Genomic DNA, 70179 nt, shown 5'->3' with positions numbered 1-70179 from the left:
GAAAGACTGAGAGTGCCTGGATCCGGAGGGAGATAATAGGAACAGGAATCACACCCGGGATCGCTCATGCTAATCGCGACAGAGACATGGAGAGGGAACCTATGTCGACGCTGGGAGCCGGGGCATTTTTCACCCCTATCTTCTTCCTATGACTGTGTCTATTTAACATGAACGTACACCAGACTATTTCACTTTCACATTTACCATTCATAGAAACCTCTAACAGCCCCCAATACATTATGTGTGACGTGGACAGATAGTCTGGGCTGCTTTCATGTGATGCATGTTAACAGTGTCAAATAAAACATTTTCCCAATTTTGAATAATATACTGTTTCTGTACTGTGTAAATACTGTATGCCCGTATATTTAAGAGCAGATTTAAAGGAGCGGGTTGTAAGTCTGTTGGAAATCTTGCCAATCTTCGAAATTCAATTTGGAGTTCCAAACAATTATCCTCCCTAACAATAATATGACCCCCCTGAAATGGACTTGCAGTGTCGGACATTAGCTGTTGTGTTTCTGCATGCCGCACAAATCCAAGAGGCAGACATCAGAGGCAGAAAGGCGAAATCGGTGAGTCTACTCCCCTACAACACCCCTGGACCAGCAACAACATATTTGTATACAAACCTGTGTCACCCCTTGACACTCCATTTTAGAAAGATCACTACAACCATTACAAAGCTTTTAGAAAGCTTGAATGTTACATATTGCACCTTTAATACATTACCTATGTAAAATCTTTTTAGAAATACAACGGCGTATTTGTATAATGCACCGAATTCCCTCTGCTATGGCATGACTCACATGAAAAAATTTATCTGCTGAAAAAAACATGCACGTTATTACACAAACCTATAGAATTTCGCAAAAATGCTTCCTTGATATCAATGAAAGATCAATGTATCTGCATTTTTTTTGTATATATTGCTATCTATACAGTATATCGCATAATCGTTACCATTTGAATAGTTTATAAAGCTGTGCACAGAATACCGCAGTTAACCCTCTGGTAGGGGGTTGCTAACACCATCCTCTGCACTGTAGGCAATGTTCAGATCTCCTAATGTATGTCGGGCAGTGTCTAGTATACCATGCAACATGTACACACACACACACACACACACACACACACACACACACACACACACACACGTCCTCATTATCAGCCAGGCTTACACAGTATTACCCCTACTCCTCTCCTCTCCATTAGCCCAGTAGCAGTGGGGACTTATTACAGCAGAGTCTTTGTCCTTGTTGTAAATGCCCTCCTGGCATGCCCTCTCCTCCTCTCTCCTCCTCTATGATGGCTGCACCCACCCAGCACATACCAGTGGAGGTCTCTAGGGAGACCCAGGGAATGACCATCCACCCATAGAGACTGCAGCCCCGGAGTGGCCCAGTTAAAACAGCCCTGGGAGGACCGCAAATGTACCTTGTTTTTTCTCTCTCTCTCTCTCTCTCTCTCTCTCTCTCTCTCTCTCTGGTGCTCACTGGTTCAGAACATCAAGGGGCTCTGCAGTGGTGTTTAGCACACTGGTGCTCAGCTTCATTTTAATTGAGGAGATGAATGAAATTCATTTAATGAACTAGGGGAAAATGTCTATTGTTTTCTATGCAGACAATTCTATTTGGATCCCACACAAGACGCCAACCGTGGTGTGATTGCAGGGCGACTGTTAGTTTTAGTGATTACATATCTCTTTATCTTTGTTGGCTTACACCTTCTTCAGAATGAGATGTTTAACCTTTAAAGGGGCAATCTGGTATTTTGGTATGTTGGTCAAAAGCTGAGAGATGGGGCTGGAGAAATGTAACCACTCTCAAATTCACAGACGGAGTGATGGATGTCATGACTGATCATCCATGAGATCAAAATTATAGTTTTAATCATGTTTTGAAGCTATACTGTGTTTGTTTACGGTGACATTGTTAAACAATGAAGTAAAACATGCTTACTCTATAATTCTCTGATGGAGTTATAATTCTCTGATGGGGTAAGACAGTTGGACTAAGCTCATGAGGCGTTTATAAGTAATATTCTTCAAGAATCAATGACTATATCATTCATTTACAAGTCCAAAAATGTGATGTAGAAATCCCAGATTGCCGCTTTAAGCATTATTGTAAAATATAACGTTTTCTGACCATCAGCATGTTTTTTTCATTGTTGCATTTTCCTTTTCTGTTTTGCAACTCATAAAATGTGTTTTTAAATGCATGATATACTGTATGATAACCGTCTAAGACTATGGTGAAAATAAACGTTCAAAGGAGATTTTAGATATTTAAAGCACAGATTACAATCAAATCCGATTCAAAACAAATTCAATCAACATCTAACAATGTGACATCATTAACATATGTTTATTCAAAAGTGACCATTTCTAAGCATGCTCTATGAAAATGTGTATTATCAATCATATTCACCTATAACCGTCACACGCAGGGTAAAAATGTATAAATGTCCTGCTTATAAGGTCAAATGGCGCCATCTACTGACCACATGTATCCAAATAAAATCCAATAAAATACCATACAGCACAACTTTCCTTAATTGGGAAATAATTGCATATCTTACAAAGGAGATCTCATTCCCATCCCCCTATCATTTATATCACTTGCCTCTCCTCAAGAAAAGAGGGGGAAGAAACTTCAATTAGCCATGCTCTTGAAAGATGTTCTTTTTCCTTACGGTTTGAGGCAAAGACCTTACGTTTGTGTGAATAGTGAGCCTCAATTAAAGGAGAAAAGACAAGCCTTGACCAATTATCTCATGGAGAGAGTCTCTTGGGTTTGGGGGGAGCGGGTGTTTCGCTGTTGAAGTGTAATGACGTGTTAGCACCTCAGCTACTGAACACATCATCACAGAGCAGTGAGGCCCAATGGAGATACAGTATGAGAGCAGAGGGTCCAGCGATGTGTGCCAGTACTGTAGATAGCAATTAAGCATCTCTATATGTGTTTCAACAAATTCGTCGGGGCATTTGAGGACATGAAAGTAACAGTAAAACAGGTGCGTTAGTATGTTAGCGTGTTACCGTACGTTCATAATTACGGCTGGTTGCAGGGGCTGGTTATGGCTGTTTTTTTCTCGGAATGGGACCAGTTCATCTAGGGAATAGTTGAACAGTGTGTGTAGGATAGGCTCATCATGGATGGATGGTGAAGAGCTCAACTCTTCCACTCAGGGCAGGACAGCATTTTACTGTGAAGATAAACACCATAAATGTGATAGTGTTTGTGTATGTCATTGACTCTACATACAGTAATGAGAGAATTTGACAGGGCTACTCCCAGGGTTTGGAGAGGAAACATGAATGCCCCAGGGGATGAGAGGGCAAAACAGCCATGGCTTCAGTTTATGTCAGGAGAGAGTTGATACTGGTAGTGGAGGGAGTGGTCATCACCTCAAGATATTCAACAAAGCTAGCAAGATAGATAGTTACAATAGTAACAACTAGCTAGCCTATGATTTTGATTGGATGGTCAGGACCTCAGTTTGCCATATTTGGTGTGAGCCCTGTTGTCAGGAGCTCCTCATTTTTACACTGAAACGAAGTGAGAAAATAAAAACACAAATGAATGGGGCTTACGGAGCAGTTAGGTGGACCTCCAAATTCTGTTTCCTATATTTCCATTCGAACTGCAGTATCATTTTCGACCATTTGGAACCACTGAGACTATAGAAAGTAGAAAAACATTTTTAGCTGTTTGAGTGCATTTTGTGCAGCAGATGTGTAGTTTTTGTGCTGAAGATTTTATTTTTATTTAATTTGATAAAAATTTAAGGAAGAACCATCTTGCCTCTTCCTCAATGGATCAGCCTCCACGAGTGTACGACTTATGACATGATTGCACATTATGTGGAGAAACTAGGTCTCCATGTTAGTGGTCCCAAGTGTCTTCCTCTCTCCTCTCCTTCATCCTCACAGACCTGACAAAGGAAGGGAGAAAACAAAATGGCCGATCTTTATGAGGAAACTGCCCTCACTCGCCCAGCCCTGTCAAAGTGCAGATTGAGGAAAGATGACAAGGAGAAATATTCACTATAAGACACGCCGCCCTCGACGCCCTGGCTGAATCTCCCTCTCAAAGCACATTTGACACATTGGATCTTCTTCTCCAATGCTGTTTGAGAAGGATGCAAGGAATCAAGGAGAGAGTTTTCAAATCCAGTCTGCCCCACAGGAAGTCTATTGAAGTCTGGGGGGGGGGGGGGGGGGGGGCACTGACAGCTTATTGACGTTTCCTCAATTCTCAGGAACATGACTCCTCTCCTCCTGTCCTCCGCTCGCTTCGTCCTCAAAAAGCATTGGAGGAGAATATGTAAGGGGAGGATCTTCTCCTCCAATGCGTTTTCACGAGGAGGACGGAGGAGAGCACGCAAGGAGAAAAGACTGCTGCGTGTTAGCTGCATGCTCTCCCCGGTGCGGTGAGCCTTCTTAAAAAGCCCCTGTGAATTCTTCAGAGGGCCGTCAGCACCACAGCCATGTTCTGATATAACATCGCAAAACACTGTAATGTTTCCCCATCAGCCGGCGGCTGCGTTCGCTCAGACTTCAATTAAAATCTGGAGCTGTCCAACGCACGGCTGCCTTTGTTAAGAGACATGCATGCTATGATCAGCTTGGTTTTATGTCACCCCAAAGACACCTCATAACCCCTCCATCTTGGTACCGCTTGATCTCTCTTTCTACAGATTTCCTTCTTTGAGCTTTGAGCTTTCTAAGCTCTATGTCTGTCTGTTTTCTTCCCCTCTTCCTGTCCAGTGAATTGTATGCACACATTATGTCTCTCCACCTTTCTCCTGCTACTAAATCTTTCCCCTTTTCCACTTTGCTGAGCTTGAATATTTCATTCCCTCCATCAAAAATGCATCCCATTAATTAAGTTATATTAGTCTCCCGGCTGCCAAATATTCTGTGCCATTAACTGTCAACACAAAATGTACGGCTGTGAACTCCTAATGACACGGGCTTCACTTAAAACGTGAGTTACAGCCTTCAAACCTTCTCTGCTTCCCTGGGCAAGCGTTCACGCCCCCCACCGCCTCTCAGCCAAGCCCCTGGAATTAAGTGGCGGGTTTCTTTTTCCTTTGCTTTTTAACAAGCAACACAATGGGCTAACACGCTCACTTGACAGGCAAGCCGCTGCAATTTTAATTACATACCTTTTCCTCATCTTTTAATTGCTGTTGTTAATCAGTCATTAACTTCTTCCACCCCCCTCTGGGTTAGCTTCCTAAATCTCCCCACAACACATTTCAGCTCAATAAATTCCAGCGTTCTTCCCCAGGCCGCACCATGTAATTTCATATATTTTTACAACTGTCATTATTCTTCTGCTTTTCTTTTTTTCTTTTTTTTACAAACAGGGGTTTGTTATTTGTTCTCTAAGGGGTTGACAGTAACAGGGTTTTAATCATAACTTGCATTTAAATTATCCATCTCCAATCTATCAAGACGGAAAGTAATTCAAGGCGTTGTGTTAAAGATGGGCGATGGAGTCATTGTGCCGGGTGCTAGGCTAACATTAGTCTTGACTGATCCCACACAATGCTGATTGAGCTATACGGACCGGTTTGTCCTCCCTCCTTCCCCTCTTCTCTTCACTCCATAATTCCAACCTGTCCCGGGGAGCCAGGAATCTCAATATTAGTGCTTCTTCTACAGACAGACGGTTTACTTGTCTCCTCTTCTCTATTGAAAAAGAAAACAGATGTTCTTTAGCAAGGGCAAGTCAAACCGGTACTTAGAGGATGCGTATAGTTCAGAGGGTGGAGACCCGTATACTACATGACTGATATGGCGGTAGCGTTGTTGTGACATAAAGAGAAGACTGTCAGACACATGAACCCTCTCCATTATAGATAACTCAAGTAGTTACAATGCTAGTTATAACATAAGCGACAATGAGGAAACATTAACAAGCTTGAGTTACTGTAATGCATTGGTTGACATGTATACATTAACTAAATCATCCTGAAATGATATACAGTACATCCTGCTATATTCCACAATATCCTGAACTACTGGTCATAAGCATGCCAGAGAGAAAGCAAAACAGGGAGAGTTGTGCTGTGGATTAAGAGTAGAAATATCAAAGTCTTCAAGATCAATTTGGCAAACATTGAAAATGGTTGAAAACAAGACTTAAACCACATGTTATTTTTGCTATGTTGAAAGTTAGGGTAATGTGGACAGTGTACAGTACAGTATGTTATTGGTCTCGCTTCAGCAGTCCAGAAGTTCCCCAATGAAAATATCCACGTCCAAATTATACAACTTCCTTCCTTTGCTTTGATTTCACATCCTTTGAAATGTACATCTCAAGGGTGGCCTCAATTACATACTGTAGCATACAGTTGAAAGCATGCTTCTCCAACTCAGGTCCTGGAGAGCTATACTGTAGATTGTGCAGATCAGGGGAGGCTGGTGGAGGTAGAAATTGGAGGATGGACTCATTGTAATGCAACCATTCCTGATTCCAATCCATGCATTATAATGAGCCCGGTCCTCTGATTTCTACCTTCACCAGCCTCCACTGGTGCAGACATGCGTACCAGTCCAGCACTAACATATCACGTTTGAACAATCAATTTACCATGGTCTTCAATCTGGTTTACGACTTATTGAACCAGGTGTGTTAAAGTATATATGCAATGCTTCCATTTCCCTAAAAAACCATACAACATGTCCATATGTTGAAATGTTAATATGAGTGATACATTTCTTTCATTATTTAGTATTTTAAATAGCAGCTATTGTGTGTACCTATTTTTCCTCTGGCCACTAATCCCAGGAATGGGGAGGCCTTGTGTCTCACTGTATCTACTGTAAGTTAGCTAGCTAGCTAATTGAGGGTACCTAGAGAAAACCCTACACCTAACTGTAAATAGCTAGCAAGCAAGCTACCGTACCTCGTAAAAATGTCTTGAATAAATCAGAGACGATTTATTGAAACGAAGTATGATGTGGCGTCAACTTTCCTCAGGAAACCGCAATGCATTTTTAGAACCATTAGTTTCAGATTTAAGTTTGATGTTATATTTTTCTATCTCTCTCATTTATGCAATACACATACAAGAGAGGGACAAGTCAACAGCACGTTTTAAGTATGATTCGTCGGAATGTGAGCTTTTAAAAGTCTGGTTTTCAGTGCACAGATACTTCAACTCTATGTTGAAACAAATGCCTGTACACCCACCCGTTAGCTCCTGAAGCCCCTGAGAATCACTTGGGAGACTAAACCAGGAAACTCAAAGATGACAACCTCTACTGTAAGTACAGTACTGTATCAGGCTGCAAATCCATTAGTTATGAATAAGGGACCGTACAATGATGCTCAGCAAAGTCATCTGTGTGTTCAGTGCAAATGCATCCCAACATCTTAAAAAGCAGCACACTCGTTACTTAATCCATTATGCATGCTGTAATGTCATGCGTGAAACACGGCATTGTCTCGGTGTCTTTGTTCTTTAGAGCACATCACGTTGAAACTAGACAAGTTTAAAGGTGCAATCCTTCATTAGTTTTTCAGCCAAATGGCTAGCCTGCCACTTGTTTTGGTATCTTGTTGAGAAGGGCGGACTGAGATGGGGAAATGTGACTGCTCTTAAAATCATAGAGCTCTGGTTGGAAGGACCCTGGACAGAATAATCTGTCAGAAAATGGATAAAAACGTATACATATGAAATCACAATCCGATTTTATTACGGTGGAATTCCGGTGGGACGTTTGAAACAACCTAGCAATTAACTAAATACGCAACCTTGTTTTTAATTAGCTAAACGGACAAACAGACTGTGAAAAGTTCAACTCCTTCTACGTTTTTTTGTCCGTAAAAAAATGCTAAAATTTATGAAACGGAACACTTCTCTGTTGTCCGTCAACGGATGTCTCCCATTCGAGAAACCCGTGGCTTAATCCGTAATTAATTGACACAATTAACTTTGTAGAAACTAATAGTACAAGATAATCAACCACATAATCACGGTTCAAGGGTTAAAGTTTGAGAAGAGTATTGTTTCTATCACACATGACTTTTTAAACCATCTTTGAATAAATCATCATCCTTAACTGCCCTTTGTCTTCACACACACGTGATGATTTACCCGGTAATGTACAATTACAATCAGTGAGTTTGACTGAATTTCTGAGACAACAATAGTAATCCCACCCAAAGTCTGTGTCCTGCGTGAGAGGTACTTTTGTGGCTAATGAAGTCTCTGCTGATTGGCGGGTGAGCAAGGGGTGAGTTGCAGGGGTGTAGCAAGTAGGCGTTCAAATTCTGTATTATGTTAAATTATGTTTTCCAGGCACTTTAATGATAATAATCATCATTTATTACATTTATAAAGCGCTTTTCATTATACAAGAATCATTTCAAAGTGCATAAAATGTAATAACCCTAACCCTAAAGAAATGTATATAACCATATATAAAAGCAGCATTCAAAATCTAGGAGGAAGGGTAGGCCAGCTGATAAAGATGTGTCTTAAGGCCTGCTTTAAAAGACCCAACAGTCTGAACAGCCCTTAGATTGTCAGGAAGAGAGTTCCAAAGGCTCTGACTTGTTGGGAGGAAAATACATTAGACAGTATGTGTTTTAAATACCTTGACTGCTCAGTTCAGAGGAGTTACAGAAAAAGTTTACGTGGGTGGTCTTTAAGGATTATCAAGTGCATTCCTCTCTTATATTCTCTGTTCTGTCAGGGGAGCAAGTGGTATCTAGTTTTGATTCTAATGAGCAAAAATGAAACAGTCTTCACCAAAGCCAAAAGTTAATGCTTCATTTTAAACTGATGAGTGGGATCTCAAGCCAATTTATGTGAATGAATTAATTGTGCAAAAAAAAATGTCTCTGCTCCTTGTTGGTTTCAAGTAAATATTTCATATTCAACACCCTCACTTCTTACATTTTCAGAACACTTTGCATTTTTTGATATGTCCCAAGCCTATGAGAATTGATCATTTATGGCAATTTGGTTTTATCGGCTTGATGACTTTGGATGTAGGTGGCTTTTAAAGTATTATGTGCTTGATAAAACTCCACTTGTTGTACTTTAACCCACAAATAAATGGCCGTCACAATTAGAGGTTTTAATAATGCAGTGTGTTTCATCTTCATCGTTAAGCAGGATTCCAAGGATGCTGCTAATGCACGTAATGATTAAGTGTAATTCCAATACCGACTGTGTTGTTCGCAATCTGACAGGCAATAATTTAGTCTATTATATTCTGCCATTTAATTGCCTGCTACCGACATCCTTTGACACATCATGAGGCAATGATTTACAATTACTCCGGCAGCGAGGATCATCGGAGTGACATTATAATCATCTATGCAGAGAGATTCCCTCTCATCTACGACAAGTACTGTGAGAAGAAGAAATAGTTTATGCTGTAGTTTTAACTCAATTCTATTTAAGGATTATAAAATCCTACTGTAGAAAGGAAAGCCAAACAATGCAGGTTGAGTTAAGTGGTGACTGGTCTCGGATAAGAAGCTAGTGAGATGTGGCTTCGTTGTCAGGAATAGGCTTCTTCCCACATGGGGAGACATAGACACAGACACAGTACAGACAAAGCACAACTGATACAGAAGCTTAATCTTAATAACAGTGCAGAGCAGGGAGATACCAATAGACTGGCTGGCTTGCAGGCTTGAGATCAACAATACATCCTTAAGCCCTTTCAAGATAAATCTTCAAAAACATTAATAGGCCAGCTTGATACGATAACACAATACGCTTCGGATTAAGAGGAAAGAACACAATCTATACATTATCAGAGTTCACCAGAAAGCTTGAGAGTTGCCTGGCGCCACTAAGGCGCTTTTCCACAAGAGACCAGGTCCCACTCCAGACGTGACAAGGCAAGACATGTTTTGAGCCCAAGCACTGGTGTTTTTTTGTGGCGTGTTGTGTTTCCACTACCCAGGGTGATTCTGGGGACTTCTGAGAGCAGGGAAGAACCCTTAGAACAGCATCTGTAAGATACAAGATGGAGATGTTTACTGTTTTCCATATTAAACCAATGTTTCACCGAGTTTTAAGACCCTGATACATCATTTAGTGATGGCAGAGCAACGCAGCGTGCATGGAGGGATCTTCGGGGAGTGTGCTGGGGCCGCTGAGTACAGGTCCTGCTCTTCACATGATGAAGGAGAGGAGGACAACTCTCATTAGGTGGCTTCAGTCCAGTGTGAGCGGCCGCTTGCCATTGGAGGACCTGAGGAGAAATCGCCAGGCCTCATGTTTTCCCCATTAAATATGAACAATTGGCGCAATATTCACCAGCTAAGCTACCAGTTTGCTGTGGGTCGTCTCACCAAACGTTTCTGTTGCCTCTGCAGGTCATGTTGTTATTGTTGAATTTAAAGCCGTTGATCGGATTGAGATGTAATGAGTCGTTCGATTCAGTTCATTGTCATTCAGAAGAAGGAGCTGAAGTCAACCTTTGGTCACACTAGGTGGGATCTGCTCTCAGCGGCTTACTGGAGCAATCACAGCCAAAACCCCATCTCTGACAGTGCCAATGGAGCCAGGCCATAGCATAAGAGATAAAGACTGAGGTGTCTGTACATTGAGCTAAACAATCATTAAACACACATTTCAAATCCGCAAGCAAAAATAAGTTATGTAACTATTTGCTATCCTGGTGTCAACTGTGGGATTCTAACCACGTCCACAAGCTATAGGGTGATACATGAGATGGTGAACTAAAAAACTAAAGAGGAAAGAGGTATAGGTAAATGGGATTCAAACAGGGCTCCAGCTTTCATTCAAGCAAGGCGGCCATTAACAATTACCAGTGTGTTGGCCAACAGAATATTTGTGTTAATAATTCCCATGTAAGAGTCATTTCAGTGGTCTGTTTATCCTTGAGGGGATCAACTGAGGGAACGCTGAGCATATGGTTGGAGGACACTCCATGTCACGTGATTTCAACCATATAAACAAAGTGTCACCTTTTAATTTGCCACACCACCATATCAGTAGAGGTCACATGTTTGTCTGTTCTGTGATATTTTGTCAGAAAAAAACACAAGCAACGAGAAACTGGTATTACGAAAATCAAAGGACATTCGGTGTATCTGTGTCCTAAATTCCTTTACGAGAGTAGAATTGTGATAACCAGAGTGTGATAACCAGGGGAGGCTGTTGGAGGTAGAAATCAGAAGATGGGATCATTGAAATGCATGGAATACAATGAGGAATGGTACCAAACACACTTCCCCATCCTTCGATTTCTACAGTACCTCCACCAGCCTGCCCTGAACTCTTCATAACCTCATCATAAAGGAACAAAACAAGTAGCTGTTACTCCATTTGTTTTTGTCATAGGAGACTTTGTAAATAAATGATGTAAAGCTTTATATCATGTTTTAACACATAATGCACAACATATATGTCATAGAAATCCAGTGTTAATTGCATATTAAAAATATATTTGTTGGTGGCCCTGCATGCACACTGAAAGTGTCTTTAAATAAATCCTAAACTGTTAAAAGTGGTATAATGTTTTTGTAAATTTCAACGGTTTAGTTTGACCCGAAGCCTGTTGTGACAAGCCAAGTAGGCCGATCTATGTCTACACACTGACCCAATTCTGTACAGGCATTTACTGTTATCAACTTTTAATTTCTCAAAAGAGAGAAAAAAACCTGTCATATTCCCTTCAAAACAACACCAGCTCAATTTCTGGCCTTGTCAAATCAAACAACCATAGATAGTGTTGTGATTCCAGAACAGCTTTATCCCACAGATGGAATCCTCTGATAAAGTCACTGCAAGTCTGATCCGGCCATAGTCCTCCTCACTTTGATCTCCGTCTCCTCCTCTGATTCATTAGCTGCTTCTCTGACTCGAGCCTGACCCAAATAACGACTGTGACCTTTCCTCCCTTCGCCGTCACAGTCAGCTACTGGGTTCCTGCCATTGATGTGTTGAGGAGCCGAGTGAATGCACAAGTGATTTGGTTAGCCTGATCAAGCTTCTGTTTTACTGGAGTTAGCAGCATATTTTTGGCTTTGTTTCACTGTATTTTTGCTTGCGTAATGAAATGTGTTAAATGATTGTTTAGCTTGTACAGACAGATCAAGGTTTATAACAACGATTGAAGACCCATCTCTTCAGGCTATAGCTTAACGGTCCCTCCTAAAGACCTCTTAATCCCCACTACCCCCCTGTACAAGTTTCTCTCCTGTTAAAAAAAAATAATAAAAAAACATATTTTTTTTTTTTTTTAAGTTTCCTTCTTCAAGCATTGTAACTGCCAATGGACCCTGGTCCCAGCATTGATTACTTTTTCTTATGCTGACTGATGGATAGATGATTTGTTGTAAGTCGCTTTGGATAAAGGCGTCTGCTAAATGCCATAAATGTAAATGTATAACGTCTGAATGTATAGTTTGTCCTTCGCTTCATAATAATTACGGCCACTTAAACAAACCAGTTGAACATTACCTACAGTATTTCTGGATCAAATTTGCAGAAAAAAAAGTACCACAGTTGAAGATAGAAACCACACCTTACACTGATTGAGCTGACATCTCTCCTCATTATCTCCTCTTTCCCTCCTCTTCCTCTTCCTCTTCCTCCTCCTGGCGCTTCATAAGCTGAATTCAAAAGGTCATGGTGGCGAGCATTAATCAGTTCTCCACGCTCACCACCCCTCACCTCCATCATCAGGGCACTAATTACTCTGGTTTGGCTGTAGAGAGGTTTTGCGCCTAATTATTGTCATTAATAAATCAGGCAGGTGAGGCTGTCGGGATGAGAGTGAGCGTGTCCGACTCCGCCATCCATCACTGGGGGGCACAGAGCAGTGAAGGAAGTCATTACCAGGCCCCTGTCACACTTCTACTGGTGTTACATCGCTAGCTTTAACCACAGCCCAGGGTGACAGAGATGCTAATGCCAAGGTCTAGCCTAGCTTAAAGGTCCAGTGTGTAACATTCAAGCTTTCTAAAAGCTGGAGCTTGGTTGTAATGACTGTTTAATTGGTCGCGATCAAGGAATGAGATCCCTTGAAACAAATATTTCTTGACGAATGCTGTTTTGGTCCAGAAAAGGCGCTTTCTAAAATGGAGTGTCCTACCTGACAATCGGTTTGTATATAAACATGTTGTTACTGCCAGGGGTGTTCTAGGGAAATGGACTCACTGATTTTCATCTTTCTGTCTCTGGCAGCTACCTTTTTGAATCGTACGTGCATGAGAAACACAACGGCTAATGTCTGACACTGCAAGTCCATTTCTGGGGGGCTATATTATTACTAGGGAGGGATGTTGTTGTTTGGAACTTCTAACTGAATTTTGCTGCAGTGGCCAGAGGTGGCAGACTTCCAACAAACTTACGCCCAGCTCCTATAAATGGCTTATGCGCGATCGGCTGTGCTAGCATACATAGCATGTAGCTTGACTGGGCTAGATTTGACTGGTTGTGCTGCTAGTGTAGTAGATGATGAGGTTAGCATTGCATAGTGATGTTGAAGTAGTCCTTCTGACATCCCAACAAGAACTATAGGTTGTTCAGGCTCAGTGGTATTGTCAATAGCTTTGTTGAGGTCGATGTAATGAGGAGGAGGAAGGGTTTACATGCTGGGTGAGGCTCAGAGATGGGCAGTATTTCTGTAACATGTATTTTAAATAAGTTTTTCAATTACTTTTGAGTATTTTGTCATTTGTATATGACTGGCCTGAACAGAAATCCAATGTATTTTGTAACAAGATACTTGTATTTTTGTATTTTCAAAATACTTTTCAACACCAATCAGAGTTTGCCAGTTCTGATAAAAAATCACAGGTCCTATTGATAATTTGTTCCCCTCTGTTAAATACTACGTCCCCCAAAAGGTGGGTGTCCACCGTCTGAAACATCACCCTGTGGATATCTATGAATTTGAGAGTGGTTACATTTCCCCAGCCCTATCCCTCAGCTGTAAAGTGGCAGGGTTGCCGTTTTGAGGAAAAAACGAATCCCAGATTGTGGCTTTAACAACAGATCTCTTTCTTTTGATCCTCACACCAGCTAAAAGTAAAGAGCTCTCCTTTCATCCGGGGTGAGCTGCCTGCATCGTGTGGACTACTCACACATCCCACATACGCTTCATTCACTTGAAGTATGGAATGTGACAAATCTGATCTGGAAGCTCTAACAAAGATTGAAAGGCAACTGTTGCCAGGAAGGTCTGGTACAATGTTTCACAGCTGAGTGGTAGGGATACGATGTCTGTCTGTTGACGCAGACACACACGCACGCACGCAGACACAACCAAACACAAACAGACACATACTGTACACACACACACAGACAGACACATACTGTACAGACACAGCCAGAGGGCCTAGCCCTCAGCATGCATCCCATGCAGATGACTGCAAGCATTAAACAAGCTGAAGTGAGAGAGAGAGGGGGTGAAGGGAGACATTACAGCTCTCAGCCTTCACATCTCATCAAATTAAGGGACTCCATTCCACTTAAATGAGTTCTGTGGAACTGAAATCGACCATTAATGCAGTGTCATGTTAAATTAATACTGTCATCTAAATTGGTGGTATGAATCTTTCACGTTTGAAATGAGACCAAGAATGACTTATTCATCGCCTTGAATCTCCTCTGATGTCATCTGCATTAAATATAAGCCTGTGTGCGGCTTACCCCTAGCAGAGTGATACCAGTGAGTGTAAGGAATCCTCTTCATGATGGGGTCTGGGATGGCAGGGAGTTACAAGCTGAGAGCCCAAACTGTGGACGATATCTGGAACAAAGAAGGACATACATTGTTGGGGGAGGGGGGGGGTTTAATCACCCAAAAAAAAAGGGGGGGGGGGGGAGTCCAGTGTCTGATTTTGACACATTGCCAAGTGTTGCTGTAGCTGTTGCTGACCTGAAAGAAATAAAACAGAGTCCTTCAGGAAGGCTTGCTGGTTCTCTTTATTGGGACGGACCATTGATGGGCGGAGGGGGGGGGGGGGGGGGTATCTCCTTGCAAGTGTCACCGGCCTGACTGAATAGGGGGTCTTCAGTGAAAGGTGCCCAAGAGTGCACCTTCCACCGTTGGGAGGGGTCGAACAGAGACGACTGAAAGAGAACTTATTTTGTTCAACATGAGATATATAGAGTAAAATCCTTCATACTAGAAATGCATGTCTCTCATGAAACATAGAATAATGCCAAACATTTGCCACCAGCCTCCCGATGCATACATCCGGTACAGAGCTATTCTACATGCAGAAGAAAACACAGGCACTCATGGTACAGAATTACAATTAACAACTGAAAGAGAATGTCCTGCAACTACCACCTCCCAGAAACGCCCATTAAAGGCTGCAGTTTAATATTCAACTAAAATACCTTGAGTCAAGTTGTACAATGTTGATTCAGCTGCAGATTGAGATGCAACCATTGACGCAGCAACTCATGTTTAAACACAAGTTGCCAAAAAGTACTCGAGAAAAATATGTGGTTTTGTGTCGCCCTCTAGTGCCCATGTTATGACAGCGATAAAACTCTAGCCAACAATTTGAAGCATTTTTTTCTTTTTTTGGGTAAAACCAATATATATATAAATACCATTAAAAAAGCTGAGAATCAAACGTTTTGGAGTACAGAGCCAAAAGAAGAAAAATGCTTCACTGTCTAAATTATTACACAGGGCACTGTATATTAAAAGGCAGCAAGGTGGTGAATGGAGAAGTGGAATGTTTTTGCCTTCCATACCTTTTTTCTGGTTATTTCTGGTTATTTCATCATTACCTCTTTAACCTCCACCCTTCAGCACACCCCTACCCACTGTCAGCTGATGCCAACCTCCTTGCCATCACCAGGACTAAACACAGGACCTGGGGGGACCGGGCTTTCTCCGCTGAAGCCCGAACACTCTTCCGAACCACATCAAAGATGCGCGCTCTGCTCCTTCAAACGATCCCTCAAACCCCATCTTTTTAAACTTGCTTTTAATCTTTAACTATTTTTATTGTTGTTTTTACTGACTGTACTTTTGTTTGACTTTTTATTTATCAATCTATTCTTGTTCTCTCCATGGAATGTAGTTTCTTTGAGTACCAAGCGCTATATAAAATAAATGCATTATTATTATTATTATTATTATTGACCACGGTATCCAATAGGGATACTATGATGTAATATTGTATCGTGATACACATCATGACTTTTCTTCCATGGATTCACAAGTGGTTTAACCCTTGTGTGGTCTTCGGGTCAAATTGACCCTTTTTAAATTTTTACCTGAAGAAAAAATATACAAGGAAACATTTTTTCAACCTGAAACTCCATGGCCTTGGCTTATTTACTGTGAAGAACATGTCAAAGAAAAAAAAATCATTGAGTGCACATGCTATACCCCCCCTACACATTTATGTCCTTCACAAGGTCTTCGGGTCAATTTGACCCGCATATACACAGAGACACACAGACTCACAGAAACATGCACACACACACTCACTCACACACATACAAACACACACACACACACAGAATCTGCACAATGTTGTTACAAAACATTCTGGGAAGCCAGAGGGAGGAGACCCTGAGAGACATCAGGGGACACGGGTGGTACTGGATATGTCACAGGGCCTCAGTGGCCACAACATCACTTGGGATAATTTTTTCACATCGTACAGCCCGGGACAGGAACTTCTCAAAAGAAAGCTGACAATGGGTGGAACAGTCAGAAAAAATAAGACAGAGCTCCCACCTCAGCTTCTAACTGTAACGAACAGGCCAGTCCATTCCTCCCACTTTGTGTTTACGGCCAACATGGCCCTGGTATCCTACATACCCAAAAAGGGCAAAAATTTGATGCTTATGAGCACTGGTGACACCGCACATACAGAGGAGACAACATGTGCCCAGGAACCCAGCTTCTCTAGCCATAGTGAGGAGGGTGGAGGAGGCTCCTGCTGTCCCACCTGCACGACCCACACAACCACAACCTCCAGTGCCTGAAGTAAGTGTCCTGTTGTTGTTGTTTATGTGTGCATGTATCTGTGTGTGTGTGTGTGTGTGTGTGTGTGTATGTTTCTGAGTATCTCTGTATGTATGTGGGTCAAATTGAAATTGACTATTAGAAGATGTGGTGGGAAAAAAATCCTGAACTAATAAAGTATTTTCATTATTCTAGATTGCAGCTGGTGGCAACAAGAGGAAGCACAGCGAGGTGTGTGAACCCTCAAAGGACTCAAAGACACAAACCACATGCAGAAACTGCTAAAAGTACATCTGTAGGACACATACTCTCAAATTGTATGTATCCAATATTATTTCAGAATTGTTTGAAAGATGTATTTTTCAGTGTACTGTATTTCATTGACAGTGAATAAAGCAGTGTACATTTCGTTCATGTTTTGTGTTTCTATTTATTGTAAATCATCTCAAATTATTTTTGAGACATTTTTGAGAGATGTATTTCATATCCAGTGACTAAATCGATCTAAGTTTGGTTCTTGTGTTTCTATTGTCGTTCATCACCTGTATTTGCTTTTCACAGCTTTGATTATAATAAGATAAAGATGAAAATCAAATGAGAATATCTCCTCAAAAATAATAAACATCAATGAAAACATTGTTTCATTTAAACTTTTCAGAGATAAGCATTCCACCCAAGTCCTTATTATAGCAGATTTTTTACATAAATTATAACTTTATCACAAAAAACGAATTACACTTCCACTGTTAAATATGATCTAGCAGAGATTAATTGCAAATATTAATCATACATGTTATCTATATTGTTTGGAATTGAGATAAAGACAATATATGTTAAAGAGTTTTGAATGGAAATTTGTATTTTTGTATTGCTTTTAAAGCCCCAATAATGTCCCGGGTCAATTTGACCCGAAGACTTCCAAAGGGTCCAAAAAGTGAAGACAATACGAGGGTTAACTTATGTGTTCATTAAATTGGCAAATAATGTCCATCAATCAACCAAATCTAACATCCATCACAAATTCAACATGCGTGTACAAACTGCTGTAGCCCAGAAGCAGGCCTCCTTCCGATAGGTAACCTGTCAATCATTCTACATTTCTAATACCTTGTTTATTTTGTAGACAAAAAAGGATCCTTTGACTGGGACACCCTTGCAATGCTACAAAATACCTTTTAATTAGACTACACCTTATTAGTATGCCTGTCTGTGTCCAGTACTCTAGGGGTACTGTATCAGGGGAGGCTGGTGGAGGTAGAAATCAGAGGACGGGCTCATTGTAATGCATGGAATTGAATGAGGAATGGTATCAAACACGTGTTTGATACCATTCCTCATTCCATGCATTACAATGAGCCCATCCTCTGATTTCTACCTCCACCAGCCTCCCCTGTACTGTACATATAACAACCCCAGAGAGCACTGAGACAATGTTGGACCAACAAGGGGCCAGCCTCAGTGATACATGATGTGATAGCAGGTGCTGTCCCCTTATTCCCCCAAAATACTATTCATGAGTAGAATTGTGGTGTCAGGTTACATTAGGTTAGACTAGTTGGCACAGGAACGTGTGACAGGATGTCCATTCTGTACTATTTCTCCCGTGAGGTTTCTCTCTCTCTCAGGGCTGGAGGGGAATACATGTGATCTTTGTGACCACCTGTCTGCAATCGCACAATCCTGCTGGTTATTTGATTCCACGAGAGAGAGAGAGAGAGAGAGAGAGAGAGAGAGAGACACACACACACACACTCACACACACACACACACACACTGAGCCGAGGTGTTCAGACGAAAATCTGTATATGCTATGGCCGTCGTAAAGACCTCTACTGGAATGTCCAATTTTAAGAGCCATGGTTCTATAAAACATTCAAATAGTCCAATTACAGTAACATAGATAGTTCCTGAGAACAGCTGAGAGTTCATCAACGTATGACGTTACAGCGAGATGTCCGCTAGGCGTGTCAGATGAAATATAGACAACAGAAAATGTTTTTTTCTTTTCTTTTTTATTGACTATTGGCTTGTGACATCGTTGCCTTTAGTTTCACAGTGAGGAGGAATAAGAGAGATGCGTACGTCGGTCCAGTCAAGGCCCTCGAGTCGCTCACTCGAGATGTGAGTCGACATGTTCAGATAGAATGATATTGTGCAGAGCTGATGAGAGAGAGCATCTTACATGTCGAATAAGGAGTTATTACAGCTGTGTGTACATTACATGTTTATCTGCCACATCATAAACATGGCTGGCATCCCCGGCTTAGAGACGGGATACTGCAGTACTTGTTAAGGTCAAAAAGGTGAGCCATCTGTCATCTTTCGCTCCTTCCTTCTGTATCTGGTACTTGCAAATGCTTATGGATGTGTGTGAATTTCTCACCATTGTATACTCAGACGCTCTAAAGGTACACTCTACAATAGTTACTGCTAAACAATGGTATTTTCAATTAAAGATACTGTACCCGCTTGATCCTTGAAGAATGGTACTTATAAATGTCTCACAAGCTTTGTACTGCGGTCTTACCACGTCAAGACCCAACGTATAAGGTTGTTCAGGTCTTTGTAAACAAACAACGTACAGCTTCAAAATAGGACATATGACATTGTGCCGAATCACTGGTCCACAAACAGCCTTGCATTCCAAACAACTTGTCATCGCGGGTTCTAACTACAGAAGTTAGCAAATTGGTGCAGTGACTTGCTCAGGCTGATTCTCTCTAACTAAGTAAGCCGTCGGTGGTTTCACCTCAACATGATTATAAGATAGAAGATCAATGTCAAAGCCCTGGACTCTAGTTATTTGTTTGCATACATCCTCCCAATCGGAGGAAATTAGTATTAGCTTGTGTACATCAGCTAGCACTCAAATACATCACAATGAAGTCGCTACATTACGGAATGGGGGGGGGGGGGGAGTCCGATCATTCTAATTCATGGTATGAAACTTGAATTTGATAGAAAAAGAAACAGTCAAGTCCACAGATCCTGAAGCATGGAGGTATAAGGCTGCTCCACACCAAACACTGTCACTACAGCTATTTACTCCAGCTGGGAAACCTCGTGGAAGTAGGCACCCAGCATCTTGGTGCCCTGGATGTAGTTGGACCTGAAAGTGAACAGAAGTTGTAGAATAGCTTTTAGTTATGAATTGTTGATAGAACAACTATTAATAACATTTCTTCCAGTCACATATTGAGGACAATCAAGCGAGCTAGGTAAACTGACATGCTGCCACTCCACAAATGGCTGTGCTGTACTGCATCATAACCTCGTCCCCAGACTATTGCGCACAGCGCATATAAGCCTGGAATGACAATGACTCAAACCTGGCCTTAGTGAATTTAAAGTAAAGTATTTGTTATTATTTGATTTCAGCGATTCACATGGCTGCGAGGCAGAGCTCTGAATCAGAAACGTGTGGTGGGCAAGCACTGGGAGGGGGGGGGGGGGGGGGTGCTGTGGAGATGATTGATGCAAAGTAAAGCCAATGGCTACGCGCCGTCCGTTTTCTACACTCTTTCTATTGGACTAACTCACTAACTGCCAAAGAAGTCCGGAACACTCGCCACCTATAGTTCCAAGTGTTTTACTGTTTTATGTTTTACCTAGCAACAATACTTTGATTGGCTACAAAATGAAACATTATCAGTTATGCATTTTTGGTGAGTAAAGTCGCCAAAAATGACAACTTGGGCGACTTTATTCAACCTCGGCACTAAATGAGTTAATGAAGGCCAAGTTTTACGCATTGGTCCACCAGACCTTTTGCGCATTCGGGCGGAAGTGTCTGGGAACGACACTAGGTATACCATGGCCCCTCCTGTCTTATTGCACCCGACTTTTCTGTCGTTTGAATCTTGTTCACCTACTCTTTGGGTAGACAGATAGACAGGACAACGTACCTGTTGAGTTTCTCGTTCTGGGAGTGTGCTCCGTCATCAGAGGAGCCCATGGGCAGCAGCATGACGTTACGGCCGGTGGCCTCCTGGAAGGTCAGGGTCACAGGGATGCTGCCTCCCTCACGGGTCAGGTCAGGCTCCACACCAAACACTGTCACCGGAGAGAGGGGAGGAGGGGGGAGAGAGAGAGCGAGAGGGAGAGATTGAGAGGTGATAAGACAGATGGAGAAAGGAAAAGAATGAGAGTGAGCAAAATTAAAAAGGTAATTTTGTGTTGAGTGGACTGAACTGTTCTAATGGCAGCATTTGATATTACTTATTAAAACCTCTCTCACCACCTTCTTTTCTATGGTTGTGTGTGTGTGTGTGTGTGTGTAGTTCTGTGTGTGTGTGTGTGTGTGTGCACGCGTGTCTTTCTGTGTGTGTGCGTGCGCATCTGTGTGTGTGTGTGTGCGTCTCTGTGTGTGTATGTGTGTGTATGTGTGTGTGTGTGTCTCTGTGTGTGTGTGTCCATACCAGTCTTCACGGCCTTCCTCCCAGCCATGTAGTGTGGGTGGTTGAAGTCAGACACCCAGGCCTTGGCCCCGTGGCCCATGTACACCTTCAGCTTGTTGGGGCTCTCCAACTCAGCAAACTTCTTCTCCAGGTGGCTGATAACCTTCAGGGGATAGACCGAACAGTCAACAATATTTTATTTCATGTAACATTTACTTTACCGGGTAATGGGGCTGAAAATGTAGGACACAAGTGTGTAAAACCCGAAGCGTTGGAGCTATAGACGTTACCTGCTTTTCCACCGTTTTGGGGTCCATGTCCGGGACCAGGCGAATGGAGAACTTGCCGATGACGTTGCGGGGGATGACGGTCTTGGCGCCCCCGTCAGAGAAGGCCCCTTCGATGCCGTGGAGGGAGAGGGAGGGGAACCTCCAGCGGTGCATCAGGATTTGCTCCTACAGAGGGGAGCCGGAGGAGAGGGCGGAGCCGTTACGATAGAAGCGGAAAACATTGTCGCTCACGCGACAGACATCGTTTAAAACATTGGATGCATCAAGAGGACTTCATCGTCAAGATCATTCCACATCCTCTGTCGGAAAGAGTGCTAAAAATGTGCAAACATACGTATCCATCCGTGTTCTGTGGATGTGAATGTACTGTAGGGGAGGCTGGTGGAGGTAGAAATCGGAGGACGGGCTCATTGTAATGCACGGAACGGAATGAGGAATGGTATCAAACACACCTGTATTTGATACCATTCCTCATTCCGTTCCCTGCATTACAATATTCCCGTCCTCCGATTTGTACCTCCACCAGCCTCCCCCGATGTGTGACTGTGTGGCATTCGCGCTCGCGTTGAAGATACATCAGTCGGCTCGGCTGGTGTCCGCCATTTTGTTTCTCCCCTACCTTGGTGTCGTGTAGGAGCTTCTTGGCCCCCACGTCCTTGCAGTACTCGTCCAAGTCGAATTCGATCTTCTCGTAGAGTTTCATCTCCTCGTCCGTGACCGGAGCCACGCCCTCGTACATCCCCGGCACCTGGATCTTCCCTTTCTTGTCCACCAGGGAGCCTGAGGAAGAGGTACAAGTAGAGACGGATCACCAGATAACCCTAATACGTCACAAAATGGTGGGTATTAATCGCTAACAAGCTCGGTGTCTTCATATTTTTGGGGGGGTTCGATTTTCTAGGAAGCACCTGTTTTCTAACGCATACAGGAGTGTACGTTTGTGCATTTATAGAGCATTCAGTCGCTCAGATCCTTTTAGCAGCATCATTAGATTAGATTCAACTTTATTGTCATTGTGCAGAGTACAAGTACAGAGACAACGAAATGCAGTTAGCCTCTAACCAGAAGTGCATCATGTAACAATGGCTAACAAACGGCAGACGGTGAGAGGGATAGATCGATCGAGAGCGAGAGCAATGGCAGATAAAAGGGGAAATTGAGGTCTGAGAGAGAAAGCACCAAAGCAAAATCATCATCTTCACTCTGTGACAAATGTTCAACAGCCGTGAGGCGATGCGTTGAGCAACATTTTTGACAGGATAGGAATATAAATACATTTTCATGTTGGGCCTATCTTGTGAAAGTGTAGCTTAGCTTCGTAGCTCAACTCACCCATAAGCGCAATGAGGTCAGTCATGGCTTCGTGGACCGAGCCACCAAACACTCCGGAGTGCAGGTCCTTTTCACAGCATTCCATCTGTGACGAAATTAGAATCAGAATCAGAATTATTTTATTTGGCCAAGTATATTTGCACATACAGGAAACGGACTTGGTGAGGTTGGTGCATAGGACAGAAAAAACAATAGCAAATATTGACAAGAAACACAGATATATTCACATTTCCACATCTTAGTCATTTAACGTATATTATTCTCCAGCGTGACTTAAAGGAGCAGGGTGTAAGTTTGTCAGAAATCTGCTACCTCTGACCATCGTGGCGAAATTCAGTTTGAAGTTACAAACAACATCTTCCCTAATAATAATAACATAACCGCCAGAAATAGAACTTGCGGTGTCAAACATTAGCTGTTGTTTCTGTTAGAAAGCCTTTTTCCAGACCAAAACAGCGTTCGTAAATGAAATATTTCTTTCAAGGGATCTCATTCTCTGATCGCTACCTATTAAACATGGTCATTACAGCCATTATGAAGCTTTTAGAAAGCTTGAATGTTACTTACTGGACCTTTAAGTAGGAAGATTCTTGGCAATATAGAAGAGGGACTGTCAGCTCTATATGCTGTATTTCTATCTGATGCATTGTTTAGATGGTTCTCTGTGCTGGCAGTTGAGAATCATAGCATATCAGCTCTGTACCTGACATTTCTATCTGTAAACTTCAGGATAGGGCCGAAACGATTCATGGAACAACTTGAATCATTTTAATTACAAAAAAAATCATTGATTAGAATTGTCTGGCTGAAGTATTTTGCTTTCTTTTTTAAAAAAGCAGTGTTTTTTCAATCCAGGACATTTTCCCCCACTGAATAAGCCCGTCACCAAATGGAAATGTACATTTTGAGTTCTGAAGTCATCAAAAAAAACAAAAAAAAACATTTCCACTGCGTTACATCTTCATACCCATAGTTATCATACAATAGTGTTGTATCACATCATATACATATTGTTTTGCCACCACTATAATTCATTAAACATGTTGAAACACAAAAACAGTCTTACTCACACCCTTTCCATTTTCATTGCTCACTTTAACTCATTTAGTGCCGAGGGTGAATAAAGTCGCCCAAATTGTCGACATTCTAGAGTGACTTTATTCACCATTCATTATTTTGCTTAACTTTGTAGCCAATCAAAGTATTGTTGCTAGGTAAATACCACATAAAACACTTGGCACTGAACACTAGGTGGTGAGTGTTCCGGAATTCTTGGGCAGTTAGTGAGCTAACTTTGCTTCACCTCACCTCAATAAAGAAGTAGCAGATCCCTCTCAGACCGTAGGTGATGCAAGGCTTGGTCTTGCCCAGCCAGTAGTTGTCAGATATGCAGACGTAGTCCACGTCTTTGAGGAATGTGTCTTTGCGGGAGAAGACCAGCTCATCCAGACCTTCAGACCCTGACTCCTCCATGCCCTCAAAGCAGAACTTGATGTTGATGGGAAGCTCCTGTTCCATACGATGTGAATAAGGAAAAGAGGATTTGAGGTCATAACATTTGAGTTAATAAAAAAAAATACTGAAATACAGGAGCAATTATTCAATAGGATAGTTCACCCAAATGACCATCACATAGTTGGTTGTGGGTTTGATTCCTGCTGGGACCATATATACTAAAATGTATGCACTCACTGCAATGTAAGTGGCTTTGGATAAAAGTGTCAGCTAAATGGCATATATTATATATTTATATTATCCTTAAAGCCTACTTATGGTCACTCCACTGCCTGCGGTGTCCACTCAGAATTTACAGTGAGGCGGCCTCAGCAGCCGTCAGGGCTTTCATGCGTCTTGTGCTTCGTGGAGCAGAACAGAGCAGAGCAGAGAAGAGTGTGACTTCTACATCCAATAGTTTGTGAAGATGTACCTCAGCCACTTAGCTCAACTTCAGACAGAAGGTGTGTGAAAACTATGATTTTGTGGCACCACAGATCATCTGTGATCTACTACACAAGGAATTCATTCTCTATTCATCCAAAACCATAAGACAGAATGTGAATGTCCTTGCAAAGCTCCAAAAAGACCAGCCCAGATCTAAATACTAACCATCATCGAATTTCATTTGATAACAAATCAACCCTTTCCAGTCGTAAAGAGCAACTAAGACAGAAAGTCAGCTCAATCATTAAACCCTAGATGTACCAGAGAGAGATAAGAACAGGCTATGGAAGACAAAGATCACCTTAAGACCTTTGAACCGCCATGCTGCTGACAACACTGATGTGATCCCCTGTAACCTCAAGCAAATGTCTTCAAGCCAAGAGGCTTTTTGCCCTGGTGACATCATTATCTCGACACCGAGCCCTTTAAATCGTATCTGTCGGTCTGTGATTGGTTAGGGTTGCCCAGCTAAGAAGGGGGCGTCTGAGGTGACTTTGGTTTCTCACAACATAGTAACATGGACTCCTGTTTGTCACAATCACACCGCACCGCACCCCCACCCCCCACACGTGTTTGATACCATTCCTCATTCCATTCCATGCATTACAATGAGCCTGTCCTCTGATTTCTACCTCCACCAGCCTCCCCTGCTGCTCTAATACCTGTTGGATCTTCTGGTGAGCTTCAATGCAGTTGAACCAGGCCAGCACTGGTCCCTTATCATCTGTCGAGCCTCTGCCATAGAGTTTACCTGCAAAGAACAAGACAACAGGGTTATGAGGATGGAGGGATGGATGGATGGATGGATGGATGGATGGATGGATGCTGACGGTGATGTATTTACGTAGTGACTATCGGTACATTTCAACAGGCTTTACATTGTGAGGGGAGATGGGATCGTCAAACCTTTTATCAACATTTTTCTCAAGTAGCAGGACACCTTTTAATCGAATCCAGCTACTCAGCTCAAGTTGCAGCCCTCCAAAGTTGCAATCTTAGAGTTGCCTTATTTAGTTTCCATTGTTGCTTTTTAGACTACCAAGGACAGAAGGTGCTCAGCGGCTCTCTGAATCCAATGGCAGACTAACTCAAGGACCAAATGCTAATAAAAACTATTGCTGACAGCAGCGGCGTGTCACTAAAACCACCGCTGACAGCAGGTCTGTGTCATTGGTGAGCGTGGTCAGATCCTCTCCCTTACCACTCACTTCTCTGTCACACACAAGACAAACTCAGGAAATGACCTCATCAGAAAAAAAAAAAAGGTTTTAGAGGATTTGGCAACAATCTGCAACAATCTGCTGACAGTCACAAGACAATACACACGACAGTCTACACATCACGAGACAATGGACACGACGGTCTTCACATCAGCATAAAACACAGTATCGCTTTTACATCTCTGCGTTTGACACTGACGTCTCAATAAGAAGCTTCTGCAGTGGAATGCTAACACAACTCTAGCCCACATTTGTTGTGAATGTTTTAGTATGTTCCAGACATTAAAAACTACTTTCACCCAATCCACAATAACACAGTTGAACTCCAGAGACCTGGAACACAGCCCAGCCCACCCCGTAGATCAGAGTCTTTAGGTTAATTGGAGTGGACTTGGGACACGTCATAAACAGAGATAGGCACTGGACTGTTGGATGCGTCTAAAGGCCTTTAGAACAAGGCCTTTAGCGCGTACTGCAGGTTAACACAGGGTAAAGGAAGCAAATACAGGGTTTTGGTGTTACAACTGGTGACAAGAATCAATACAAATGGGAAATGTATTATCCCAAACAAAACCACTGCTGTAACATGGCATCTGCTACTGTATTCGGCAGCGTTACCCTTTAGCTAATGAGTAAGCGCTTAGATATGAGAGACATTCACACTGGACACGGTCCTAGTAAAACATCCTCAGTTTGATTGTCTAGAACGTTGTCTTCTATTTCCTGCCAACTGAACACAACCCTATAGCCTACAGCCCTGTCTTTGAATAGGTTCACGAGGTTTTCCATGACCACGTCAAATTTAGGAAACACTAGGGCCAAGTGTTTTTCCAGGTCAGGTCATTGGTTGACCAAATAAATGTGGAACTGGGAACTGTTAAGATGTTACAGTTTGGCTGTGTGTGTATATTTGTGTGTGTACATGTCTAAAAGTGTCTGTATATATGATTACAGTATACAGGCAGGCCTACGTATAATTAATTTAGCATATATTTCTCATCTCAATACCTGTACATTTGGGATTTGTCTTGTGTTCCATTTTCCCATAAAAAATAAAAATAATAATATGTATTCACCGTCTTTCTCCACCAGAGTGAAAGGCTCCGTGTCCCAGCCATCGCTGAGGTTGGCTGGCTGGACGTCCAGGTGACCGTAGATACACACAGTCTTCTTGGTTGGGTCTGAGCCCAGGCTGCCCAGGACGATAGGGGGCAGGGGGATCTCCTCCCCAGAGGGAAGCTAAGGGTGGGGAGGGAGGAGAGGAGCTGTTAGAGTGAGGGCCAAATGCGGTAAAGGTTAACAATAAGTCTATTCAGGAATAGCATCGCACTGAGTCCTTGAGTAGACCCAAGAGTTGATCCAAACTATAGCATTGTGACTGCCTCTGGCCCCAGGTCCGAGCATTGATTACTTTATCTTATGATGACTGATGGATAGATGATTCACGTACTTAAACAAATGTATTTGTTGTAAGTCGCTTTGGATAAAGGCATCTGCTAAATGCCATAAATGTAATGTAAATGTAGTGTCAATACAAGCAAGGACTAGGTAATGTAACTCGTCTGAATTGTGATTGATTATGGCATGTATTTGGTTGATTATTGATTGATTATGGCATATCTAACACATGCAGAGGCATTGAGGCCTGAAGACCACTCTGGGCACAGTGCAGGGTGGTCCCACCTTCTGTTTGCCGATGTCCACCATCTCTATTGTGCCCCCCAGCTTCTCAATGTCCTTCGCCGCCATCTCCATCATCTTCTTGATCTCCCCACGCTTCTCTGGCCACGCAGACACACTCTGGACTGCCACCCATTCTGACAGACGCTAGTGAGAGGGAGTGAAGGGGGAGTGGGAGACAAAGAAAGAGAGAGAGAAAGAGAGAGAGAATAAAGGGATGGTTAAGGTTCAAAAAGACTCAAAAAGAAACAAGTACTTTGAAAAAAGACTGACAGGGACAGCTCCCGTCAATCCAATGCTGGTACTGGAAGTCACTTCAAGCTTCAGTGGTACAGTACTGATTTGAACATACCTCGATGTACTGCTCCTGATGTTCATCCACATATTTAAAAAGTGATGGAAGATGCGACATCTTTCTTTGCCAGTATGTAGGTACCAAATCCGAAGGAAGAACTGTGGGGGACAGACAGACAGTGCAATGTACGGACTACGAACTGACTGGACAAATGGACAAACCTGTCTCACGCCTTATATACCAGTTTCATGACCACAGGCTCCTCCCAAACTGCTGACAACAGCACAATGGGTGACACATCGCTTAAAGGTACAATCTGGGATTTGTGCATCGACTGTATTTGATGGGTCTTTCAATTCATGATATATACATAACCCTATCCATTGAATCTAGAAGAATGCGGTGCTCTGTGGCTCAGCTGGTCGAGCGTGGTGCTGAGTAGCAACGCTACAAGTTGTGGGGTTTGATTCCCATTGGGACCAGATACAGTACAACATATGTATACACTCACTGTACGGTATGTCGCTTAGAATAAAAGTGTCAGCCAATTGACATGTATACAGTTTTATTTATGAATGCCTAAGTACAACTGTCCGAGCTGGTCATAAGCCAAAATATAACGTTTAAAACGTTTTGTCTCTCTCCAAAGCAGGACTAGTCCGATTCAGTGCCAATGCTTGCTAGCTAGCACACGTCACTGTACATAGCCTACTACTCCCAACAAGTAAAAGAGCAGTTAACAAACAAGTGTTAAGACAACCATTTATTAGCAATATAAGTTCCGCGATATAACGTTAGTTTCCCATATAAACATCAGTAAGCGAGAGCTTTGAAACGGTCCTATTCATAGAAATGTCAGGGTTGGGATCCACAATTTTGCACACTCACTCTGCTGATGACTTGACTTGATTTTCACCGAAAACTTAGGATCTTTGTTTTTACACGTGAGCCTCTTTTTCCGGTCCGTACGTCTTTTCCGGTCCGTATCTCCGTGTGTTCCGTGAGCCCCAATAATCAACAACTTCCAACATTAAGACTTGAGGTTTCGTTTTGGCGACTTCAAAATAAAAGCGCTTCAAGAGATGAATGAAAAGTGATGGGATCACAATGTTTTCTCGTTTTTTTTGCTGAAATCAGAAATTAACGAAAAGTATGTACCATTTCGAAAAATGTACTTATTGGTGCATATTATTTTACACATGCCTATTATATTTGTATAAACTGGACTGTACAGTTTTTTGAGGGGGATTTTCTTTTTCAAGTTGAAATAAGCAACAAATATTTCTGAACAGTCCATTATAGTTGCCCTATGCAGTCCAGATTGGGCACTGTGAGTATGCTAACAACATTAGGTAAGAAAGTGGACTAAAAATGAGTCACTGATCAGTGAAATTATAGTATAATTTGTCTGACATATAAAGAGGGAACCTTTTACTATATAAAAACTTTTACTACTCAAAAAGACAAAAGTTCAGTTGATAGATATAGGCCCATTTTATTCCATGCACAATATCTCAGTTGTACAATGTTAAAACATAGCTCCAGGTACATGTAGAATTCACCACTCCAAATAAAACGTAAATTAATATCTATAAACTCAACTTTCCATTTAGAAATGACTTATCACTGTGGCATTCTAGGCATGTCCGGGATTGCAGACTTTTATTGAGAAAGTCAAACTAAAAAAAGCTCAGCCAACGGGACATTTCTGTGGAGTGTGCACTTGCGTTCATTTGTAGGCATTGGCCTTATGTTTAGGTAGAAAGTTAAAACTCGTGGGTACAGGTCCAAGCAGCATTTCACTGTAGAGAGAAGGAGGGAAAAAATATATAATTTATAAAAATATATATAGTCAATTGATTCAAGTGTGTTGGTGCTGGGTTAGAACAAAAATGCAAGTAAATACAGGTAATATGCCTTCTGTTTAGGTCCTCCAACATAGGACATCTAATCTAGGTTCCAGCCTAGTAAACCTGTAGAAAATCTGGATTTTACATACCATATGCTACAGTGCTGAGGATTGGTACAAGCGCCTGCACACCAGGGGAGGCTGGTGGAGGAAGGAATCGGAGGACGGGCTCATTGTAATGCATGGAATGGAATGAGGAATGGTATCAAACAGGTGTTTGCTACCATTCTTCATTCCATCGTGTTTGATACCATTTCTCACTCCATTCCATGCATTACAATGAGCCTGTCCTCCGATTTCCACCTCCACTAGCCTCCCCTGGTGAACACCCAGTATCGCTCCAAGCCTGGATATGGTCATAAGTCTGTGCTGAGGTGATTCCTACCTGATCTTGACCCAGTCCCCGACATGTTGACTAGCCATGAGACACTCGAGGTAGTCCCTGCCCATGTAGTAGGGCGGTCGCTCATTGATCTTCTGAGGCACTCGCTCCAGCAGGCCAACTGGGACATATCTACAATGGAAAGGGAGATTTAGTCAAACTTCAAAAAAATGACACGTACTGAATTTGCAGCAATACAATAAGTGATTCGAGTCTGCATTTAAAAAAAAAAGAGAAATACAGAAGGGGTTCTCAAGTTTGTAATCGACTTGCACGATATATTTCAACTACGTTTTTTTGCACTTGATTTAGTTTGCCTGGTACAGTGGAATAGTCCTTAAAGTGCATACACCCAAGTTAAATTAATGTATAGGCTGTTTACACACAATTGTTCTTTCAGCCTAGTTTCATGCAAGTATGTTGATTACATAGATGAGTACATCTATGGTCCAAACGCTGTTTACAAGCTTCAAATATAATGGTCCAAACCCCACGTTTATATCATGTATGGTTCAAAAGTTATTAAGGATTACCTCTTACATATTGATGCAGTCTGAGCATTGATTACTTTATCTTATGATGACTGACGGATAGATGATTCACTTACTTAAACAAATGTATTTGTTGTAAGTCGCATTGGATAAAGGCGTCTGCTAAATGCCATAAATGTAATGCAGCTTATGTGGAATCTATATATTTTTTAAAAAGTGGTCATTGCGCACTCTGATCTAATGCTTCACCCTTTGACCTAGCTTGGCAGAATACTTCCTGAACTCCCACCTGCACATGAAGGAGAGCCACTCCAGCAGGAAGGTCCTGGTCTTCTCCAGACCCTGGGTGTCGGAGCCCCAGTGCTCCAACCCAAAGTGACTGAAGTCCCTCAGGACATCCAGCCTCTCGCTGGACGAGATGTCCCAGTCCCGCTTCTCCTTGATCTCGGTAAAGATCCAGGGCTTGATGAGAGCGCCCCTAGGGGAGAGGAGGGGGATGTTCAGATTCAGTGCAACACCGATTGTGGGGGGGTACATACGTTTTCTTGGGTGTGTGCCGGATAGCTATGGTCAATGTGCAATGTCTTTGCATTTCACTTTTAATTAAAGAAACATCTAAACAAAATGTGGATTTGTATTCAACAAAGTATTCCACAAAACAAACAACGCTGTGAGGTATGGTGCTGTAACCTTGGAGATAGAACAGTGTTGTTTTCTATCTTAGGGTATAACCCAGTGACGTTCCGTTTGTTGTGGCTCTAGATCTGCTCTCCCTGAGTGAGAGGTGTGCACGGTGACAGACACTCCTCCACCGAGTTTGAGGGGTTTAAGAACATTAACACATTTCCAAAATGTGCAGTTGTACGACGTTAAATGTATATTGTACCAACCTTGCCAGCATAATACCTGAGACCCCAGTCTGTCTGGCCTTCATGGCATCCTCATAAGACAGAATGTCTCCGTTACCTGCACAGAGAAAAGATTGGGTTACTGTGATTATGTGGATGTACCCACATGACCAAAAGATTGCTTGGTCGAGTCTGATTTGCCGGTTCAAACCCATAGTCGACTAATGGTTACAAATTTATGATCGGCTATTTAATCATCTAAATATACTTTTTGAGCATCAGAAAAAGCACTGACTGGTTTGACTTTCAGCGCTGATCAATAATAACTACAGAGGAATTACACAATTATTAGGAACATTTAAAATATCAATGTATTCATCGTAAGATAACTGCAGAGAAGACAGGTTTTGCAATATTCACAAACACACACACACACACACATATATATATTTACCAAATAGTGGGATCGGGCTGGCGAGTCCGGAGCAGATATTGATGTAGTCCCAGTCAGCTGACTTTGTATAGCGCTGTTCACGGGATCTACCATGCAACTGTAAAGAGAATGGAAATGTTATTCAAATGCAACACTTCACTGCCTCTGATACAAACAAGACACACACAGCCGTTAGCTCTCCCTGCAAAATAGGGTTAGGCTCCTTTTTAGGGTGAAATATTAGTGCTACAAATCTGTTCCAGCTATAATGACATGCTTAGAATGGAGAGCCCCATTACACACACAAATACTTCTTATGCTTTAGAGCCCCGAGATGAAAGCTGCATAGTCAGTCAATCAGTCAGTAAGCCAGCCAGGCAGCCAAACAATCAGTCAGCCAGCCAGTCAGTCAGCCAATCAGTCCATCCATTGTTTCATTTTTCATAAACCTAATTTGCGCTCCTCTATTGTGGGTCCCCAGGTCAGCCAAGCTCACCGTGATCATGGAGACACCCCACTTCTTCATCTCGGGGATGAGTTTGTGGGCGACGTTGGATTTGTCCTGAACGCCGGTGCGGATCTTCACTGTCAAAGGGACATCCAGGACCTGGGGACGAAGACAACCAATGGTTATATTATTATTATTATTATTATTATTAAATGTATAAGCAAACCTAAACCAATAGTTCACCATTATTTCTGTAGTGCTCACAGCTGCATGCACAATACTTTCTGCATTTTTACCAAACATACAAACAGCTAATGTTTGGGGATTTTAGTCAAAATGGATGACAAAATGCACCTTATATTTCAGAATATGTAAAGAAATGTTCCCTTTCTGATCTTATAATTGTAAATACACTAGAAGCATGGGCCAGAGCCTGGCAGGAGAAGCTTGGCTCGGATATGAGGGGGACAGGAGGTGATGGGGGGGGGGAAAGCTAGGGTGGGGTGGGGGCTGGTCAAGGAGGGTTAGGGGACACAGGTTGGGGGATGGCAGGTAAAAACTATGCAATTCCTGTTTTTCCTTTTTTGTTTCATCATTTATTGATGAAACCCACATTTCACCATAACAGTGAAATTCTATGACAGAAGTAAAAACGTACATAGTTCATTCCTCTGATGATCTGCTCGAACTTGTTGGTGCGCGTCATCAGCCCACAACCTCCGCCCTAAAGAGGGAAACAAACATTGACCATGTATTTAAAAAGAGGCATCTCCAACAGGTGTAACAACATTAACATCAGTCAACTGCCCATTCTGAAGAGTCGCTGCCCCTCCCCCTTGTATCTGTGCAGATCTGAATGGACTAGATGGATGTCAACATGTCTCCATGTAGCCTTCCAATTGGTTCCTACCAGAGCGTTCTATTAGGAAGAGTGGCGTCAATGAAGGGGTCCATTTTCTATTGGCCCACGCCTAATAGTTCCTTTACAGGCAACCGGTTGTAAGTTCAATCAAATAAAATTCAAAGATTGGGTAATTCAGGAAGTTTAACCAGGAAGCTTTACAGATCTATTTGAAGCTCACTGACACCACTCTTCTAATATACCACTCTGGTTTCCCGCCATCTTGCTTCTGGTAACCTCCATCTGGTCCCTTCAGAAATGCAATCAACATGAGGTAGGAGTTGTTTTCCGGACAGGGCTGAAGCCCAGAGTCAGAAGATTACCTTCTTGTACACCAGGTCAATGGGACACCCAGAGTTGATATCCACAAAGTCAACGTCTACGTTGTTGTTGAGTAGCTCCGCACATCTGGTCATTGTGTCGGGAAAGCAGCCCTCCACCTGAAAATAGAACTCACAATTTTAGCTCAATCTAAGGCCAGATAATTCAACAGCTTCAAAGAACTTAAACCTTAATGGATAATTGTCACAGTCATTGACAGGTTTTGAACTAAACACAAAAGTATTGTGATTTTTTTTTACTGCTGCAAGTACTGTGAGTCTACAATGAGGGAATTACATGGCGCTAATCTTTCCCCTTCATTTAGGATTGTGTCATATAGCAACATCTGCACAAGAGACTCCATGGGACCACTTTTGAGGACTAAAAACAACATGGCAAAATGTGGTCATCAATTATCCCTTTAAGGCTAGTCAAACAAACCTGCACTCCAACTATCCCTTTAAAGCTAGTCAAACCAACCTGCACTCCAATTATCCCTTTAAGGCTAGTCAAACAAACCTGCACTCCAAAGAGGTCCTCGCTCTCGTGTCTCTTGAGAAGCGCCCATTCTGATGACTGGCCCTGCAGCAGGTTGGTGCACATGGCCATCTCACCACACGTGATGTCGGCACCAAAGCGTTTGCATATACGTCGGAAAGGCAGGTTCCCACACTGACAGGAAGAGAGGAACAGTTAGATAGAAATACGAGAACATTATCCAGTTACTAGAACTTTCCAACTCGCCAAAGACAGCCAAGACATACCGTTGTTAAGGGAGCAAGGTAGAGCTTATCTTTGAAGTCCACCTTAAAGAAAAATAGTAAAAAAAAGTTTAATTTGATTTGAACAAAATCAGTCCTTTAACATCACCAATACAAATGTCTTTAAATACTGGGTTAGGGTGTACATCATTTACATTACAACATACTTTTAACCCTCTGAACCCCACAACCCGCCGGCGGGTTTGAAAGGCATGTTGTCTTTTTAAAAAAGAAAATAAAAAAGGCAAAATTACACCTTTTATCATCGCCAGAAACTGTAAAAATATAAATTATCGTTGGATTTTAACATTTCCGACGGACCTTGAACTAATCATGTGCGCCAAACGCTTCAGTCAGGAAAAATAAACCAATCTAAACTTAAAATAGTGATATTTAATCAAAATCACTTTATTCTACATGTCTCATTTAAAATTTCGCCAAAAATAAACCTTTTGCACGATCCAGATTCTGTTATAAAAAAAAAATAAAAAAAAATAAAAAAAATAAATAAACTGCACTCCTCAGCGCAACTGGGAAGCCTTGAAAATATATATTTAATAGGCAATATATATATATATATATATATATATATATATATATATATATATATATATATATATATATATATATATATATATATATATATTTCCATTCAAGTCAGGACACAAACATACCTGCTTCTTTTCACAGGCTCTCAACTTTATGATATCAACGTCTGTCAACGGCCCAGTGGTCTTTATCGTAGCCTGCTTCTCCTGGATGACCTAACAGTTTCCAAAGGCAGAGAAATAGAAGACAAGACAATCAGCATTACACCTTATGGCAAATGTACAGTGTTGTTGTGGATGGTGCTGCACTGGAGGGCAAGTTTCCAAACAACACAGCAGCAAGTAGACTTTCACGGCAGCTCAAGTGGAGCTGAGCAAGGGGATTTAATAGTGATAGAGAGGGGGCAGGGAGCAGGGCAGGGAGCAGGGCAGGGAGCAGGGCAGGGAGCAGGGCAGGGAGCCAAGTAATGATAGGGGTGATATGAGAAATAGGGATATCAATGGCTAACCAATTAGTCCGCTACTAGTGTTTTGTTTTGTGTCCAAGAATATCTTCAATATTTTCAGTTTGATCAAAACAGGCGTTGTGATTGGCCGAGAGGCGTTCAAGGCTATGATTTAGGCTGTGATGATGTCACAGTTAAACCACCTGTTATGCTATATGATATCCCGGGACGAAAGGGCATACATTTCTCTCAAGTTGCAGACACATGGAGACCACGGGAGGCTGGTCGAGGTAGAAATCAGAGGATGGGCTCATTGTAAGACCATTCCTCATTCCATTCATTACAATGAGCCTGTCCTATAACTGCAGTGCATTGGAAGTAGATAGCTAGCTACAAACATTGCTAGCAAGCTTATCTATCCTTTTTTCCCCCCCTGCTTTTCTTTTGCGCAGTGGCCCAGGCTGTCACCAGGTTTGCTTGTTACTGCCTTTTCTCTGCCAAAGAAATGCTGCAGCGACCGACATCACTGAGTCATGTTATCCACTGTAGGCCAATACTAAAGCCTGAATTTCCTAAAAGGGGCTTAGTTGTGAACGAAGCAACTCGCTGCTTAGACAGCGAGCTAGCATTGGCTGTTTTTAAGTTTTTTTTTAATATTTTTAGATCATTCACATCGTTGTAATGAAATCCCTTTGTAATTGTTAGCACATTTGATGGAAGTTTGGAATAATAATATTTTCTGTTGTCAAGTTGTGCGGTCAAGTTAAAGGTCCCGTCACAAGAGGCGGGTGGCGACTGTGAATAAGCACCATAAGCATGTTACCACTTTCAGAGGAACTCCGAATATGTATGTCCATTTGGTTGCAGTTTGTCTTTGTATTCTAGTTGACATTACACAGATCTTGTTTATTTAGAATGTTTATATTGATCGCAGACTATGATAAGGGTCAAGGTTACGTTGTTAATTCGAGAGCTTTCTTCAAGCTAGCATCCTAATATACTTGTACCAGCTCCTGAGTTTACTGTACCAGCTACTGTAGTAGGCTATATGCTAATGAAAAAAAGATATGTTGCTTGTAACTGTACCTTTGTTTCCTGGTTGGTGTTAGTGCGTGGTTCTTCCCCTGCAGGACACTGAGATTGGACATCTGCTAAGGTAAGACAACACTGAACTATTAGATAGTCATTAACACTTGATGACCAAACATGAATATCTCATAGAAACTTTAATGTTATTAATCCTGCTTAAAAACAACATTTTCATACATCACATTTTACATTACTTTTCCCTTGTCGTTGGTAAAAATATTAGCTTGTTTTACTTCGTAAACAAACACTCTATAGCTTTGAAACATGGTTAAAACTATCATTATAAGCTCATGAATGGTCAGTCTGCATCAATAGCTGTCTTTGAATTTAAGAGTGGTTACATTTCACAAGCCCCATTCCTCTTCTGTTTACCAAAAGAAGTGGCGGTGAGACCGCTTTGTTGTTGTTTGAATCCCAGATTGCCCCTTTAAGTTAGAATAGCAATATTTATTGAAAGAAAGGTGAATATTTCATAAAAAATTAAATGATTATTATAAATAGCCATATTTATATCAATATCATCAACCCATATCTTGTTATCGCAAGGTGTTAAAAAGGCCAATCCAGCCAGTCTAACCGTTCGCTGGCTGCTTCGCCACAGGTGCCTCTTTCCCGCCATTTCCTCCTCGATTCCCGCCCTTGCAAATGGTCTTTAGGTACTCTTCAGATGCCTTGAAGGATACGTTCCTCTTCCGGAGGCGCCACTGTAGGTCCTTGTCCAGGCAGTTCTTCACCGACGTCCTCCCCTCCATGGCTTTCACCAGCTCCTTGTTCACCAGGTTCTTCAGGTCCGTTCCCGTGTGGGCCCCGGCGAACCGGCAGGCCATGCCATAGTGGCACTTCCCGAATGTGTTGTATATGTAGCAGTTCTCGCCCACGTCCGCCGGCTTGGAGGCCAGGTACTCTGTGACGTCGTGGAAGAACTTGCATTTGTCTCCGTAAACACATTTGGTCTCGCGCTCCTGAGGGAAAACAACAAAGACATGAATGAATTTAATGAGGTTATTCCTAGAGCTTGACAGGAAAGGTCCCAGCTAGGACATATGGAACACAAGATTTTAAACAACCACCTATTCAATACACGCTTTACAATAAGACATCACCGTCCTGAATGTGGATCAATTAGCATGATGCTATTGTGAACAATCACAATACTCACAGCCGCATGGAATATGACCTTAGGAGGGGACAGAAAGCATTGAGCTCATGCTAATAATGTCAAATCTAATGCCAGGACATGCATCATTTCTTTTTACTTTTTAGGGGAGAAGCCCTACTGGGGTTCTTAACCTCCCCTGCACAATTTGCATTTTCTTTTCATTTTGACTTTCATTTGTTATTGTGTGTGTGTGTGTGTGTAAATCCTAAATAAATGGTCAGTCATGCCTTTATTGAGTAAGAGTGGGGTGTTGGTAGGCTACATGGCTCCAAGATAAAGGGCCAACTTATCTCCAACTTAACCTCAAGCTTCACTAATAAACTACCCCTGAAATCATATTTCAGAATGATATCATTGTGTAGTAGTATCCTTGGTAGATGCAGTTATAACAATAGGTCGTACCTGAATGACAGAGGGACACAGCCGTCTGTCGTAACTTGTTGGTTTAACGTGCGGCCTGGACTTGTTTTGTCCTCGCGCTCGCTTCCCCTCTTGTTTCCCTGTCTTGTCCTCCTCCTCCAGTGTGTTCATTTTCTGTTTTTTCTCCTGAGGCTCCTCAACAGTGTCCTTCCCTGTTTCTTTGGGCGCAGCATTATCATTGACCTTTTGACCTCTGGGACCCTGCCACCCAGAGTCCACGACCTCATGGAACTTTTCTTTGGTTGTGAGGAACCTGCGAAAACAGAATACTGCATCATCACTTGGTGTGTATAGTCAAAACATGATTTTCTGAAACGTGTAGACATTCATTACCTTCATCAAGTTTGGAAAGCCTATTCCTAGTCTATATGTACAGTATATTCGTGCAGAGAGAGAGAGAAGCCTCTCATCGCAGTTGCAACTATAAGTTTCCATGGAAATGTAGCCATTTTGAGAAGTTGCAACCCTATATGTAATGTTATTTTCCTCTAATGGAGATGCAAAGGCAGAATATCAACAGTCACTAATGTGGGTAACTGTAACTGTCCGCCGCCGCCACCACCCACCCCACCCCACCCCCCGTACTTACTGGATTTTAATGGCAGCGCTACCTTTGTAAATTCCATTAACCCCATCCTGGCTTTCAGTGGGTGCATCGGAGGATGTCTCCATTACCGCTCCTCCTTCTAAACCAAAGATGACAGATGGTTAGGTAGCTTCAAAATAGCAAAGTCAGGTCTAGCATCCTCATGGTTTCTACGTTACTAGTACAATGTTTCTGATGTGAGCTACTACTCCACTGTGTTGTGAATGCGTAGGTTATGACAGAATGCTAGCTGGCTATATATATCCTCAACGAGCAAAGGCTAGCGAGCTATATCGCTGATGATTTCGCTGTTTACAAGAAATCCAGTAAAGCGTTCAAACAGGCAGGACAATAATAGATGTGACAGTCAATGAAAATGCAGAATACTTCAAAGAAGTTGCTACCTCGCAATGACAATCCAACTCAAACTGCTACTACCACGGCATGAGAGTTGACATGTGCAACACTTTTTATGGTTGGGAATGATGCCTTGACAGTAGCGGAAGGTTCCGGAGTACAGTTGTTCGTTCTAGCGCTGGGTTGTGGCACAGACATTTGGAGGAGCCAGAGGGTTCACTCAGCATCCATTTCCGTCCGCAGTCTGTGGTCGCCATATTTATGGGCTATTTGCAGTAAGAACTTGAGTATTTTCAAGTCATCTCTGTCAATTCGTTTCCGGTGGGTCGGCCGCAAATTTTCCGACAAATTTTCGCCCGCTGTCTTCAGGATTTGCCTAAACTGGACATACATGAGGTCCCATCGGCTTACTAAATCTTCAACAAAAACAAAATAAATAGTTGGAGAAGGCTTTATTTTTCAAGTCATCTCTCTGATTATGAAGGTTGTTAAGTTTTCAGCTATCTTACCAAGTGTCAGTTTTCAGAACCAGAGAGTCAGGGACAGCAACACAGCATGGCTATAGTTAACTCAACCATGTATCAATGATCCAGGGGATCAATCGGCCGTCTGGCGGCTACGCCACAAAACCTCGTGGCCACTCGTGATAGTAGTTCTCACTTGTTGTGCCCAAAAAGACAATTCCTAATGCAATTTCAATGGCAGAGTCGGTATAGTTCTTGGCCAAATGAGGTTGATTCCAGCGTGACTTTGATGTTCTACAATTACTTAAATATACAGATTCATGCCTTGGCCTTCATAACATTTTTTATAGCCCAGAAGACAGAAGCATTTCTCTTACCTCTATAAAGCACTGACATCATATGGAACAGTCTGATCCAGCCATGATTGGGTGGACACACAGACACACGCAGACGCAGACAGACACACAGAAACACACAGACATACACAGACAGACACACGCAGACACACACAGACATACACAGACAGACACGCAGACACAGACACACACTGACCCACGCAGACACACACATTCACAGACACATGCAGACACAGACACACGCAGTCATACGCCGTCACACACGCAGACACAGACACACACACACGCAGATGCAGACAGACACACACAGACACATGCAGATGCAGTCACATGCCGTCACACGCAGACACATGTAGACACACAGACGCAGATGCAGACGCACACAGACAAACGCAAACACGGACACATGCAGACGCAGACACATGCAGACACAGACACATGCAGACACACACAGACAAGCGCAGACACAGACACATGCAGACACAGACAGACACACGCAGACACAGACAGACATACAGACACATGAAATACAGACACAGATACAGACATACGCAGACAGATACAGACACACCTGCTGTGCACACTGTAGGACATTGTTGATGCTTACAGATGACATATGATGGAATGCATCTGTAATCTTCTATCATTCAAGTAAAAAATTGTGATTCATTTTGTTGCTAAATTGCAATAAAATCAATTAGTGTTCTGAATTAAATAATTAATGTTAACATATCTTTAAACATGCATGAAAACACTTGCAATGGTGACATCATAAGCCATCATCAATTATGTTTTCCCTTAGATTCCTCCCTTAACCGCAATAAATAGAGGGGGAACACTATCTAGGGTACACATACTGACATGACACCGCATTGGCTGCGGTGGGGAGAAAACCCCACCAACCCTGTCTCAAGGCCTAACCCTAACCCTGTCTAACCCTAACCATGTCTCATAGCCTAACCCTAAGCCTGTCAAACCCTAACCCTAACCCACATAACATCTAACCCTAACCCTCATAGCATCTAACCCTAACCCTAACCCACAACCAGGCTGGACGGCCACACAGAACCTGGCTGTTGTGACTTTGCTGCTGTGACAGAGACAAATACATTGTTCATTGTATAGGCTGTATATTATGATGATGATGATGATGATGATGATGATGATGATGATGATGATGATGATGATGATGATGATTAAAGTGGATAGGTCCATATCTGGTACCTAGTAGGTCTATTCAATGTTGACCTATCCAGGTGAGGCGAGTACACACCAAAACATGAATCCATTTGATCAGATGAGCAATATCCGATCATCATGACCATAACAACGTGAATCAACCACGAAACGTAGTAACACCTACCCGTCGGCCTGCCTACCTACCTACCCACCAGCCTGCCTGTCCGCCCACCGGCCTACCCTTCCACGCTGATGATGCTACCTGCCTTCCAGCCGCCTGTCCACTGCCAGACTACCCCCTACCCTTATCCCCTCATTAAATACCCAAACCTGCTCTGCTTGTCCGACTCTGTATTCGCGCCTGGTTCCCCCGTTCAGTGCCTAACAAAATGTTTTGTGCCGGTGAAGGGGGTACTCAGCTGAAAAAATATTTTAAAGGGGGTACACTAGCAGAAAAAGTTTGAGAACCACTGCTCTACAGTACAGTTGACTGACTTGACTTGGGACAAAAACGTGCAACCACCAGCTGGCGGCGCTATTTTCAACAGTTCCACGTTTGGTTTCGGTCCAACACCATTTATGTCACATCCTGTTGCCTCAGAAGCGATTAGCCACGAGAAGAACGCAGAGGGGCTAGACGTCAAGGTATGCTATCAACAAGATACAGCGGTTTATGATATGGAATGGCACATATACGTTCATCTTGGGCAATAGTTGGACAACTATACATATCCTCGTTTCGTATAAGCTAGCTGCTGTTCGTTTAGTTAGAATTTTTTTTTTTTAACTAAGTTAAAAGACATGTGGAACTGGGTGAAGGCTAACCGCTAGCTAGCCATCCAGCCATTGGCCGCGCCCGTGCCCGTGCTTTGTCCAGATTTATTTATAAACGTGTCGCTTTGCGAGGAGGTTCGAGGCATCGACGATGATGGTTTGACGACAGGTTTACCATTGTGTTCGTTTTGGCGTCTGTAAGACATCGCTAGAGGATAATTGCTAATCGCTTATTTATTTTTCCTAGGTAGGCCATGGCTCGCGGGCAGCAGAAGATTCAGTCCCAGCAGAAGAACGCCAAGAAGGCGGCAGACAAGAAAAAGCAGGGAGCCCCGGATCAGAAGACCACAGCCAAGGCAGCCCTGGTCCACTCATGCCCCGTCTGCCGGGTAAATGTAGATCGATACTGGATGCGTCTGTGTGTGTTTCTTGACTGATTGGAAATGGGTTGTAAACGTCCTGTATTCCCTCCTCCTCTCCCATCTAGACGCAGATGCCTGACCCGAAGACATTTAAACAGCACTTTGAGAGCAAGCATCCCAAGTCCCCAATGCCTCCAGAGCTGGTTGATGTGCAGGCTTAAGGGACCTACTCCAGGGGTGAGATGCTCATCGCTATGCATGAGTTGTAGTGTGAATGTGTGGATTTGCTGTGATCATTATAAATTTATAAATTAGCTTTCTGTGTTATGATCCACAGACACTCAATTACCATCATGTGAATGCTGAAACTACGACTGAATGACATTGAAGGACAAACACTGGGACCCCCAGCATTATTGGACATGGATAGGAGGAGGAGGGGGGGAGGGGATTTGTGTAACAATGATCTAAAAGGGGGCAGAAGCACACCAGCACCCCATCTCTATATTTATTTTGGGTAACAAAACATCAGAACATCTTTCTCACCATCTTAACTTCCACACTGAGGTATACCCCCCACTGTCATGGCTCCAGATCACCCAAACTCCTCTATGAATCTTCTCTACTGACACCTGGTTTCCCTAGGCTGCTTCCTTCACGTGTGCTTGACAGAACGCTTCATGTTAAATGACACGTTTAAAAGTGTTGTCGTGTTGCTGTTTTTGCTACCTGGCTAACCTGTGTAATGATGTCTGCATACTTTCTTCTGCAACACGTTTTGTATACTTTGTATACTTCCCAGAGTTATGATCATTTCAACTGTGAGAATGGCATCACTGTCTGAAGGAAGGAAGTAGCCCAAGGACTGATACTGTTGTGTTTTGGTCTTTGTACGCTTGCGTTAGGAACGATAAATATTGTTTTATTGTTTTTGATCCACATTGTTATACCTTTGTTGCATTTGACCATTTCAAATAAATTGAGTGATATATTTAAAACATTCCTCTGCCCAGTTGATCCATTCTGAAGTAAAGTGAAACTGTATGAGGGAATCGGTCCTGGTTCATCCCAGCGGGAAGTTCATCACATTTCACTCAGTCTGTACTGACTGAGACAAATGTATCTAAAAAAATAAATAAACATTTTTTAATTATATGCAAGATATAGCTGTACACGGTGTGTTCAGAGATCTTTAACAGGAATTTTGTTGCTAAAATACTGTCTACACCCCCCCCCCCCCCCTAGAAATCTGGGTGGAGTTTCCCGAACACTTTGTGGCGCCAAGATCATCTCAAGTCCCATGTATCTCAAGGCCATGGATGTAAAAGATTATCTTGGTGCTATCATGGAGCTGTCGGGAACCTCACTCTTGACTGTTGAAAAGGACTGTACTTGGTGTGTATAAGACCTATGTAAATAAACAGCAAAAAAGATTACTGATGATTTTCCATTGTTACTGAAAGTGTACGGGTTAAAAGTATAATTGAAGTCATCTAAAACAACTGTTGTGGTTATTCATAGTTAAATAAAGACAACATGGTCGTTCATTATTGGGTTGAATAGTCATTCTTTACACACAGAAAAATGGACACAACAAAATGGATGGGTAGTTTCAGATGATTATACTTAACAGCTTTAGATTTCATACTTGGTATTACAGCAAAGGGTGATATAGCCCAGGTTCTGAAATAGATATGAATGGTTACATGAAGGAAGTAGGGAGTTTTATCAGTCCAATATCAGATGTACAGGAGATACAATGGCTGTTGTTTATAAATCTACTTTAATATTACACTCCACCTCCAAATATTTGGTTGAGCCATATTCTTAATCGTCATATTCTTAAACGTCTTACAAGATAGTTGCTATCAACTATAGCTTAACTCACTAACTGCCAAAGATTTTCGGAACACTCACCACCGCGAGTGCCACGTGTTTTATGTGGTATTAGCAACAATACTTTGATTGGCTACAAAATGCAGCATCATAATTTATAAATTTTTGGTCAATAAAGTCACCCTTAGCACTCTAGAATGTTGACAATTTGGGCGACTTTATTCATCCTCGGCACTAAATGAGTTAAGAGGTTACCCAGTTTATATATTTTGGAAAAATGTGATCGTAAAACATTTGGAATATGATCTCATGGTGTGAAATAGCTTAAACAGATGGGCTACAGTAACATGAGTGTCACAGGCGGGTCTTACAGGAGGCACTGGCATCACACCGCATCCTTATCTACTCTGTCACGTGCGTCAACGAGCTACATCATGTCCTGATATGATCCATCAGATGGCCCAACAAGACAACGCCACAGTGCCTCGGAAATAGAGACAGAGCATCAACGTTAACGCGCTTGACAGCCGAGACGCACGCAGAGCCTTTTGACAGACGCGGCTGATTAGGACACACAAACTGATTATAGTGGGAGAGATCTGTTTTTCACCTCGACAGTCTCGCTCGCACGCGCGCAGGACGCGGCGTTAGTGTCAGAGGCATCCGCAGGTCTTGACCACCATGTTGCGATGCTTCTTGAGTATGACGTTATTGTTGTCGTCGTAGAACAGAACAGAGATGGGACTGAGCTTGGTGGGAGCGCAGCATGCTTTAGGAACCTCATCTGGCTTCAGGAGATGAACCTGCAAGGACAGAATACACACACACACACACTCCTTCACACACATACACTTAAACCATCTCTCCTTGCCTTCTTAAAATGAATTGGAGAAGATGATCTGACCAGTTCATGATTTAAAACACTCACAGGTGCTTCTAAAACCAGTCAATTGTCCATTTTGGGAGAATGTGCTCAAAGCGCGGCCAAACTAGGTTGAAGCTAGCTGACACAGCAATAGCTCACAGATTTCTAGCAATCTCAAATACAAGTTATATGAAGAATGTCTGTTTGCAAGGGGAAATTAAAGGTACATTTTACTCTAACATCAAAGTTGTACATGTTTTTAAACATGTGTAGAGTAGTTCTTTTCCATTCATTTGGGGTTGAGGCATGTAGTTGAGTCCACACAACCGATGGCATGGGACGTTACTGGTGTGGACAGTCTCTAACATTGATGTGGGTTAGGCAACAGTCTCTAACATTGATGTGGGTTAGGCAACAGTCTCTAACATTGATGTGGGTTAGGCAACAGTCTCTAACATTGATGTGGGTTAGGGTTAGGGAACAGTCTCTCTAACATTGATGTGGGTTAGGCAACAGTCTCTAACATTGATGTGGGTTAGGCAACAGTCTCTAACATTGATGTGGGTTAGGGAACAGTCTCTCTAACATTGATGTCGGTTAGGGTTAGGGAACAGTCTCTCTAACATTGCTGTTGGTTAGGGTTAGGGAACAGTCTCTTTAACATTGATGTTGGTTAGGGAACAGTCTCTAACATTGATGTCGGTTAGGGTTAGGGAACAGTCTCTAACATTGATGTTGGTTAGGGAACAGCCTCTCTAACATTGACGTCGGTTAGAGTTAGGGAACAGTCTCTCTAACATTGGTGTTGGTTAGGGTTAGGGAACAGTCTCTCCAACATTGATGTGGGTTAGGGTTAGGGAACAGTCTCTAACATTGATGTCGGTTAGAGTTAGGGAACAATCTCTAACATTGATGTCGGTTAAGGTTAGGGAACAGTCTCTCTAAGATTGATGTCGGTTAGGGTTAGGGAGCAGTTTCTCTAACATTGATGTGGGTTAAGGTTCGGGAACAGTCTCTCTAACATTGATGCTAATCTCAGTGCATACGGACCACTAGCTGGATCATGGCGTGGTTGGTGGCGTTCATACAGGATCCCAGGGGGTAGAGACATTCTCCATCACAGTAGAAGGCAGAGTAGCCTGTCGGAGCCAGCACCCAGTCCTAGTGGGGAGATGGAATACATCCAATAAGCTTTTACGCACATCCACAACATGGTCTTGGTCAGGTGGAACTCAGGTCATGGAGGGCCAATGCGAGGTGACAGAGAAGCCCAGTGGGGTTTACCTGAGGGAGACCAAGTCGGTCCAAACTCTGTTTGGGTCAACGTCTTAATTAAATCACCGGAGCAGCATAACAGTTGGAGCTGACACTACCTCTCTCTTTTAAATGATACATTAAAACATATCAGAAAACACTGAAATGAATGGACGAAGTGAAGGAATGAAGGAATGTGACGAGGTGCAATGTTCACTTATGGCATCATTATCTATATTGCAGGGTTGAAACAAAACCAAAGGTCACCTTCCATCCCAGGTCACTGAAGCTGACGTACAGTTCATGTTTCTTACAAGCCTGGCGCCCGCTGGTGGCGTGGCTGTGATCTGAAAGGGAAAGCAGTGCAGTCTAATAGCTGAAACAGATGCCCCACTATATCCAGATAAGAACATGGATACTATAAGATGTCAAAGGGACAGTGTTTCCTTGTAGTCTATGGGCCAGGAAGAGACTACAATGCACACAGATTTCAAAATATTAATTTATAATTATCCGTACAGTGCCTTTGGAAAGTATTAAGACCCCTTCATTTTTCCACATTTTGTTGTGCTATAGACTAAATGTAAAATGGATTAAATTAAAAGAATCAATCCACACACAATACCCCAGAATGACAAAGCGAAAACAGGTTTTTAGACATTTCATGTCTAAAATGAATGTACATAAGTATTAAGACCCTTTGCTATGACACTCTTAAAATGAGCTAAAATGCAAAAATGTCATCCACAAATCACTCAATAAGTTGAATTGAGTCCATCTTAATGCAAGGATAATAGTTAATGTAATTGTTTTATTAATATCTTTGTTTTTATAGGGTCTCTGATTTGCATAGGAATCAATTACACATTGTGTGGATCAGGTTCTGGGTCTGAATACTTTCCGAAAGCACTGTATAACACATTTATGTAGACTGGGTCGCTTAAAGAAGTGCTGAAACCAAGCCAGACAAGACAAAAGACTAATGTTTTCCCGACAACTTCATCCTACATCCACCTGGCTGCAACCCCACTCTTGGTGTTGTGTGACCTCACCGTGAATGCTGGGTACGGGCAGGTCGTATTTTGTCTTCTTTTTGCGGGGGTTGGGTCTCAGAGCACGGGGTGGGCGACAGGGGGCCTGGCTGGCTCTGAAAAAGGTCACCATGAAGGGCTGTTTGGAGCGGGGTCCCCTACGACCCACCAGCCCGACCCACCCAGCCGACAGGGACCGGTCTGATAGAGACAGAACAGTTTGGGTTAGGGTCAGAGAAATACCCCACCAATCAACAAATGAAAACATCCATGATATTGTACTGGGGCAGTATTCTGATTCCAAACATCTAAAATCTGTGAATAAATCAGCTAGACACCTCTACACCTTGTAGCAACTAATAATGTAAAAACTGGTAATAATGTGATACATTTTGTATTTATAATGTAATAAAAACTCTTGTGATCCTGAAATCATCACTTATAGAAGTTGGCAGCAATTGGCCCATAAAGTTCAAGATAATAAAATAAACAATGTGCCAGAGGAACCAACAAACTAGCATGGTACTGTCAAATGGTTCCCCTAGTGGTTAGGAGTGCAAGCTCACCCTCCTCTGTCTCCACATAGAGCCGGATGCCCAGGTTACTACGGGGGTGTAGCAGCCAGCGGTTGCTGGCCGAGGTCACGTCAAAGGCCAGCCAGCCCTCCTGTCCTGCGGGCACCGACTGTATGTCCATCAGCACCAGCTCCGGTTCTCTAGGGAGTTAAAACACCACAGCAACATAAGATTATCCTCTCATCCTGTGAATAAAAACTGAAGATACAAGATACAGACAGACAGATAGACAGACAGATAGACAGACAGGCAGGCAGACAGATAGACAGAGAGAGAGAGAAAGACTTGAGTAGGAAGAGTGGCTTGAACCTGTGTCTGTTCTCTCGTTGGATCTCATAGACGGAGATGTGCAGGGTCCGGTTGGCCCTCTGGCCCATGGTCAGGGTCTTGTAGATACGGAACTCTGCAGCCGTGACCGTCTCCCCCTGAGGGAGGGGCGTGAGGTCAAAGCGGAACTCTTTCCAGTACGGCCGGGGCTGCAGCAGGTCTCGCTCCTGCTCCACTGAGAGAGTGACAGAGATACAGAGATACAGAGAGAGAGAGCGAAGGAGAGAGACAGAGAGAGAATTTAACATAAAAAAACATCAGCATTAGATAGAAGGACAAGGTTAAAATGCACGACATGTTGCAAATATCTGATATGAATGGAATGAATAGCAAGGGGAGTGAGAGAGAAAAGAAGAACAGAAGAGGGAAGGTGTGGAGGAGAAGGGAGGACTGGAAGATGAGTGACTGAGTCACTGAAAAGGAAAAAAGGGAGGAGAGGAAAGGAGCAGACATGGAGAGACATAGTGGAGAGGGGAGGGAGAGAGAGAGAGAGAGAGAGAGGGGGGGGGAGAGGGGGAGAGAGCATAGCAGTAGCGGCTGGTGCCGTTCAAGATTTGGCAGGACGATTTTTTTTTTTTATCTATGAGCATGGCCTTATTTCTACTACAGCATATTGGATGAATCATGCATATTCATTCATATATCCATTCACCCAGCTCAATGTAACAGATCGGTTTAGGCTATTTACATACCCACCCCGGGCATGATACTCGAATTTGCCCAACCTATACCCATCATGATGATGCTAATTAAAGTGAATAACACAGGTGCACAGGAGAAGAGTTACATTGGAGTCTCACTACCACATTTTGTGCACTTGCACTAGCAGTGCGAGCTGTAGCTTATGCTTCCATGAGCCTACTAGATAGATCAGATCCTTTGATTGGGATGGGGAAGATGTTAATTCATCCTGCAAGAGCTTTGATAGGTTGGAGGACATCCTCTGGACCTACATTGAACCACAAGTCAATGTAGCCAGAGGAAGACGGAAAATAGCTGTCCTCCGGCTACACCATAGTGCTACCATAGAGGGCGCTGTTGAAACAACAACTAGACCTTCATTGCAAACCAGTGTGTTTTAATCAGGTATTTGGTGACATGCGATTTAGGAGTAGTTTTATCTAAAAGTTTTTTTTGTTTTTTTCTTCTGAAATCACTGGTCTTCCCCTTCCTCCTCTAAAGAAATCTCCACTGAAGCATAGTGATAGTACAGATGGGACGGAGAGAGAGAGAGAAAGAAAGAGAGAGAAAGAGAGAAAGAGAGAGAGAGAGAGAGACAGAGAGCATAGTGATAGTGAAGGGGGAAGGGAGAGAGAAAAAGAGAGTGAGGGGCAACAAAGAAAGATGGAGATAGGCATGTACGATACACACATGCACACACACACCCACCCACCTGCGCGCACACACACACACACCCTCCCACCCACCCTCCCATACCTACCCATCCACACACACACACACACACAGGCACAGGATTAGCCTTAGCCTTAGTGTGTGTCCTTGTGGAACCCTGTGGAGCAGTGTGACACCCACGGCCGGGCCTGCAGTGTACAGTAATTAGAGGCACTAAGGGGCCTGGACCACAGCAGCTGCTCAACACACACACCACTAATGACAGCTCTGAGAGTATTTTTAGACAAGTCCACAGCGGTATTTTCATCTCTGTTCGGCCATTTTCTCTGTTTCTGTGTGTCAGTGGGGCCTGTAATTGGTCCCAGCTGTGTGTCTCATACACACTGTCCACTGGCCTGAAGTGGGTCTGACTGATAGGGTGTGTCCTATAGGCCCGTTTGATTCCAACATGCAGAGAACTATATGTGGAAACATGTCTCGATTGGACATCAATAGCAGGGTAGTTCAGTGTATCTTATCATACCAACATCATATCCATTGAAATATGAAATGGAATGGACTGAGATGACACGCCTACCTAAGTGACACAAATGTAACATAATTATGTTCGGAGGAACTTGGACATTCATTGTATCACCGCTGAGAAAATGGCTGCCCAAGAGAAATGATGTGGAATAATGTTCCCACGGTACGGAGGTCTGAAGCCAGGAGAGATGGAGGAAGGAAGCGATCGGGAAAAGGATGTTTAGTTTTGAAGCCATGACAGATAAACATCAGGACTAGGTCTACTGTCTGGGTTGGTACAGCACAGGAAACCCTAAAGAGACTGACTGTTGCCAGGTTGGTTAGGGGGGAGGTTAGGGTTGCTCGGTTGGCCATGGGGAGGTTAGGGTTGCAGGTTGGAGTGGTCTCCGCATGGGGAGGTTAGAGTTGCCAGGTTGGCCATGGGGAGGTTAGGGTTGCCAGGTTGGTTAGGGGGGAGGTTATGGTTGCCAGGTTGGAGTCCAAACACATTCTTGTCTTTATCTGATAGGCCAACGTCTCGTTTGCAGCATAGATAATGGTTGGTGCCACCAACACTGCTCATAGATACCTACTGATGGAGTGAGCAGGCTTTCATTCCAGCTCAGCACAAGTTCAAACAGATTCGACCAATGAGCTGATGACCAAGACCTTGATTCGTAGAATAGGTGTGTTAATGCTGGGCTGGAAGAAATACATGCATATCCTTTCTGTTCTCCATGACCACATTGGTGACCTCCCCTTCAACAGCAGCCAGTCACTGACCCACTAGCCAATGTGTTGCCGTTAAAACCATCTAGATGGACCACAGATCTAAAGACCATCTAGATGGACCACTGATCTAAAGACCATCTAGATCAGGGGTGCCCACACTTTTTCAGCTTGCGAGCTACTTTCAAAATGACCAGGTCAAAATGATCTACCTACATTAAAAAATGCTAAATATATATTGCGAAATATATACATGCAAATGCATGGTGACACGTGACCCGTAGAAGAGAAGCGATCTCAGACTGGCCGCATTGTACGTCAATCAAGTGGCGCACTCGCACTGGCTCAATTGCCTCGTACCATGCTGAAGCACAAATGCACTACTCTCACGATCGACCGGTCGATCGTAATCGACGTATTGGGCACCCCTGATCTAGATGGACCACTCATCTAAAGACCATCGAGATGGACCACTGATTGAAAGATCATCTAGATGGACCATGGATCTAAAGACCATCTAGATGGACCACAAACCTAAAGATCATCTAGATGGACCACATATCTAACGACCATCTAGATGGACCACAAACCTAAAGATCATCTAGATGGACCACTGATCTAAAGATCATCTAGATGGACCACTGATCTAAAGACCATCTCGATGGACCACGGCTCTAAAGATCACCTCCATCTCACACACTCACCCAAGTTGACGAAGCTCATGACCGTGTCCGCCTCGCTGACCACCGTGCCCAGGGGCGGTGTGTGTGTGCTGAGCGTGGGCAGCGCCGCATGGCTGACGTGACTCAACCCGTCCAGACCCCCGAACCCCAGCCCCCCTCCCGGGGCGATTCCGTTTGCCTCGTCCCCCTCTGCCGCCACGGCGTGGTACAGGTCCAGCATGAAGAGCGGGGCCGAGGACGGGGGCCGCAGTGGGGGGTGGGGTCTGGGTCGGCCCGGCAAGCCCAGGATGGACAGAATCTCCCGCTGCATCTCCTTCTTCTCTTTGCCACTGAGGCGGCGGAAGCTGGAGTGGACGACCCCTTCAGCCTGCTGGCTCCACAGGCAGAGCAGCAGGGGAACCAGGAGCAGGGCCATAGGGACCAGAGGGAGCTGGTGTCTGCATGTGGACTTGTTGTTGTTACGGCTGCTTCGTCTTCTTGTGTACAGGCAGGTGTGGGTATAGGGGTACGTCGTTCTAGACTTGTCCGAGCACGCGGTGCTCAGGGAGGGGTTCGAGATGTCCTCTGCCATCGCTGGGGGGGGGGGTGGTGTTCTGTTCTCTCTACTGTTGGACCACGTTCTAGGTTCTCTTTGATCTCTGTTGTCGCTGATTCGCTAACTCCTTCAGACCTCGAGAGTTCAAATCCTACTACACACAACCCACCATGAGAGGCTGTGAGTGTGTCCTGGTTTGGTGAGAGAGAGAGAGAGAGAGAGAGAGAGAGAGAGAGAGAGAGAGAAAGACTTGACTATGTGCACCTTACTGTTTGTCTTTTATGTATGACAGAACGGTCACAAACAAATGCACCTCTCTGATTTATGTGCTATGTGTTTAGATCAACGGTAGACACTGAGGGATATGTTTACGTCTCTCTCATTCCCTTCCCGCCTCTACCCCGTCTACTACTTTAATCTCCAAACCACCGCTTTCTTCCTCCTCTACCTTGATAAGACTCTATTCATGCGACGCACAGAGAAGAAAAAGAGTGAGAGCACATAATTACAACTTGGCATATTCATGTGTTTGGATGAAAAACAAACAATGCTTTGAAGAAATAAACTTGGAGAAGGTTCAAAGCAGGAAAGTAAAGGGCAGGTGCTACCAAGCTCCCTACGGGGTGAAATTTGAGATGCGACCTAAATTATTAGACAGGGTTTCAGTCTAATCAGACTTTAAAAGGATAACAAGGGAAACACCACACCTGCTGTGCGTCAAAGTCAATTTCCTGTCAAGCAACAACTTTGTCCCAGGTAAAGTCTTCAGCAGAAGAAGCTAAATTCTACAGCTCTCAATCAGTCATATTTAATAATCCAGGATTCTTGGTTACTTTTTATCCATTCAAGATTCTTGTTCTTTCTGTCTCCACCTTTCTTGACCTTTGAAAAGGAAATTCCCCCCAAAAGTTTCTTGTGTCGTTATAATCCTTTGAAAATTGATGTACGGCTTTGGTGAGTCTCTCATGCCTTGGTGAAGGTTAAGTAGTTACTCCGCAACCGAGAGGTGATTTCCATCAACATCCATCAGAACACCTGGTACAGATGGAGCCCAACATCAGTGTGTGTCGGAGGGTGTGTGTCAGAGCACTAGTGAGCCCTGGGAGTGCGTATCTCATCTGAGTGAGTTAAACTCGTTTGCTCCATCAGCTAGAGGGAGTGTCCCATGTTGCTGCTGTCTCCTCCTCCTTCTCTCTCTCTCTCTCTACCCACATCCTCTTCCAACTCTCCTCCCTCCCAATGGGCTCTTTTAACATCTCTCTCTCACTCTCCCTCCCGTTTTGTCTTTTCATAACCACTTCCTTTCATGTCTAAATACGATGGAATGGACATGGCAATATATATATATAATATATATATATATATATACAGTATATACATATATTATTATTTTTTTCCATTTAGAAATGCATAACTTCACTGGGTTGTCTGGACCACTTCAGTATACAAACACTGACACTCAAGCATCAGCAAGCCTCTGAAATCACAGCTGTGTGTTTTAGCTGTGGTCTGGGAGACGGGGGAACTACTAGCAGTCAGCGACTTGCCAAAATCAGTACAACAAGATGAGGAATCCTACAGTTCCACAGCCCCAACATAGTAAAGATGGACGGCAGGTGAACAGTCAAAACTGGTACACTCTGAATTTGTTATTTGTTTTTCCTGCTGAAACATTTGTCAGTTTTTTTCAGCACAATATGTGTGTGGTGAGTGTTCTAGGAAAGGATTTAGGGGGGAAATGACAAACATCAAATATAGTATTCAGGGTCTGTGCCATGCCAGCTTGTGTTTGTGCTCAACTTCAAAGTACCCTGGTACTTGTGGTCACTCTGAGAGGCACGTATAAGACTGGCCAAACCAAACCAACCGCCATCTTGTCTTCGGGTCAGGGAGTCTGAAATGCCAGGAATTCATATTTTCTCTATTTTGTTTTTCTTTCCCCACAGTGTTGAGGGAGAGGGGTGGACAGGAGAGACGGGGAGGGATATGAGGAGTGAAGGGAGGAGAATATGATGGAGTGAGTGAGTCAGGTCTGTCATCGGAGGGAGGTGAGGTGGTGAGGACGAACAGGGGACGGTGGGAGAGGATGTGAGTGGGTTTGACTATTTGTATGTAAACACAGACACACAGCTGCAGAGGACTGTAAAAACCAAGCCCTATCCGCCCCTGTGGAACCACCAAATAAACAGGGCAATTCTCTCTCACACACATATTCATTCACAAGAGCTAAATTAATAATTGTGTGATGTATTGTAGCTCCATTTTCCTCTAACACACAAACACACACATACACAATGTTAGCCAAGCAGCCCGAGTCTTAGCCACTCTGTAAGCAGACCATGAGATGGACATAATCTCTTTCCATAGCAGTGGAAACACACCCAGCCACAACCACAGAGACCCTCCCTCCTTGGGAGATCCTCTGGGGTGTGTCCTTATCTCTGGAGAAGGTAATTGTACCCTACCCCTAATTACCAAGCCATTTCCGGTGAGCAGTGGGACACAGTAGTTGTCTACAGACTCTCACAAAGACAAATACGTACACTAACACACGTACACATACACACGTACACAAATGCACACACACACACACACGTCTGCCTTAGACTTTAAGTTCAACATAATAAAAACACAAACAGGTGACAATAGATATTTTTTTAATGCAAGCATATTTTTTAATACAAAAGGAGAACAAAAAAGGTTTTTTCTTTTACACAATTGACTTATAACCACCCATCCCTCCATGTTCTCTTCAACACACTGAGAATAACACGGCATCAAAAGGTGTATTTTCCTCCTAGACCTCAATACCACACCCATGAGACAATAAATAAATAAAAATCACCTTAAGATGTCATTTTCTTTCATTAGCTTTTCCTATTCTTCAGCTGTTACACTGAGCAACACAGGAACACGCGTGCTACTGTCAGAGACATGACAAGCGCCTGTGAGGAGGAACGTTGAGGGGAACAAGTGGGAATCCCCTCCCATTGGCCCCTCAATTCCCCGGCATCCATATTTGTAGTATTTTTGTCTACACGATAAGGGCAATACCCTTTGGTCATGATCTGGGAGTTGTAGTCATTAGCAAAAAAGGCTGCCATTAGAATCAGTCAGCTTCCTAGTGTGATGTTATGAAGAAGTAGAAACACACAAACAATGTTCAAAAGAGGAGCGGACATTTTCCTTGGTACAAAAATTCATGATTCCATAATCTTAATACTAATCATTCTCCAAGGTGATATGATACGGAGCTGAGCATTTTCTTAAGCTAGAAAAAAAAACAAAAAAAAAACAAGTACAACAGGATTATAAATTAACCAGAACAAAGGAAAAGACATTCACAAATGAAATCTTTGCATACAGTGACGCAAGTCAATGACCTCTGGTTTCTGTAACTCATGACTACCAACACACGTACACACACACACGTGTGTGAGCTCCAGGGGAAACAAAGTGGAATTACAGCGGTACAGACTGTCAGAGTGCACTGTTCGTCGATCTCTAAATCTGGAATAAGAGTCTCTTAAAATGGAGTTAGGTCACAAAGCCACTTCATTGTCACCCATTGTCACGTAATTGCTGTTAGTCAAGTGCCACTAAAAGGTAGTCTAGCCACCAGAAATATGAGTGCTAGTCTCTCTGAAATACAGGGTATGCACTCACAGATTGCAGGACAATGTGATGAACCCACCCCTCCATTCCAACAAACACACATCTACACCCTCAAACGTTCCAGTGGTGGTGACGACTTTGCAGTCTGTGTGTGTGTGTGTGTGTGTGTGTGTCTGTGTGTGTGTGTCTGTGTGTATGAATTGCCCTCAGCTTTAGCACCACTACCCCAGTCCCCTGGGCTTGAGGTTTAGGCAGTTAGCTCAAGGCAGGAAGTGGTCAGAGCTCCTTCCTCCCACACGCTGAGTGGTGCTGTCCGTCTGCTGGGAGCTACATGTCCCTGACCCACACACTGCTGAAGTGTCATTTCTCTTCCATCCCCGTTCCGGGAGGGGGGGGGGGTCGGAAGATGGCAGTCATTGCATATTTTCTTTTTGACTCATGGTGAGGGCATGTTACCCACAATCCCAAATGACCCCAAATATAGTTCTTCTGAATGCCATTCTCCAGCATTGTCAGTCATCGCAGTTCCCCTTCCTGCCATCTCAGTGTACAGTATGTGTATTTCAGTTGGTGTGTGTGTGTGAGTGTGTGTGTAAGTGTGTATACATAAAGCAGTAACAAGGCTCTACCTAACACCATAACTTATATTAGGTAAAATTAAGGACAGAAATGTGTAACACAAATAAGGCAGCATTATGTTGGTTTGTTGGTTGGTTGTCAGTTGAAACGGCTGTGGTTCCCAGCAGAGGCCATCTCTCGAGAACCTTCTAGAACCTTCTAGAACAGTCTGGAACAATCCCATGCAGGAGAGGGCACAGGGGACTGGAAGGCAAACTGGGATCATTTTTTTAAAGGGGAAAGTTCTGGTTTCACCCGTCTAAGTGCACAAACCCGGGCCAGAAGCACCTAGGCTAGACCCCTAACACCACCCAGTAAGTGTTTTTGAAGTGAAGTTCGAGGGAGGGAAAGAGAGAAAGAGTGAATTCTCCATCTCCCTCTCCCTGCCCTCCATACAGTTAAGTCGCTGTCTCTGTACACGAGTCACATGCAAGCCCTATGGATGGACGTCTGGATCAAGTGATACACCCAATACTGCCTCCAGTCCACCCACCGTAGAACGTCGCTGTTGAGTGGGAATGTCCGTTCTACTCGTTCTACTTCTGTCTCTGGACATCTTTTTCTCTCTCTCTGAGTGGCACCGCCCGCTGGCAGAGGTGGTCCATGTCTCCGTCTTCTCAGTGGCGGCGGGGGGGAAGGGGGGGGGGTTTATTTCTTCCCTGCGGGGGTCTTGGGGCTGGCAGTCTTCTTGGAGATGGTGGGGATCTTGGAGGGCTTGGCGCCAGCCCGGCGGGGGGTGTCTGAGGTGTCGGAGCAGGCCGAGCGGGTCTCCAGAGCCTCTGAGGCATCCGAGGCATCACTGCCCCGCCTGCTGCTGGCCCGGCTGCCCGCCCGGCTGCCCGCCCGACTGGCCGGACCGCTGACCGACGACGGGGTACGCTTTGGGTCTGGAGGAAAGAGGGAGGAGAGGAGGGAGAGAGAAGTAGAGGGGGAGAGAGAAGAGAAGAGAGAAAAGGTGGTTGAGTCCCACTCATCCAACGCAGAAGGGTTTAAGAACCAAAAATAGGTATCATACTGTAAAACATAGACGTGAAAACAATTATGTCGGAAAAAAACGATGGACGTAGAGAGAGGAGTCCGTCGTTACCGGGGCGTCCAGGTTTAGGGGTGGGCGTCGCTCCGTTCTCCCCCGTCAGAGACCCTCGACTGGAGTGGAAGGTGGGCCTCTTTAGTTTGGACCCCGATGCTGCCCCCTACAGGAATAAACAGGGAATGTCATCCGGTGCGCTTCTGACAGACATGACCAAGTGAGCTGCATAACGATCGCTTCAGTGTGCTCCCCATAACACAATAATAATGCAATATATTGAAATAAATACCATATGTGTACAAACATATTCCATCCCAAAATGGCCTCTAGGTTTCTAATCTATACCCCTCTAAGCACTACCCGGTAACATATAATAATACCATATCCCTGAACTTATAGTATGGAAGTCATTCAGTATCTTTCGAACAGCTCTCCCTTGGTGGAAGACGACAATACCAGGACTACAAACATGCTAAGCTAACACGTGTGACAGGTGGAGCGGCATCAATACATAGAGTCTTCAAACTGGAAGAAACACGTCTCCAACTTCTGTCAGATCCCACAGACAGACAGACATGTGTTCAGGCTGAGAGAGAAACATCCTCATCCTTCATCATCATCTGAGGAGACGTGTGTGTGTGTGTGTGCGTGTGTGTGTGTGCGTGTGTGTGTGTGTGTGTGTGTGTGTGTGGTTCCCTACTGGTGCCTCTGCAGTCCATCACGATGGCTGGAGGACGTGTAACTATTCCACCTGGCCTTCATTTACCATAGTTAAACGTTTAGTTAAAGTGAGCCCCCCTGCAGTGTGTGGTCACCCATGGTCTGTGTGTGTGTGTGTGTGTGTGTGTGTGTGAGTGAGTGTGAGTGTGTGTGTTAGTGCGTTAGCGTGCCTGGGGTGGGGGCGGGGGGGCCGGGGGGAGTCAGTATGTTACCTCATGCCCAGGGGTGGCGGGGCCGTGGTCTGGGCAGGACTGGCACTTGGTTGGTGTTGGAGTTTTACTGTGTGCCAGCCAGGGCTTCGCATAGCCACGCGAGTGAGTGAGGGAGGACTGGGAGAGGAACCAGCAGAGGGAGGGAGGGAGAGAGGGAGCGAGGGAGGCAGGGAGGGAGGGAGCGAGGGAGGGAGGGAGGGAGGCAGTCAGAGAGAGGGAAATAAAAGGGAGGAGAGGCAAGGAAAAGAAGCAGCAAAGGAGAGCAGGAAAATGAAGGGAACAGAAGAAGGGGCCAGGGGAGTGGCAGGTAGGGTGTGGAGCGCAGGAAGACAGGTAGACAGGTAGGAAGGTAGACAGGTAGGGTGTGGAGCGCAGGAAGACAGGTAGGCAGGGAGACAGGTAGGAAGGTAGACAGGTAGACAGGTAGACAGGTAGGAAGGTAGACAGGTAGGGTGTGGAGGGTAGGTAGACAGGTAGGTAGGTAGACAGGTAGGGTGTGGAGGGTAGGTAGACAGGTAGGTAGGTAGACAGGTAGGGTGTGTGGAGGGTAGGAAGACAGGTAGGCAGGTAGGGTGTGGAGGGCAGGTAGGGTGTGTAGCGCAGTGTGTTTTGGTGCGAGAGCGGAGGGATTGTAAAACCAGATTGAAACAGCGGAGGCAAGGTCAGCAGGGAGGAGATGGAGGGGTTGGGGAGACAAAAGAAAACAAAGACAGATAACAAACAAATAAAAATGTCACAGTTAAGGATGTGGCGATTGTTTGACATGCAGAAACAGGAGGGTAGACATCATTATCACACTGACACACACACACACACACACACAACAAGACTAGCACTAACAGTCAATGGCAACACACACACGTACGTGCGCGCGCACACACACACACACACACACACACACTAGCACTAACAGTCAATGACAACAAGACACACACACACGGTTATGGGGAATTCTTCACACCTCCAACCATGAGCCTGAGCCTAGTCTTTAATCTGGAGTTCTATCTATCTATCTGGATGTGTTTAATCTGGACTTCTCCTAGTGTATAGACTCACATCATCGGTGGATAGACATACATTACAGCAACACACATGAATGCAATGAGGAACGTGTGTGTCAAATGTTGTGAGAGAGAGTGGGAGACGGACAACATGGTGGACGACAACAACAACAACAACAACAACTGACTGTACCTGTGAGTGAATATGAATATCTGCCTTGTACATGCATTGTATGTGTGTGTCCACAAGTGACATTTCAGTCTTCCTTATCGAGTACCCTGAGTACCCCCCCCCCCCCCCCCACCCTCACCCTGTGACCCTGAACTCTACCCTGGTCCTCATTCTGTCATTCTCTGGACCCAAACATCCGTCGACGTTGTGGATTTGTTGTTTTCATTATTCAGCAGTGGACACATTCACAAAAAATTGTGTTTTAAAATGTCCTTTGAGTCAAGATGCCTCGCTTTGAATGCCCTTATCAGTCCTGATGTTCCTAATTGCCCATTTGATTAAATTCCTACAACTCCCAAGATTCCCCTCTCCCTCTCACGCGAGGTCCTTCTGTTGAACAGTGCTAGAGTTAGCGTGTGCTGCTCTCTGGGAATCACTGGCATAGCAGAGCAGGGTCGGAGCGCAAAAACTCTCGTCTGACGTATTTTTAACGCGGTACAAGACTTTTTTTAGGAAGTAAACACAGCCCTCGCTTTTTCGCCATCTATGATGCAGCTGCACGCGAAATAGCCCACTATAGCTCGAGCATCTTGGATTGACTAAAAATACACATAAAAATAGACTTTGGGTAAACTTGTTTAAAACCCTTTTGACGATAAAACGCGTTTCGTCTTGACCCGTGAACTCACCCTGGAGGAGGCGGTGGGGGTGGCGGGGGCGGAGGGCAGGGAGGCGCAGCTGTGGGCGCTGTGGGAGGCAGAGGAGGAGGAGCGGGTGGGCGAGGCCGTGCGGGAGCCCGGCTTGGAGCGCCGGCCCCGGGACCGGAAGGCGGCCAGGCCCTGAGACGCCCCCTCCGGAAGGATGAACTTCTCCCTCAGCTCCAGGTTGGTCCGGCCGCGGGCTGGAGAGAGGGAAGAGGGAAAGGATGGAGGAGGGAAGAGGGAAGAGGGAGAAGAGGGAGAGGGAGGGAAGAGAGAGAGAAGAGAGAGGGGGGGATAGGAAGGGACAGAGAGAGAGAGAGAGATAGAGAGAGAGAGAGAGAGAGAGAGAGAGAGAGAAGGCACAAGTCAGTTTACTCAACCCATGGCTGCTGGTTCCACGTCTACTGTTATCACACCAGGCAACAAGCAGTGTGTGAGGGACAGAGTCAGTGGTTCCCCGGGTCACCTTCCAGAGTCAGTGGTTCCCCGGGTCACCTTCCAGAGTCAGTGCACGTGAGGCTGTGTTAGGAGAGTCAGTGCTAAGAGGAGTGGGGGGGGGGGGGGGGGTTGTGTGGGAGAGTCAGTGGCAGACTCGGTGTTATTAACAACCGCTATTACCAGTGTTATAAACACAGAGGCCTGTCTGGCCAAAAGCACGGCCTCATCTCTCGTTCCCCACTGCATCCGTTCAGTTGTTTAATCACACAGAGAACAGTGCTTGTTGCGTATATAGATAGATAGATATGGGGCATGCCTGGTGTTGCTGTAGGGGAGACCCCCCCCAGTGATAGGACTCCCCCCCCCTCCATGAGACACTCAAACGCATTCTTACACAAGATACTGCAGCAGCCCCAGCACACGACACTCAAGCTCAGAGAAGCCAGCCAGAGACACAGAGAGAGAAGGGGGGAGAGACAGAGAGAGAAAGAAGGGGGGTGAGACAGTGAGAGAGAGAAGGGGGGAGAGACAGAGAGAGAGAGAGGGGGTGGGAGCAAGGGAGAGGGAGAGAGGTAGAGAGAGAGAGAGAGAGAGAGAGAGAGAGAGAGAGAAAGAGCTGCAGCTAGCAGTAGAGAGAGAAAGTGAGAGAGAGGTAGAGGTAAAGGGAGAGAGAGAGAGATACAGAGAGAGAGAGAGAGAGGTACAGGAAGAAAGAGAGGTAGAGAGAGAGAGAACTGCAGCAGCAGCAGCAGCAGCGCATGTAGCCTTGGTCAGTAACTCGCCGATGACCCAATCCCTCACGGTCATCCCCCTCCCCCCCCCCCCCAGCAACCCCTCATGGTCATCCTCCCCCCTAGCAACAGCAAGGCCAATCAAATCAAACGGTGCACCCTGCAATTACGTCCTCCCGCGAGCCAGGTGCACCCTGTAATTCCCTCCCCGCCAGCCAGCCATCACATTTAAAGAGCCGCTTCAAGCGTTACTAGAAACCCAGGCTGGCCACACCCAGGTCTTGGTCTCTCTCTCAATCTCTCTCTCTCTACTTTTGGACTAGCCCTTCAAGTCGGCCATTTTGGATCCACAAGACAACCGTCAAGACCAGGGCAGGCCAAGCCCTGTTTGGAGTGGAAAGCATGGATGATGTGGACTGACTGGCGCACACAAGACAAGACTGGCATGTATACCCATACTATACATACGCCCCCGCCCCCCCCCCCCCCCCACACACACACACACACTACACACATATATATATACAGCAATGACATGTAGACACGCGTTAGAGAGATGGAGAATGGATGGGTTGAGAGAGTGAGAGAGATGGAGAGATGGAGTGACGGTGGGAAGGTGAAAGAGAGAGAGTGTGTAGGTACCTCTGCAGCAGAAATAGCCAGGGGTGACCGTCACTGAGAGACACAAGAGACAACGTGAGGTAACCGTGTGCTCATGGTGAGATGAAAACACACACACATTATTCCCCCCCCTCTCTGGTCTCTTTTTAGCGCACGCATGTATGCACGTACGCACACACACACACACACACACACACACACACACACACACACACACACACACACACACACGTGATACAGAAACACAGGGAATAAAAGTACAGGAAAGGTCACCCATGTCGAGAGCACATCAGGGGGTAAAGTGAATACTAACAGTGAAAACACACACACACACACACACACACACACACACAGTTGAGCAGGGTTGTTAACAGACGAGAGACCCAACCCTGCAACCTGTGTGTCCCCAAAGCCAGCATGAGCATATAGCCAAGGGGGTATAGGGGACGTTAGTTCAGTGTCACAATCAGCAAAAGCACAGCAACAAGCCCAAACCAAACCAAAACAACCGAAGAAGGAGTAGTGAGAGAGAGGGAGAGGGAGAGAGAGAGAAAGAAAAGAGAGTGAGAGGGAGAAAGAAAAGAGAGTGAGAGGGAGAAAGAAAAGAGGCGGAGGGAGAAAGAGAGAGGAGAATGAGAGAGACCCAACCTATACGAGATGATATGGAGCTACTGGAGTCGGAGCGAAGGATCTTAAGTCCAGGATGTTGTACTGAGGAGAGAGAAAAGGAGAGAGGGAAGAAGGGAGGGAGAGAACTGAGGATCATGCACTACTATTCAGAGTGAGAGAGAAAGCAAAATTGGGAGGAGAGAGAGAGAGAGAGAGAAAGAGAGACAGAGGAACCAAAAGTGGGAGAAGAGAGAAAGGAAGGAGAGGTCCATGAGGAGGCCAGAGGAAAGCAGGATACAGACTAGTGATGTGCAGTTCGTCAAAAGATTCCTTCTTTTTGAACAACTCTTTTTACTGACTCGAGAGTCATGACTCGTTTTCCGAGCGACTCGTTCATGTGTGTGGTTCGCTTGGCCTGCTGGTCACAATGAAACCTACAGCAGGATTAATAAGCTCCTCCAGCCACCAACTATCTATCATCATTTCTCTGTCATGTGACTACTTCGTTCAGGGGAACTTGAACTTGTAGAACGAAAGGTCCGTTCGTTGTTTTCGAGAAGAGCGCATGAGCTTAGGCTATTTGAGTTTTGGTTGCGTTCCGCCAATTGTCCACAACACCTTGTTTCCAAGGTTTCAAGAAATAATTGTATTTGTATGCATAGTAATCACAACAAATAGTGTTTTAAGGACACTTCTAGAAGTCTCAGTCACAATTGACGGCTCTAAAGTAATAAACTAGGGTGCCCCCTAAGGTGAACGAGATGTGAGTGAGAGGCTTGCAGAATCATGACTCTTTTGAGTTTTCATTTCATCCTTCGCCGGTAGTGGTTTCCCCTGTGTGTGAGCATGACTGAATCCAATCAACAAAATGAGTCGAAAGATCTGTTCTTTTGACTGAACGACTTGAAAAGATCCGAGTCAGTAAAAGGAGGTGAACATCCCATCACTAATACAGACAAAGAAACATAACACACAGGAAGAGAGAGATGGAAAGAGAGGAAGAAAGAGAGATGGAAAGGAACGGACACATTTGGGGCCCACCTATTCACTGGATGAAGAGAAATAGAAGAGAAGCTGACATGGAGAAGAACAAGAGCTCACCATGGACCTTCTCTGGTCTAGACTGGAACAGTTACTGGTCATGTGAATGCCTGTTTACGGTAGACTTGACTAACTCTTCAGTCTGTTTGTCTGCCTGATTACAGTAGACTTGACTGACTCTTCAGTCTGTTTGTCTGCCTGTTTACGGTAGATCTCACACAAACACATCTGGAGATATATGTACATCCTTTCCTTTTTCCTTCTCTGTGTATCCAGCAACTTACATTTGTGTAGTGTGCGTGTGTGTGTGTGTGTGTGTATACCAGTCCGTCTCACCTCTGCAGGGATCGTTCTTGACCAGGAACTCATCCAAAGCCATCCAGCCTCCTCCAACCCGTACCATGACCGTGCTGCGTAGAATACGCACCAGACGCAGCTGCTGGGAGTCCCCAAACTGTCGGAGGGAACGGAGGAAAACACACAGGAAGTCAGTGAACAGGAAGATCATTGAAACATCATTCATAGACATTACACCAAGCAGCCCACATCTGCCCAATCTGTGCCAATCACAGTCCACCAGGCTCTAAGACCCCTGCACTGTTGATAGAGGTCCACCTATCAAAGCCCAGCTTACCCCCAGAATATACAACTAATCACCAGGTACCATAGCAATCTCTGAGAGATTGTTGTCTGTTATAGTGCATGCTATATGAGTGTTACATTTCAGAGAGTTACTATGGTAAACTGTTCCATCACCCAGCAAGCAGAATCAATATGAAGCCAGAACTATTTTGTATTACTCTCCAAACAGCTTGGTTTCTTCATTCCAAAGCAGATCGGATCATTTCACACATTATTAGCCTAATCACATAACCCATTCTACTTTGCCACATTATCATTCTCAAAAGAACAACAAATAATGTCTTTAAAATCACACAACTATTGTATAGTCAATGAAATCTGCTTCCATGTTGCACACACACAATATGATGATATGATGCATATTTAACTGATATGTGACTTCCTGTCAGACAGAAAATGGACTGTCACCATAACAAAGCCTTAAAGAAAACCAACAAGGGGCCTTCATGAAGCATGCATTGGTGAAGATACAGATCACAGCAGTCACGTTACCTGGTTTCCAAGGAAGAACTACATCCAGCAGACATGGATGAAGAATAAAACAAGGAGAAAGAAAAAAGAGAAAATGACAAAATGAACAGACAATGTTTTTGAGTATATATATCTATATCTTAATCTAAATATTATACATATTCATTGCTTAACTCTATGTATACATATAATACTTCTACCCCAAAAACATCCTATTCATTTCACAGTCATTTGGTAAGGATGGGCTGGATATGGATGCACATTGGCTGATTATATTGCTTCCTTATCTGACATTGGATGATTTTAGTGCTTCCTGTTATAGTGAAGTTCAAATGACACCTCTGGAGATAGCAGATTTTATTTGGATACATAATGAATATGAGCTAGAGCATATTATACGTCAGACAAAAACAAGTACATGAAATGTGTTGAGGTGAACTCACCCTGTACTTGTTCTCCCCTATCTGCTCCACCTGGAACCTCTTGGCACATTTACACTGAGCCACCTGCCTGGTCACCTGAGGACAACAAGGAAGCATGTCAGTCATCAGCTTTTAGCACTTTGTTGCTTCTAGTTGTGTATCTGTGTTTGTATATCTGTGTTTGTGTATCTGTATTTGTGTTTGTGTATCTGTGTTTGTGTATCAGTGTTTGTATCTGTTTCTCTATTTTGTAGGTGTTTTTTTTTCACTTCTCGGTTGTGTTTGTGCATCTGTTTCTCACCTCATCTTCGATCTTATCTGCGTCGGTGGTGGGCCGGTAGGCGTCCTTATTCGGATGCAGCGCTGCCACAAACTCATAGTAGTCGATGTAACCGTCTCCGTCTCTGTCGAAGATGTCCGCCACTGCCGTCATCTCCAGCTTGCTGGTGGGAAACTCTGCAGAGCCAAACGAGCAGTCAGGACGATAGGTACAACTACGGCTGATGTTACAGTGAGAGGTTTACTTTATGACTGTATGAGGAATTGTATGACTCATTTGTAATAGGCATTATACTGGAGCAAAGCACTGTATCACGGCTAGAGTTGATTTCAAAGGGCCAGGGCAGAGAGCAGCGTTAGAAGTATGTGGCTTTGTTGCCTGACAGCTCCATAGTGTACTCTATGTATGAGGAGCCAACCATACCAGACAGAGACAACCATACCAGACAGAGACAACCATACAAGACAGGGACAACCACACCAGACAGAGACAACCATACCGGACAGAGACAACCACAGCTAATCAAGAGCCGTCTGAAGCACATCCAATACTGCATGGCACCACACAATACAGTGTGTGGCTAGCTTTATCCTATAATTGCCTCTTGGGTATAAACAAAATTGATTGAATTGTAAATCACAAGAGCAACATACTGGAGGCCAGAATTCCATCGATGAACTCCTGGCGCGTGATCTTGCCGTCCTGATCCTTGTCGATGCGTCTGAAGAAGTCCATGACGCGCGACTTCTTGTGGTTCATCCAGCGCATGTACTTCTTCCTCCACACGTCAAAGTCAAAGTTGGCAAACTCTTTCAGCTGGTGACAAGAGAAGGACAATAGTGTGAGCTAAATGATGAAGGGCTGTGTGTGTGTGTGTGTGTGTGTGTATATATATATGTGTGCATATGTGTGTTATACTCTGTGACTAAACAGTTTTTGACTTGGTAAAGTAATAGATGAAATACACACTTTCTTTACAACCACACACACATATATATATATATATCCTAACGTTGCACGCAATACACTCAAAGGAGGGAAAAATGGACTCAAAGTGTGCATATTTATTCAATAACACTAGATACCACAGTGGCATTATGAATGCATTACCTCCTCCAGCCTGTCGAGGGCATCGTTGAGTTTGCGCTGGCGGTCAAGGGCGAGCAGCCACACCTGCTGCCACCTGGAGCACAGCTGGGTGAGGCGCGGGTTGCCCCCGGCGACCTGCATGGCGGCCTGTTGCTGCTGCTGCTGCTGCTGCTGGTGTTTACCTTTAGGGGGAAGAGGAGGGAACAATGTCATGCTTGTGTGGCTCAGTTGGTAGAGCATGGCGCTAACAACACTTAGGTTGTGGGTTTGATTCCTGCTGGGACCATATATACTGAAATGTATGCACTCACTGCAATGTAAGTCGCTTTGGATAAAAGCGTCAGCTAAATAGCATAAATATGCTTACTGGTTTCACACTCTACATGGCTTTGACTATTGGTCTTTTCTGATCAGTCTTTTTGGTCACTTGTTGTGCGTTCTATGTATTCTATATTTTATCTATACACATAAGATACAATAAGATAAGAGATAAGATAAGACAAGCTTTTATGGTCTGTTTGCGCAGAAATTCGCTTTCAAAACATTCAATAACAATTGTGTGTGATTTATATGGTGCTATGGCATGGTACAGGTGATGGGAAGTCGGGTGGAGTGGGTTTGATTTACTTTTCTTTAGGTTTTCTTTTTAAGCTGTAGTCTGTTTGTGAGAAAAGCATGTGAATGAGCGATAGGTTGACACCCAGCTGCTTCTTTTTGAGGAGGAGAAGGTTTGGCTGGATTGCGTCAACTCACTAACTGCGAAATAATTCCTGTGTGTTTTATGTGGTATTTACCTAGCAACAACACTTCGATTGGCTACAAAATGAAGGATCATCATTTATGCATTTTTGGTGAATAAAGTCACCCTTGGCACTCTAGAATGTTGACAATTTGGGCGACTTTATTCAACCCCTGGCATTAAACGAGTTAAAGGCTGGGGGACAGTTAAAGAAGAGGCCCTCGCGTACGCTTGGGGCTGTTCCAGATGTTTGGCCATAAGACGAAAAGGGCCTCCTCTGTACTCCGCCCCTCCTGGTATGCTAACTGGTATGTGTTGTATGTATGTCTGTGTGTTTATGTATTTCTGTGACCATAAAACTATTCTGACATGCATATCCTCCTATATGATAAGTGCATCTCTGAGCTAAGCTAACTCACGCGCTCCTCTCCTCTCCGCTAGGCTGCTGGGGGGTTCGGCCGGCTTCCTCTTGTAGGTCTTGGTCACTTTGTCAACGTCAGGCTGCTTCCTCGTCATCTCCTCCATAAACACCTGAGGGGTGAAAACAGCCAATGAGAAAGGTCGATGAACGATAAAACAGAGAAGGTGAGCCAATGAGGATAGAGAAAAGCAGGCACCACCCTAGGTCTGAGAGAGATTCTGAGTTCGGAGATTAGGCTCCGCCCACCGGGGGTTCTGTGATTAGGCCCCACCCACCTGGTGTTCAGTCATGAGTGTTTTGAGCTGCGTGATGTCCTGGGGGAGGGGCTCCGTGTCACGCTGGACCAGGGTGGTCTCCGCCCACTGCAACCATGACAACAGCTCCTCCAACAGCGTGGCGTTGTTGAGCAGCTCTGTCAGAGCTGTCTCCAGGCGCTGCTCGTGCTGTTTGGCCCACGTCAGCACCTGTAGCCACAGAGAACTCATGATGTTAGATGTCGGGAGAATCTTTGCTTTTCTTTGGTTTTATTGGTACTTTGTGTATCATTTATCATCGTCCAATAGGGCTTTAAAATCCATGAAAACCTACCTCCTCGAAGCGGGCCCGGATGATGGTGATCCAGTGCTTGATGGTGGTGATGCAGTCTGGGTGGCACTGGGTGAGGATGCCCTCCCCCATGCCCGCCGCCTTGTTGACGTCCGTCCTCTTCTCCTCCACCGTCTGCATGAAGTCCCTGTGGGTGTGCAGCAGCGTCTGCAGAGTCTCCGCCTCCTCGGGCAGGACGCCACGGAAACGCAGTGTCTGCTCCGCCTCCGACAGCCATTCCAGCAGCATCTGCACCGCAGAGCGGAACTCCTCCGCCTGAGAGAGAGGAGAGGGAGAGAGGAGGGAGTGTGGAGAAGAGAGGGAGGAGGAGGAGCAGGGAGAGAGTGAAGGAGAAGAGTGGGGAGTGAGGAGAAAGAGAAAGGGAGTAAGATACATATGCTTGTCAATAGCAGCCTCTCCACAACAGCTTGTTACACTTCTACAGCATTCTGAAAGAGAGACCCAAACAAGTGATCCGATGTGATTGGACCAAATTATGTTAAGGCCAAAGAAACTCCTCCCCCACACTGTTGTTGCGTGCCAGCTTGTTTGAAGTTTGAAGACTTTTAAGAGGATGTCGTTAAACCACATGACAACATGATGCTCTTTGGCTGACCTGTTTCAGAGGATATGTTTAAGTCACGACAACACCATGCTCTTTGGCTGACCTGTTTGAGAGCCTTCTGGAGGCGGGTCTGCTTGGTGATGGACAGCGCGCAGACTGTGTCCCAGCGGTTGCTGAGCTCTTGCAGTTGAACTTTGACCCACGCGGTGTCGTCACGGCCCGTGTCCATCAGGTCCCTGGCAGAGCGCTTCAGAACCTGAATGCTGCTGGTCCTCTTCCCCAGCTCCTTCTGGAAGGCCTGGGGAGCAAGGAGACATTCAACATATCAGACATGATGAGTCAGAAATGAAGCCAACCCAGGGTTTTATAGAGAGAGTGATGGTGTTGGTGGGAGGCACCAGTGAACGCAATGGGTTGGTTCGGACGGTCAGACTTCAAAATTAACAAAAAAACCAACAGCTTTATGATAGAACTTGGATCAGAAACAAAAACATAAGCCAGGTTTTCAAATAAAAAAAAATAACGTAAAATAAAGAGTCTGCTCCGAGCTGGGTTACCTTGTGCGAGTCCATGAGGTTGGAGACCAGATCCAGGTCTCCGTGGACGGGCTGGTCTTCGCTGAGCTGGGGCTCCACGCGGTACAGCCAGTCCACCAGCGCCTGCAGGGCCTCGGCAAACTGGCCTGAGAACAGTAGAGCCTCCTCCAGCTTGTGCTGCCTGGATAGGACGAAGACAACAAACACGTTGAGGTAACATCGTCACTGTCGTTGATCATACATTGTTACTGTTACCATAACATACTGTTATCATACAGTACACACTGTTGAGACTGAATCTTCCCTTTTAGTTCATTGTGACAAATGTGACATAAATGTGACATAAATCCCCTCCACCACATTTCTTTCTTCCTGTTTCTTCAATGTCTACTCTCTCTCTCATCGTCTTCCTTCTCACCTCTCCACGCTCTTCCCACACACGGTGTCCCACTTGTCCCTGACCTCCCCCAGCAGGTGGTCCAGTTTCTGGGTGTCGGCGGGCAGCGTGGCCTTGTCCCTCATGGCCCTGCCAGAACGCACCGTGGTGTCGTACACAGGCTGCTTGGAGCCCAGAGCCTTCTGGAACTCCTACCAGGGAGGAAGGCAAAATCACAAAAGTCAAAACACAAAGTGTCGCATCACATAGAATCCTGTTCCTTCAAGACAAAAGACCCAGACAGTGAGATGTGAGGTGAGTCTCTGCTGTACCTTGTGTTTGGCCAGCTGCACTTTGATCTTGTCTGGTTCATTGGAGATCTCCAGCTCTGAGTCCAGCCGGCTCTCCGCCTCCTCCAGCCAGTCACTCAGCTTCCTCAACGCCTCGTGGAACTAGACAGAGAGAGACTGGTTTGAAATCTCTGATGCATAACCTATGTATGA

General features: G+C 44.2%; 5 protein-coding genes across 16 annotated transcripts in view; 1 reads left to right on the top strand and 4 right to left on the bottom strand.

Moving 5' to 3' along the window:
* Positions 1-18974: 18974 nt before the first annotated feature.
* LOC310812023 (cytosolic non-specific dipeptidase-like) lies at positions 18975-29094 on the bottom strand. 2 transcript variants are annotated; one of them, XM_083680415.1, is made up of 12 exons: positions 29004-29094; positions 28173-28273; positions 27824-27967; positions 27217-27379; positions 25583-25671; positions 24288-24488; positions 22980-23064; positions 22267-22427; positions 21648-21812; positions 21379-21520; positions 20866-21013; positions 18975-20069 (listed from the first exon to the last, which is right to left on the bottom strand). In XM_083680415.1, the coding sequence occupies exons 2-12, from the start codon at positions 28230-28232 to the stop codon at positions 20003-20005; spliced, it is 1425 nt and encodes a 474-aa protein (XP_083536541.1). In that variant the 5' UTR covers positions 28233-28273; positions 29004-29094; the 3' UTR covers positions 18975-20002. The 2 variants fall into 2 exon arrangements, with proteins under 2 accessions (XP_083536541.1, XP_083536542.1); XM_083680416.1 differs by having other exon boundaries at positions 28988-29024.
* A 496-nt stretch (positions 29095-29590) lies between these two features.
* dus3l (dihydrouridine synthase 3-like) lies at positions 29591-39330 on the bottom strand. Of its 5 annotated transcripts, none has more exons than XM_083681137.1 (16): positions 39262-39330; positions 38861-38957; positions 38254-38524; positions 37270-37654; positions 36690-36754; positions 35284-35373; positions 34613-34654; positions 34368-34520; positions 33851-33967; positions 33285-33350; positions 32675-32785; positions 32200-32296; positions 31788-31863; positions 31187-31375; positions 30410-30538; positions 29591-29917 (listed from the first exon to the last, which is right to left on the bottom strand). In XM_083681137.1, exons 2-16 carry the CDS (start codon positions 38941-38943, stop codon positions 29845-29847), a joined length of 1947 nt encoding a protein of 648 aa, XP_083537263.1. In that variant the 5' UTR covers positions 38944-38957; positions 39262-39330; the 3' UTR covers positions 29591-29844. The 5 variants fall into 5 exon arrangements, with proteins under 5 accessions (XP_083537263.1, XP_083537266.1, XP_083537265.1 ...); XM_083681140.1 differs by having other exon boundaries at positions 35284-35364; XM_083681139.1 differs by having other exon boundaries at positions 36690-36751.
* Positions 39331-41812: 2482 nt separating this feature from the next.
* Positions 41813-43896, top strand: LOC310812503 (zinc finger protein 706). Of its 4 annotated transcripts, none has more exons than XM_083681094.1 (4): positions 41813-41858; positions 42235-42376; positions 42475-42586; positions 43595-43896. In XM_083681094.1, the coding sequence occupies exons 2-3, from the start codon at positions 42242-42244 to the stop codon at positions 42568-42570; spliced, it is 231 nt and encodes a 76-aa protein (XP_083537220.1). In that variant the 5' UTR covers positions 41813-41858; positions 42235-42241; the 3' UTR covers positions 42571-42586; positions 43595-43896. The 4 variants fall into 4 exon arrangements, with proteins under 4 accessions (XP_083537220.1, XP_083537217.1, XP_083537219.1 ...); XM_083681091.1 differs by having other exon boundaries at positions 42687-43896; XM_083681093.1 differs by having other exon boundaries at positions 42665-43896.
* A 27-nt stretch (positions 43897-43923) lies between these two features.
* Positions 43924-53101, bottom strand: bmp8a (bone morphogenetic protein 8a). The gene is made up of 7 exons (XM_083681090.1): positions 51528-53101; positions 48220-48412; positions 47902-48050; positions 47357-47536; positions 46572-46651; positions 46101-46211; positions 43924-44988 (listed from the first exon to the last, which is right to left on the bottom strand). Exons 1-7 carry the CDS (start codon positions 52075-52077, stop codon positions 44839-44841), a joined length of 1413 nt encoding a protein of 470 aa, XP_083537216.1. The 5' UTR covers positions 52078-53101; the 3' UTR covers positions 43924-44838.
* A 1580-nt stretch (positions 53102-54681) lies between these two features.
* macf1a (microtubule actin crosslinking factor 1a) overlaps positions 54682-70179 on the bottom strand; it is a 164013-nt gene continuing 148515 nt past the window's right edge. For 2 of the 4 annotated variants that reach the window (XM_083680792.1, XM_083680793.1), the window contains exons 78-95: positions 70009-70128; positions 69719-69888; positions 69322-69481; positions 68868-69062; positions 68203-68475; positions 67890-68078; positions 67613-67724; positions 66476-66636; positions 66019-66181; positions 65387-65541; positions 65107-65181; positions 64685-64702; positions 63887-64004; positions 62549-62611; positions 60099-60310; positions 58237-58353; positions 57362-57467; positions 54682-57161 (exon numbers count right to left, since the gene is read on the bottom strand). In XM_083680792.1, coding sequence (XP_083536918.1) covers positions 56923-57161; positions 57362-57467; positions 58237-58353; positions 60099-60310; positions 62549-62611; positions 63887-64004; positions 64685-64702; positions 65107-65181; positions 65387-65541; positions 66019-66181; positions 66476-66636; positions 67613-67724; positions 67890-68078; positions 68203-68475; positions 68868-69062; positions 69322-69481; positions 69719-69888; positions 70009-70128 — 2646 coding nt within the window. In that variant the 3' untranslated portion in view covers positions 54682-56922. The remainder of the gene's footprint in view (positions 57162-57361; positions 57468-58236; positions 58354-60098; positions 60311-62548; positions 62612-63886; positions 64005-64684; positions 64703-65106; positions 65182-65386; positions 65542-66018; positions 66182-66475; positions 66637-67612; positions 67725-67889; positions 68079-68202; positions 68476-68867; positions 69063-69321; positions 69482-69718; positions 69889-70008; positions 70129-70179) is intronic. The other 2 variants (XM_083680791.1, XM_083680790.1) reach the window with 2 other exon arrangements.

This window comes from Argentina silus, assembly GCF_951799395.1.
Source record: "Argentina silus genome assembly, chromosome: 11".
NCBI classification, from domain to species: domain Eukaryota; kingdom Metazoa; phylum Chordata; class Actinopteri; order Argentiniformes; family Argentinidae; genus Argentina; species Argentina silus.
This window is presented reverse-complemented; position numbering and strand designations above follow the sequence as displayed.

Coding starts and splice junctions, on each gene's coding strand:
- LOC310812023 (XM_083680415.1), bottom strand. CDS start 28,232: ATGTCGCATCTTCCATCACTTTTTAAATATGTGGATGAACATCAGGAG. Junction 24,489..25,582: donor CTCACCAGAAGATCCAACAG/GTATTAGAGCAG, acceptor CGTATGGAACAG/GAGCTTCCCATCAACATCAA. Junction 22,428..22,979: donor TGACCTCATTGCGCTTATGG/GTGAGTTGAGCT, acceptor CCTCTTCCTCAG/GCTCCCTGGTGGACAAGAAA.
- dus3l (XM_083681137.1), bottom strand. CDS start 38,943: ATGGAGACATCCTCCGATGCACCCACTGAAAGCCAGGATGGGGTTAAT. Junction 37,655..38,253: donor TGTGTCCCTCTGTCATTCAG/GTACGACCTATT, acceptor GTTTTCCCTCAG/GAGCGCGAGACCAAATGTGT. Junction 29,918..30,409: donor GGGGACTGGGTCAAGATCAG/GTAGGAATCACC, acceptor TTCTCTCTACAG/TGAAATGCTGCTTGGACCTG.
- LOC310812503 (XM_083681094.1), top strand. CDS start 42,242: ATGGCTCGCGGGCAGCAGAAGATTCAGTCCCAGCAGAAGAACGCCAAG. Junction 42,377..42,474: donor ACTCATGCCCCGTCTGCCGG/GTAAATGTAGAT, acceptor TCTCCCATCTAG/ACGCAGATGCCTGACCCGAA.
- bmp8a (XM_083681090.1), bottom strand. CDS start 52,077: ATGGCAGAGGACATCTCGAACCCCTCCCTGAGCACCGCGTGCTCGGAC. Junction 46,212..46,571: donor TCAGTGACCTGGGATGGAAG/GTGACCTTTGGT, acceptor TCTCCCCACTAG/GACTGGGTGCTGGCTCCGAC. Junction 44,989..46,100: donor ACGCCATGATCCAGCTAGTG/GTCCGTATGCAC, acceptor CTGTCCTTGCAG/GTTCATCTCCTGAAGCCAGA.